This window comes from Triticum urartu, chromosome 5A (assembly GCF_056163025.1).
Source record: "Triticum urartu cultivar PI428250 chromosome 5A, HENAU_Tu73, whole genome shotgun sequence".
Taxonomy (NCBI): Eukaryota; Viridiplantae; Streptophyta; class Magnoliopsida; order Poales; family Poaceae; genus Triticum; species Triticum urartu.
Genome location: NC_141877.1, coordinates 488,563,637 through 488,635,158, shown reverse-complemented (window position 1 = coordinate 488,635,158; position 71,522 = coordinate 488,563,637). Strand labels below are relative to the sequence as shown.

Genomic DNA, 71,522 nt, shown 5'->3' with positions numbered 1-71,522 from the left:
TTTATTTGATCATGATAAGTTTATGATGTGCCAACAATCCCTGCCACTATATAGACATTATTGTAAGTAGTTCAGATTTCAAAATATTTTACTCGGTCTATCATTAGCATTTTCGTGATATAGTCCACATGTAAAGGTTGTTGCACTGAACCTTCTCATATTCTTTTTCCAGCCCAGTTGAGAATATCACTAGACTTCTACTACACAACTTACACGCCTTGAGAATGAAATGCGAGGAGTAATGAAGGTGAATTCAGTCATGTGATTTTTTATTTGTTTATCTCATTTATTCTTAATGTTGAGGGTTTCATGCTACCATGATACAAATACAATTCAGTTTTGGGGTCTGTAGATAGCGAATGCTTTAATATGTTTTTATTTTTTTGTTCCGGGCCTATGAGTCTTTAGATATTGTATGCTTTAGTATGTTGTTATTAATATTTTTTTCATCTGACACACAAGTGCACAATGAGAAAAGAGACAAGAAAAAGTGTTGCTATAATTCCTTCCTGTTTGCCCCTAAGAATTTCATGATAGGTCCCCTCTATGATATGTTGGATGAGAACTGAAGATCTGGCATTATCTTGCAAATGAATTAAAACAAATTTTGTGTGTAAATATATTTATTTTTAGAAGGAAATTAAAGAACACGTGCGATAAATTTTTCTCCCGTTGCAACGCACGTGCACTTTTTGCTAGTCAATAAAAAAGGATTGTGGTTAATCCAGTTGATAAATTTACAGTCTCTAGTTACAATTGCAACTACCACGTTATCACAACGCTCTAACGGAAAGCGCAAATAACCACATAAATAAAACAACAATTATTTGAGAACAAAGAACGAGGCAGCAAATGAAGAAAAAAGATGATATCTCCATCACCTCTCTTTTTTCTGAAAAAGGAGCGTTTTATTACTTAAAAGGTTTAAGTATTACCGAAAAAGGCTTTCGCCCCGCTTTATAGATAAAGCCCAACATCCAAACAAAGTTCGGCCACAACACACACTACTGGAATCAGCTAGTTTGCCATCTGCCAGTTCTTTGCCGTCGGCTAGCGGACGGCAAAGAAGCTCTTTGCCATCAGCTTCCAAAAAGCAGACGGCAAAGAACTGGCTGATGGCAAAGACCAAGTTTGCCATCAGCCAGTTCTTTGCCGTCCGCTAGCGGACGGCTAGCGGACGGCAAAGAGGGAGGGGCCCCACTGACGAACTGCAAAAAAAAAAAACCTAACGGGCCCCCTCTTTGCCGTCCGCTAGCGGACGGCAAAGAGAAAGAAGGCGGACGGCAAAGAGGGAGGCCCCACGTAACGTTAACGGGGCCGCGCCCCACACCCCTCTCTCTCTCTTTCTCTCCCACCTCTCGCCCCGCCGCCGCCCCGGCGCCCCCCTGCCCCGTCGCCCCCGCCGCCCCCCCGCCCCGTCGCCCCCGCCGCCCTGCCGTCTGGGCGCCGGCACCTCCGCGCCCCGCCGCCCCGGCCGGGCCCGGCGCCGCCGCCCCAGGCCGCCCCGCCCCCCTCCTCCGCCGCCCCAGGCCGCCCCGCCCCGCTCCTCCGCCGCCCCAGGCCGCACCGCCCCCCTCCTCCACCCTGCAGGTGAGCTTCTTCCTTTTTTTTCTTTTTTTTCTTTTTTTAGTTTTAGGTTTATGTTTAATTTAGATTTAGTTTTAGTTTTAGGATTAGTTTTTAGGTTTATAGGTTTAGTTTTAGTTTAGTTTTAGGTTTAGATTTAGTTTTTTCTTTTTCTGTTTTTTTAGTTTTAGGTTTAGGTTTAGTTTAGTTTTAGGAAAGAAGAAAAAGAGAAAAAGAAGAGATCAGGAGAAGAAGAAGAAGAAGAAGAAGAAGAAGAAGAGGAGGAGAAGAAAAAAGAAGAAGAGGAAGAAGAAGAAGAAAAAAGAGGAGAGGAGGAGAAGAAGAAGAGGAAAAAGGAAAGGAGGAAGAAGAAGAAGAAGAAGAAAAAAGAGGAGAGGAGGAGAAGAAGAAGAGGAAAAAGGAAAGGAGGAGGAAGAAGAAGAAGAAGAAGAAGAAGGAAAAAAAGGAAGAAAAGGAAAAAGAGGAAGAAGAAGAAAAGGAAAAAAATCCGACCCGACACCCCGACTCCGACCCCGACCCCGACCCCGACACCCCGACCCCGACCCCGACACCCCGACCCCCCAAGCCTGACCCGACACCCCGACCCCGACCCCGACACCCCGACCCCGACCCGACACGGTACCCAGACCCCGACCCGGGACCCCGACACGACACCCCGACCCCGAGACCCCGACCCCGACCCCCCGACCCCGAAACCACACCCCGACCCCGAAACAACACCCCGACACCGACACGGCACTACCCCGACATCGACACGACACCCCGACCCCCCGACCCCGAAACAGCACCCCGACCCCGACACGGCACCCCGACACCGACAGGACACCCCGACCACCGACACCTCCCAAAAAGGTGTTCTTTGGCCTTCCAGAGGCCGACGGGGTCATATATTTATGAATTATTAGTTAGGTCATATATTTTTCGATTTTGTTATGAAAAACATCATATATAATTGTGTTGATCGTGTAGTTTTAAATGTGCAGTTGTTTCATCGCTGCGAGGTTTGGTGTTCGACGACCTCGCCGTGCGTTTGACGAGCTCTGCCCCTTCGTTCGTGGGTGAGCACAAATGACAAGTCCTCCTCCCCCATTAAGTATTTGATCTATTCCGATGAAACTTGATAGCTAGCTATATATGTGTCTTGAATCATCAGTATGCGTAACCAATATGTGTCTCCCGTTCGAGAGCGTCATAGTTATAAATATGCATGCATTTGCATATTTATAACCTTGATTCTTTCGAATTGTCCAACGCTATCCATGGACAACCCGAGTATGTGTAGATTGGGTTCGTTTTTCCATATGCTTTGCTCCGGATCCGACGCATATATTTTGTCAGTGCCTCCCCTGTTGTTCTCCGGGTACACATCCTCTCTGTTTATTGCAGAGACGTGTATCAGGAGAACAGCGGGGAGGTGCTGCCGAAATTTTGCGTCGGATCCGGAGCATAGCATGGGAAAATAAACCCAATCTACACATACACGGGTGGGATTAGGACCTATCATTACCTATTAGAGTGTAGGTTGCATGGACGTAATAAAATTTACAAAGTAGATCAACTGATGAATATATACATGGTGAATTACATATATAATTGTTGTGTGTCCAGTAGCTCTGAAAGTCAAGATGAGTGACCGTGCTTGGATGTATACCGGTCACACTGGTCAGAACAAATGGAGCGCTGAATGGTTCACAAAAACTAAGGGGTTTGTGCAAGCCGCATTTGCAAATGGCCAAAAGAAAACCTGGTGCCCCTGTTTCCGGTGCGGCAATTGGGAAAAGAAGACAGAGGCTGAAATGGGCAAACACCTGCAGAAGAGTGGTTTTACGCCCGATTATACGGTGTGGACATTTCATGGTGAGTCTGCCCAACGTGACCGAGCTGAGGTGGATCGTCGTCGCACCGACGAGCATGGTACCGGGATGGAAAACATGGTGCAAGGCTATGATGATGCTCGGGATTCGGACGAGGAGATGGAGGAATCTGCAAAGGCCTTCAATGAAATGTTGGAGTCTTCGAAACGTCTGCTCCACGAGCACACTGAGCTTTGTCAGTTGGATGCCATCTCACAAGTAATGGCTCTGAAGGCTCAGTTCAACTTGGGCAGAGAATGCGACGCAATTATGACAGTATTTGGACGCTTTCTACCCAAAGGCCATGTAATGCCTGCAAACCTGTACCAGTCGGACAAAATCCTCCGTGCACTGAAGATGCCCTATGAGAAGATACATGCCTGTGAGAAAGGATGTGCCTTATTTATGCTTGACTATGCGGACTTGAACTATTGTCCCATTTGCAAGTCTTCCAGGTATATTGTGGTAGACAACGGTATGGGTGAGAAGACACAGACCAAAATCCCCGTTAGTGTTCTTCGGTATATGCCAATCGTACCAAGACTTCAACGTCTTTTCATGGTCGAAGAGACGGCCAGACAGATGACATGGCACAAAACAGGCAAAAGAACCGAACTAGATGCAGATGGGAATCTGATGATGGTACACACATCGGATGGTGTTGCGTGGAAAAAGTTTGATGAATTACATGCTGACAAAGCGGCAGATCCGAGGCATCCTCGAGTCGGCATCAGCACGGATGGGTTCAGTGTGTTTGGTATGACGGCAGCCCAATACAGTTGTTGGCCCGTATTTGTCTTTCCACTCAATCTCCCCCCCGGACAGATTATGCAAAGAAAGAACATTTTCCTGACGTTGATAATTCCAGGACCCAACTATCCGGGCAAAAATATGAATGTGTACATGCAGCCGCTTAAGGACGAATTGCAAGAAGCCTGGGATAATGGGTTCAAGACATACGACGCCTTTAGCAAACGGAACTTCATAATGCGTGTCTGGTACATGTACTCGACGCATGACTTGCCGGCGTATGCGCTATTCATTGGCTGGTGTGTGCATGGAAGGTTCCCGTGCCCCACATGCAAGGGAGCTCTTGAGTTTCGTTGGCTTCAGGCCGGTCGCAAGTTTTCTTGCTTCGACATGCATAGACAGTTCCTGGATCCTCGCCATAAGTTCAGGAAAGACAAGAAGAACTTCATCAGGGGTAGAGTTGTCAAAAACTCTGCACCACCTGCATTGACAGGCCAACAGACCCTGGATCAGTTAAACGCTCTCGAGCCAGATCCACAACGTCCAGGGTACTTCAAGGGGTATAATACTAAGCATGCGTGGACTCACAAAACATGCTTATGGGATCTGCCTTACTTCAAAGACCTCCTTTGCCCACACAACATCGACGTGATGCACACTGAGAAGAATATCGCCGAGGCACTTTTTGGTACATTGTTCGGCATAGATGGGAAGTCAAAGGATAATACTAAGGCTAGAGTCGATCTGGAGGCGCTATGTGATAGGCCGTTACAAAACATGAAAGAACCGAAAGGAAAGCAGAACTGGACGGAGCCAAAGGCATGGTTCAATCTTGGAAGGCCAGCTATGAGGGAAATTCTCTTGTGGGTGCAACAGCAGTTGATGTTCCCCGATGGGTATGCAGCGAATCTAAAGAGGGGAGCGAATCTTGATAAACTGAAGATATTTGGTCTCAAGAGTCATGATTGGCACATATGGATTGAGCGGGTAATGCCGGTGATGTTGCGTGGCTTCATCCCTGAGGATGAATGGCTAGTACTGGCAGAACTCAGCTATTTCTTCCGTGTTCTTTGTGCGAAAGAACTATCGCCTGGCGTGCTAGAAGAAATGGAAGAGTTGGCGCCGGAGTTGATCTGCAAGTTAGAGAAGATCTTTCCACCGGGCTTCTTTAATCCAATGCAGCATTTGATTTTGCATCTCCCGACCGAGGCAAGATTGGGGGGGCCCGTGCAAAATCGTTGGTGCTACCCAACTGAGAGGATGCAGAAGACGCTTCGAGAAAAATGTAAAAATAAACGTAGAATTGAAGCATCGATGGCTGAGGCATTCATCACAGAGGAGGCGGCAAACTTCGTAACAGCGCACTACGAAGCCAAAAATCGTCATTTGCATAATCCGAAGCCTCGGTACAATGCTGACGAGCCTAAAAAGGGTGGATCCAACCTCAGCCTATTCAAAGGGAATCTCGCACCAGCTAGTGTTTCACATCCAGTATCTTTGGATAACGAAGAATGGCGGACCATTTCGTTGTATATCTTCAACAACCTGATAGAAGTGCGGCCGTACATCGAGTAAGTTCTCGGTACATTGTTTCGCAACTTCTATTTCCTTTGAACTACTCTTATTCCTAGATATGTCATACAGTCGATACGTCACCATATTCTCGTATGGAGCGGAGATCCAAAAGGATTCCGTCGAAGAGTATGAGCTTCTCGCAAAGCAAGGAGGTGGCTATCCCGGTTTCATCTCTTGGTTCAAACAAACGGTAATTTCTATTAGACAATTTCATATCATTCGCTAATTTGTGCATAATGCAATCCTTTCATATTAAACTTGTAGGCTAATTCAGAGTCTATGGACGCCGAATTGAGACAAGTCGCTAATGGTTTTGACTATAAGGTCCGTTCATTTGACAAGTACGACATCAACGGGTATCGCTTTCGTACCTATGGCAAAGAGCTATCTATGGCCGACCGAAAGTCAACAAATTGTTGTGTATCTGCTATCGGCGAAGGAGGTACCGAGTATTATGGGAGAGTTGAAGCAATTTATGAACTTCTGTTCTATGGTGAAAATCCACCGAATGTCGTAGTCTTCAAATGTTATTGGTTTCAGCCGAAGGAGACTAGAAGGACTCATGAACATGTAGGGCTAGTTGAAATCAACCAAAGCACTCATTTAGATGTTCCTGATGTCTATATTATGGCTCAACAGGCGACCCAAGTATTCTATCTACCGTGGGCCTGCCAAACTAATCCAAATCTGAAAGGTTGGGATGTCGTTTATGAAGTGCCGCCACGTGCTAGACTTTCTCCCCCAAAGGAAGAGGATTATGAACCTCACATTAACCCAGACACATATGAAGGAGAATTCTTCCAAGAGACACGTCTTTCCAAAAAGCGTTTCAAGAACCGCTATACTTCACCCCAAAACATTGAAGTAGACAGCGACAATGAATCCGACATCACCCCAGAGGAACAAGAAGAGCCGGAACAAGAAGAGGTTACTGCTGGGGATGACCTGTCAATGCTTGACCGATTACGTCAAGGTGGCCTTGCACATGTTGATGCCAATGAACCCTATGAGCCCGTCATTGATTATAGTGATGATAATGATTATGCATTTATTGATGATACTGATCGAGATTATTAGTAGTGTCAGGTATTACATTTTTTTATGTTGTACTTGATGATGATACACTTAAGTGATACACATATTATTATTCATGTCGGTCTTTTTTTATGTTGTACTAATTTCGTTTACTGTTTTTCATGGCAGGTGTTGAAAGATGGTGGGCGCTGGTCGGGAGCGTGGTCTGAGGTCTTCCATTCCAGACGCACCTCTCCGCCGAGCGTTGCTGGACAGTATGGCCACACCGCCGGGCCCTTCTTCGTCGACCGCGGTGCCCAGCAGGGGACGAGGTAGGAAGAGAGGAGGTGGGGCACGTGGTCGTGGGAGAGGAGGTAGGGTGACTGCTACGGCGCCTTCCTCGCCGCCACCCCCAGCCGTTTCACCCGAGCACGTGACTGCTAGGGTGGACTCATCCGAGGAGGAGGCTACACGGACTCCGGTCCACGAGCCTCCGGTCTACGGGTCTTGGGCCCACGAGCCTCGGGTCGACTGGCCTTCGGCCCACGAGAGTTCGGCCCACGTGACCCTGGAGGAGCACACGTCCGGATGGGGTACCTGGCCGGATCAGCCCGAGGAGCCGAGTGGCCATGCTGATGATGGCGGGGAGCCGACTGATCTTGAGGAGGAGGGGGGCACCATCTACCAGGGTGGTGCTACACGGCTCCCGTCCGTGCCGGTGACCGGCGAGCAGAGGTGGTTGATTTTCCCTGATGGGGAGAGGTACATAAGTGCATTTAATATTTTTGTACCTTATGCATTCATGTTTTTTCAAATAACTAATGCGTTGGCCTTGTCATGTTGCAGGGGTTGGGACCACCATCATAGTGTCCGCCGGCCCAACTCCGTCCTTGGAGTTCTTTGCCGGCAAAACTTCCCGGGGTTTGTCACGTTGCCTGGTGAGGGTCGGCTTCCAGAGCTTGGATTGAGCTGGGAGCACTATGTGGCTACCCCGGCCCCGCTGGATGAGATTATCGACGGTGTCGTGTGCAACACGAGGGCAGACATGGTGATCAGAAAGTTCTGGGTAATTTCTCCTTTACACATTTAAAAATCTTCAACTAGCTAGTTATTAATTGTACTAATCAATATTGTCTCATTTGATTGCAGACATTCTACAGGTGTGAGGAGGGATACGAGGAGGACGCGGCACATGTTATTGAGAACGTCTGCAAGCGCCTACTCCAGAACTTACGGCACGAGGCTCGGGTGCAGGCTGTTCGAGACTACTACGCCTTGCGTGGTATCAAGAAGACCAAGCCGGCGTGCCGCGATAAGTTCCTGAGTAAGGAGCAGTACATGAAGGTAATTCTTAAGGCCTTCTCTACTTAAGTTCCTTCATTTAGTAATTCTTAGCCGTAGCGCTCAAGTTTCTATTTGCTAACTTAGGCGCCTCCGAGATGGTGTGCGGATCGGATGGATTGTTGGGAGGTGTTGGTCGATGAGTGGTGCTCACAACGATGGCTAGCCCTCCACAACGAGGCCAAGGACAAATGTGCCCAAATGGAAGGTGTGCCACACCATCAAGGCAGCTCCAACTTATATCAGTTCGGGCGCAACTGGGTATGTGGTTTGCTTCATGATTCATGCAATTCATTCATCATGCTAGCTTGAGCCCTTTAATTACTAATTTTCATTGTTTCTCTCTTTCAAGCACGCTACAATAAGGCGGATAAGGTGCCAGAGGTGTACGACCTGTATGCCATGGCCCACACTGCCTCTTTCAAGAAAGTCAAGGCTTTCTCTCAGTCTGACCTCGATGATGCAAACAACTTCACCAACATCTCCTCCCACAACAAGCTCGTGAGATATAGAGATGAGGGGAAGGAGAGGAAAGGGGAGGACTTTAACCCGAGCCAGGGTCCCATTGATCCAGAGCTGTTGATGATATCTGGTGGCGGGAGGTCCCATGGCTCCATAGCCATTGGATATGGACTTATCCGTTGTCCTAGCACTCTCCCGGAGATCAAGGCGCGCCAGTCGAGCTCCGCTCCTGAGATAAGGCCTCGTGAACGGCCAGTGCAACTCGCCATCAAGGTTAGTGATACGTACTCATTTATCTTTCTCCATTACATTGTGTGCGCTTCCATCGATGATTACAAATGGTCATGTGAGTGGTGTTGCAGGCTGCTATACAGAGTGAGAGAGATAGAACGGAGAAACTTCTGGCGGAGGCGGCGGAGAGGCAGCGGGAGTTGGAGGAGAGGACGACAAAGATGCTGGAGGACGAGAGGGCACGGAATGACATGCAGGCAAGGGCCATGTACGAGCTCCTTGTGGTAAGTTTCTTCTGCAGATTAGCCAAAACATTCATGTAGTGTTTGTCTCATTACTAACTAGTATGACTGAGTCGTCAAAACCAAATGTGCAGTCTGTGTGCGAGAAGACAGGTCAGACCGCTCCGCCGATGCCAGTGATTGCTCCTGGGACCACGGTGAGTTTTATTTGAATGGACATTACTTGCTAGTCTTAACATTTGAGTGTCATCATGCTAACAAGACATTGGAAATGATCTTTTGGTGCAGCGTAACTCCAGACAAGCATCGCACGATCCTTCTCCAGCTACCGACACGAGCCACCCCGCTCCTACACCTCCTACATCTTGGTAAGTTTATCTAGTGTTTTGCTAACACATGCATAAAGACCTAGACTTAGCTTTATTTCCTCCAATGCTTACCATAATGACCTAGACTTAGCTTTATTTCCTCCAATGCTTACCATAATGACCTAGACTTAAGCTTCTTCACCTCCAAAATGACTTAATAAGCTTACTGACCTCCAAAACCATCCATTTTACCTAAGTTAGCTCTAAAACGATCTGTACTTAGCTTACTTATGTCAAAAATTGCATAATTAGCTTAGTTAGCTCATAGACGATCCATTTTACCTAAGTTAGCTCTAAAATGACCCATTTTACCTAGGTTAGCTTATAAATGATCCAGTTCATCCAAGTTAGCTCAAAAATGACCCATTTTACCTAGATTAGCTCCTAAATGATCCATTTTACCTACGTTAGCTTTAAAATGACCCATTTCACCTAGGTTAACTCCAAAATGACCAATCTTACCTAGGTTATCTCATAAACGATCCATTTCAACTAACTTAGCTCATAAACGATCCATTTCACCAAGTTAGCTAAAAAACGATCCATTTCACCTAAATTAGCTCTTAAATGATCCATTTCACCTAAGTTAGCTCAAAAAGATCCATTTCAACTAAATTAGCTCATAAATGATCCATTTCACCTAAGTTAGCTCAAAAACGATCCATGTCAACTAAGTTAGCTCATAAATGATCCATTTCATCTAAGTTAGCTAAAAAACGATCCATTTCACCTAAATTAGCTCTTAAATGATCCATTTCACCTAAGTTAGCTCAAAAAGATCCATTTCAACTAAATTAGCTCATAAATGATCCATTTCACCTAAGTTAGCTCAAAAACGATCCATTTCAACTAAGTTAGCTCATAAATGATCCATTTCACCTAAGTTAGCTAAAAATCGATCCATTTCACCTTAGTTACCTCAAAAACGATCCATTTGACCTTAGTTAGCTCATAAATGACCCATTTCAACTAAGTTACCTCATAAATGATCCATTTCACCTTAGCTAGCTCTTAAACGACCCATTTCAACTTAGTTAGCTCATATATGATCCATTTCACGTAAGTTAGCTCATAAATGACATACTCTTCTTGTTCTACTCTTCTTCTTGTTCTACTCTTCTTGTTCTAGTCTTCTGCTTGTTCTACTCTTCTTCTTGTTCTACTCTTCTTGTTCTAACTTTCTTATTTTTCATTTTGCAGATTTCATTCACTTGACGAAAGCTTGCATAGATGGAGTGCTCCTTATCCCTTTCTCTGTTTCTTTTGTATCGTTGAACTATGCATGTATCGTTGGATGAAACTATTGTAATATATATGGTTGGATGCCTCTATGTTGAACGATGAAGTTATGTGTTGGATATTTTATATGTTTGCTCTGTAATGGCCTTTTGAAATATATCTATATATGTCATATGTATTTGTGATGAAAATTGTTGTATTTAATAAAAAACAGATAAAAGAGCCAATAAGCAGGCTCTTTGCCGTCTGCCACCCACGGCAACGGGCTCTTTGCCGTCTGCCGCCGACGGCAAAGAAGACACGTGGCATCCAGCTGTGCTTCCTGGGAGCTGACCCATTTGGTCAGTTTGCCTACAGTGGCAGACGGCAAAGACTTTGCCATCAGTGGCAGACGGCAAAGAACCTGCCATGTAGTGACGTGTAGATGACATCATAAAGCAGACGGCAAAGACCCTAGCAATTTTGCCGTCAGCGGCGGACGGCAAAGGCCTGCCGTTAGCCACTTAACGGACTGACAGCGCAATTATTGCCGTCCGCTCTCTTTGCCGTCCGCCGCAGACGGCAAAGACTTTGCCGTCAGTAGCAGACGGCAAAGTAGCTGTTTACCGAAGCCTACGTTGCCGGAGCCTTTTGCCGTCCGCGGCTGACGGCAAAGGCCTTTGCCGTCCGCCGTTCATGCCTTTGCCGTCCGCCTTGGCGGACGGCAAAGTAGCTGATTCCTGTAGTGACACACACACGCATAAGTCTGACTACAAAAAGAAGTCAAAGGGTTAATGCTGAGGGCACAGGTCAACAATTCCTGAAAAGCAAAACAAAAGGCACGCACACATAGGGTGCTGCACAGCATCTAGTCTGGCTCCGGAGGAGGCGGGGGGAGCGGGGGCGCCAAGCTGAAGGCCATCGATCGAAGGTCGGCGATGAGGTTGTTGATGACGTCCCGGTCATGTGGGCGGCTAAGCGGCCGCCAGAGCTGCAAGTAACCACACATTTTAAAGATGGCGTCAGTAGCACGTCGAAGAGGGACCTTCTGAATGACAAGCTTATTGCGGACGGTCCAAAGTGTCCAAGCGAGGACCCCAACGCAGAGCCATCTGAGATGGCGGTAGCGCGGGGGGGGGGGGGAGCATGGATTTCAGCAAGCAGGTCAGGGAAGTTGGTGTTACACCACTGACCCCCAACTGTCTCGCGGAAGCAGGACCAGAGGAACTGGGCCGTATGACAGGCGAAGAAGATGTGGTTAGCATCCTCCACCGTGTCGCACAAGGGGCACATCCCGTTCCCAGGTCCATTACGCTTACGGACCTCCACGCCAGTTGGGAGGCGGCCGCGAATCCATTGCCATAAGAAGATCCGGATCTTCAAGGGCAGGCGGATATCCCAGATCAAACTAAAGGGTTCGGGTGCCGTCGAGGGGGCGATGGCCGCGTAGAGTGATTTGGTGGAAAAGCAGCCCGAAGGCTCGAGCCGCCAAGACGTTATATCCGGGGAGCCAACGCCATCCATAGGGAGGAGGGCAATGTCCTGCATAAGGGTGTCCCAGAAAGCCACTTCTGGAGGCCCGAAGGGGCGTCGGAAGGCGAGGCGCCCTAAGTCAATAAGGGCCGCCTCGACAGAGATACGAGGGTCAACTGCAATTGAGAAGAGCGCAGGGAATCGCGCGGCCAAGGGGGAGTCCCCAAGCCATCGGTCTAGCCAGAATAGTGTCGAAGATCCCGTACCAACCGCTATGGAGGTGCCAATACGAAGCAAGGTTTAAGTATTACACCCAGCCTCTGCATAACTAAGATGCATACAGTCGACAAAGTCCTCACGACAAGCCAAAATAAAAGAAGGCGATATACAAAGAAAAATTTATATCTGTATAATGCCTAAATAGTCGGTGGCCCAATCCTAAGATCATGTTGCCACCCATGATGGGTAAAAATATCTCTCGTTGTAGCCTCCAATCGTGTAGACACCTCCGTAAATAGGTCTCGATTCTCCATTCGATGTAGAGAGGACCATAAACAAAGTGTCCCGATACATTTGTAGATAACCTGCATAAGCGAAGTACTTTTACCATTAAAAATCTTATCATTTCTACATAGCCAAAGCGACCAAAACACGGCAATCACTTCCACCCTGAGAAGAATTCTAAGCTTGTGATCAATCTCATGTAACCAGGTGCCAAATATATTAGCAACACTATAAGGAAGATACAAGCCACAAGCTATTTGGATGACTGGCCATATGAAACGAACCAATTTACATTGGAAGAACAAATGTTTTATTGTCTCACCATGCGGACAAAAATACACATTGCGTACTTCTATGTCAATTCCTTTTAATAAGGTTATCTTTAGTAAGAATGACTCCGCGACGTAGATATCATGCAAAGATTTTATTCTTAAGAGGTATTTTCATCTTTCAGATCTTCTTATTATTAAGCAGATGTATTACCGATGACAACGAATGTTATTCCAGTGTCATGCCTTGGTCGACACTACACTGACCGTGACGACGACAACAATGATTCTCGCGGGCGCCATCAATCGTCGGACTAACGTAAAGAGCAGATGTGTCATCCATGACAACAAAGTCGCCCCTTAAGCACAACCTAACCCCGGTGTCGCACTATATTGGTACCCAACTCAAGGCTATAGCTTCATCATGCCTTATAAGGCACATGGTCCGGCTAGGCAATGCTAGAACTATTATTAATTTAGTCGTATTTTTTCATATTTACATATTATCACTTGTGTTCTTTGTTTAAGAACTCTGGCCTAGAAACTAATCATTTCAGCCCTTGACTTACCCATACTTTAGATTTCAATCCTTAAGCTCTCCAGATTAGTTTTTGGAGTTTCCATTAAAGCATGTACCTTCATGTCTTAATTTCAAGCATAGATTAGATACAACTTCGCATTGAAGGCCTTGAAGTCCCTTTGTATTGCGTTTACATTATGTAGATGATTATCCTAGACCTTTTTATTATTTATGATGTGTTGTGTTTGCTCTCTGGAATCTCTGTTTCAAGTAATTACTTCTTATGTTCGGTATTAACTAAATGATTTAGTATAACTTTATACTAAATCAGTGACACGCCACTTAATATGGAATTAATATGGAACGAAGGGAGTATTTAAGAGAGGGGGAGAGGGGAGAAAAAAATTCTATGAGACCAGGTCTCACGTGAGACCCAACCTGATGGATGACACGTGGCATTCACAAATCACAAAGCATCTAATCTCCCCCTCCCCCTGATTTTATGTGGGGAGTGGGGGATGCTTTGTGATTTATGAATGTCACGTGTCATCCATCAGGACGGGTCTCACTTGCTAACCGTAAGACATGGTCTCATATAATTTTTTTCCGGAGAAGGGGGGGGGGGTATGTTCTTGTTAGGGAGTATGCAACTATTAGATGTGGATGCATATCGTCTTAATCCGGCTACTCCCTAATTTTAGGTGCGAGACCGGAATAAACTTGGTAACATGCTTTGTTTAGGAGTTGCTTCGGGTTGATTTCTGTGCATTATGTCACTAAACTGTTGGGGATTTGGATGAACGAATCAGGACCAACGTCAAGTCAAAGCAATTTGGATTAGACTAGAGACCGCATGAGTTAGAGATATAAGAAATTTGGGGAGAGCGAGTAGGAGCGAGGTTAGGGACTTTGGTGGGCTAGTTTAATTAGAATTTTCATCCCTAGAAATTTGGATAAACAAGTATGCTTTGAAAAGGTTGATGCCATGTTTGTAAATATGCATAGGTGGTTGAGGTTGTAGTGTGTGCTTACGGTCCGAGTCAGCACGTCATGGTGGCAATTCTTGGCTTCTTTGAGTGACTTTAGACCAAAATGACCAGTCATGTTATGTTTAGGTGTTGATTTCACTATTTAGATGTAAAATGGACTGAAATGTTCCTACCTTCAAGGGCCAAGGGTGTACCTTTCTCAAAAATCTAGAACAACGCAAATGGGTGTGTGTGTGTGGTTCAGTGGTTCCCATTCCTACATGCCAAATGGATGCGGGGTCAACATAGACTGTGTGATTCAGGATTTTGGCATCAAGGTTGACAATGGTATATCTATATGGTTAAGTTACTTTTACATATTTTTGTGTTGAGATTAATCCAAAAATAAAAAGAGCTATGAACCTCATCCCAGGATCGTGTACTGCTTATGTAGAAATAACAAAAGGAAAGTGTGTGTGTGTGTGTGTGTGTGCTTCAGGTGAAGAATAAAGAGGCTTGCTGCAGGCTCGATCATGTTCCAACCATGCATTAAGCCTGTTCCAAGTCGAAGGGCCACCACATATGTTTGGCATACCTACTGAAACACAAATTGAATGGGAGATCTTAAACATAGGCAACGACAGGTGCATACATAAATCTATACCCTGCACCTTTCTCGGTCGTCTTGTTCCATGAAATGTTGGAGGTAAACTAACTACAACGATGGTGACTGATATTTAGGCGCTGCACTGATGGGAATATGTAGCCGGACGCTGGCCAGACTTAGTGAAGAGCCCGATCAACACGACAATATACGCAGCAGCCAGTCTGGGTGCAGTCTGATTCGTCTACTGCACTTTCTTGTTTATCTAGTACTAGCTTAGATCGCTCGGTTTATGGTCATTTAGTTGCTGAGATTAAGTTCTTAATGATCGATAGGGTGTTTATTTCTCAAAAAAATTATAGGTCTCAAAATAGTGTTTCAGATTACCTGTCAAGGTATAGTCAATCTGAACAGGCTACGGTTGTGTGGCTCGACAGAGGACTCCCCATGTATTGAGGAACTCTTGTCGTTGGATTGTAGCCCTACTCTTTTGAAATGAACTACTTTTGAACTCTTGTCAGGTGGCTTTTGGCAAATCACACATCTATTTTCTAACAATGTCTAAATGTGGGTCAAATGAATCACCACGTTTCACCACCCTTATATCTTTTCACTGTATAATAAGACTCAACATTGTCAATAAAGCTAGGGAATGTCTAGGGCACATCTAGATGTGTCCTACTTATTGCACATCTAAATGAATGAATCAAGTATGAAGAGGAAAAGAAAAAAAAATATCCACACGAATCTCAACATAAAATCAATGATATAGGATTTAGATGTGCAATACTTATGGCACATCTAGATGTGCTTTAGCAAAACTAATAAAGATATCACAGTTACATTTATTGTCTGTCAATCTTTAGAAGTTACAATTACAACTAACATGATGCACGCTCTAGCCGAGAGCATAAAGGCCATTAAAGATGTAACAAAAACACAAGAACCAGGGAACTCCGAAGGAGAAGACATGAGAAGAGAAGAAATGTGGTCTCCACCGCGTTCATCGTACTGTGTTGTCCACAACAACCAAGCAGTTCTTTCATGCCCCTTCCATCGTCCGACCATCACAAAGAGCCACCACAGAGTCGTGCTTCCAACCTAGCTGAGCCAGACACACCGGCGCCATCAGGTGGAACCCGACTCATGGCGTTGATGCCCTCTAAGGGCATCTCCAGCCGCGCCCCCAGGAAGGCCTCCCCAGGCGTTTTCTTTTGCGCCGGCGCCGAAAAATCGGCCCAGTCGCGCTCCCAGGAGCCCGATTTTCACCGGCTTGGGCCAAAAACAGCGCCGGCGGACTCAGGCCGAACCCGGCGCGCTGGGGGACGCCCTGGGGCGCTGGGGCGAACTGTTTTGGCGCGAAACAGCCGCGGGCCCGTCGCGTCAGCGACTCTACCCTCTTCTCGGCTCTTCGTCGTCCTCATTGCCTCGTTTCCCGCGGCGAATCAATGCCAAAGCTTCCGCGCCGGTCAGCCTGCACCATTGATGCCTCACGGGCGGCGCAGTGAAGACCGGATGACGCGCGTCCCTCGCCCCCCCTCGCCCGCCACGCGTACTCACGGCGGCTCGCGCACGGGTGGCGCCTCGGCCTATATAAGACGCGCCCCAGAGCACTCGGCGACTCGTACTCTCTCGCCGTCGTCGTTCCTCCCTCGCCTCTCTCTCGCCGTCGTCGTTCCTCCTTCTCCTCTCTCTCGCCGTCTCCAGCACCCATGGCCGAGCGCTTCCCAGGCGACGGCGCGGCGGCGAACGGACTCGGCCGCCGCCATCTTCACGAGAGCGAGGCTCGCCTCCTTTTCGAGACCGAGTACCCGGTCCCGCTGGACATGCGGGTACCCGGGGCGTGGAGGATCAGCGCCGGCGGCATGCCGGTGCCCCCGATACCCACCGGCGCGGCGCGGCGTGCGGAGATCGCACGCATCCGCTCGTCCCTGCCGCATGCGGCGAGGGAGGGGCCACGGTACGTCTCCGACAGCCCGCTCTGGGAGCCCTACTTCAGCCGCCGTCACGCCGAGCAGCTCGAGGCCACCAACGGCGTCGAGCCCTCCGGCAGGCTCAACGCCGTCGGCCGGCGTCGGTGGTGGGGCGTGCCCGGGCGCACGTTGGAGGCCGTCCTCGAGTACATCGAGGGCGGCAACACGCCGCGCCTCGAGTACCCTGCCCCCCCTTCCTTCTCACGTCGCCGGGGAAGCTCCTGGACCCTGAGGCGCATGGAGACCAGGGGGTCCTCCTCCTCGTCCGGCGGCTCGCCCTGCCTCCGTCCCGTCAAGCCGGAGCCCCAGGGCACGCCGGTCAGCGCGCGCACCCGCAGCTCCGGTGTCCGCATCGGCGCCAACGCCTCCCCACCCACCGGCCGCTTCGTCCTCGTCGAGCCCAAGCCGGAGCCCGGCCTCCCCGCGGAGTACGAGGAGATAGCTCGGCGCGGCTTCTCCAACGAGGACGCCCTGCGGTGGGCGCGGGACGACTACCTCCGCGACGAGATGGTCCGGCAGCGCCGGGCCCTGGAGGAGATCGCCGCGCGCAAGCGTGGGCGCGAGGACGAGCACGGCGTCATGGTCCTCGGCAGCGACGACGACGACGACGACACCCCCGGACCGTCCAACCCGCCGCGCCAACCGGGGGAGGGATGCAGCAGGGACGGCGGAGGCGTAGGCGGGGGCGGCGACGACGACGACGACGGCGGCGGTGACTACAGCCTCCTCGGCATGTAGAACCGCGTGGGCGGGCGGCGAGGGAGACGGCGGGGGTAGCCCGCGGTAGTTTTTTCTTTTTTTTGTAAAATATGTTTAAGTTTGAACGAACTCGCCGATGTTTGCGTTAAATTTGAGTCGTTTTTGCGCCGTATTTGACTTTTTTGATTAACCGTGGGCGCCGCGACTGGGGGGTATCACGCCCCCAGTGCGCGGTTTAGCGCCGGTGCGCCCCCAGGGGGCGATTTTTTGCCCCTCCTGGGGGGCCAATGGCTGGAGATGCCCTAAGGTGCTCAGACGTCACACGTCGTCGTGACGGTATGGGGCTAGCCCTACACAGGTGTGTTGTGTGCTGTCTTCTGGAGCTCGAGTGCTCGTCGGGCCCTCCGGCGCTGTTCAGTGAGGCGATGCGGTCCGTCTGGCGTCCAAACACGGTGGCGGACATGCAACCCCTTTGTTGGTGCGCTAAGCATGAGGACACACCATGGGCGTCCGAGGGCGAAAACATGGCGTGACGTGCCCGCCGTGCGAGGCAGCGGGCGCGGGAGGCTGCGACAACCCTCGCGGTGGTAGACGTTGGCGAGGCGGAGTCACATTCTCCGATGCCCCGTATGATGCATCAGTCCGAGTGCTGCAACCATGTCGTGGTGGATGTCGGCTCGTCCCAGGATGGATCCATCATCGATCTGACGTCCATCTGGACCGTCAGGGTTTCGAGCTCCGACAAGAAAGAGTAGGGCATGGGAGATGGCGGCGCCTTGAGTCCCATGAGCCGGCTCGTGTCCCATGCCCTACTCTATTTTGCCGGCGACCGAACCAACACTCTAGAGAGCGCAGCCGGCCGCCAGACATGGTCATGGTATCGAATCACTTTCTGGTTCAGTTTCAGTGTTTGGGAAGTGAAACAAGGTGATGGAAGGTGGCATTGGCTGTTTGTTCATGGAGCTGCAGTACCGATCGTGGAATATGTTGGAGCTGAGTCAGGATGGAGCTGCAGTACCGATCGTGGAATATGTTGGAGCTGAGTCAGGAACTCAGGATGGCATTTTCGGACTCCGCGATGGCTTTCTCTACTCCTAGGTTCCGTTCATGTGTCACAGCAAAGGGCAGACGGTAGTGAAACTTAAACGGCAGGATGCATGTAACGGGCTCCAACGATGCCACCCATGCCAGGCTTCGCTGGTCGCATCATTTATGATGAACCAGCAGGGGAAACGCGAAAGCAATCATCGGCAGTGGAAGCCACCACAACTGCAGCTCTACACGAGGAGTCGTAAGGACGCTCATTCAACTCCTCGGATTTATTGTTACCGCCGATTGGATGTCACTATAAGAATCAGGGCATCTCCCTCCACCCATCCCCAACACCAACTCATCCCCTTCTTTCTCCATCAGTGTGATTCGGGGGAAGAAGGGTCGCCACTGATCTATCCAACCCGCCAGGAAGCACTTCGTCCGTTCCTCGTCATCAAGGTATACATGCGTTCTTGTGTTCCTATCTTGACTGTAGTCATCCATGTGGGATATCTGTCTGTGCTCAGAGTCACACACAATCTAACAAATTTGTGTTACATTCTTTATTCTTGTAATTTCCTTTTATATGTATGAAGCAATATCAAAGCAAACAAAGGTATTCCAAATTTTCATATCGGTCTGCGTCTATTAACTAATTAAATTTGAGTAGACTGTTGTGCGAACAAACAGATTTTGTTGTCACTAATGTGTCTATTTGTGAGTTCTACTTGTACTACAACATGGTCTCACTTCTATTGTCCAGTGGTTCTAATAACAGCCTTTTGTCTGAAACTTTTGAATGTTTGGTGCTCTTGTTCAATTATGCAATTATATATTTGGCAAGAACTTCCATAGGAAAAGAAAAAGTACCTGAGCAGTATGATATTTATGCCATGGTTCTATAATATGCTGGCATTGGTGATGTTTATTACAGTACTAAGCTTACGTTTTTTGAGGTTTTGCTGAGAGCCAAGCGAAATCCTGTTTTTCTGAAGGACGCTGATATCTGGTGTGGTTTTTACTTTGTAACACAGATGTTGATCTTTGTCAGGGACCTCACCGGCAAGATCATCACCCTCGGGGTCGATGGTACAGATACCATCGACATTGTGAAGACCAAGATTCAGGAACTGCGGGATCTTGTGCTTCAGGGAAAGTGCGAAGAAGGCCTTAAGAAATTTGGACGTTATAACATTAAGGATTTTTCCGTTCTCTACCTTGACGGGAAGCGGCTTGAGGTCGGTCGCACTTTTGCGGATTATGACATCCGGAGTGGATCGATTCTCCAGGCAAAGATGCAGATCCATGTCGAGAAGATGGCAGACATTGTGGCCGGAAAGAGTGGCAGGACCATCACTCTCGAGGTTGATGGCTCAGATACCATCTACAGTCTCAAGGCCAAGATTCTTGACGAGGAGGCCATCCCCCCGGGCAATCAGCGCCTGTTCAATGGTAAGAAGTTGCTGGAGGATGAGTGTACCCTAGATTACTACGGCATGAATAGTGAAAGTGTCCTGTATGTGAGTTCTAGGCAGCCGAGGAGAAACAGGGTGCGTCTCTACATCAACACTTTGAGAGGCAAGACCATCACTAGTGTTACAGTCTGGAGCTCCACTATAATTGGCAATGTGAAGGCCAAGATCCACGATGAGACGGGCATCCCCCCTTCCCAGCAGTGCCTCTTCTTCAACGGGACGCTACTGGAGGACGGCCGCACCCTAGAGGACTACAACATCGAGACGGAGTCCACCCTCCGTCTCAAGCTTGCCATTCCGGGTGCTCCCAGTCCCAGGTCTCAGCTTGCCATTCCCCTGCTTGGTGGGAAATGAGATGGATAGATGACTTATCAAAATCTTTTCAAGTCGTGTGGTCTGTGGTGTACGTCACACATGGTGAATCTATCACTTGAATTTGGGTTAATATATGTCTTGAAGTAGTATTTGTTGAAAACCTTCCATATGGTACTACTACTTGATGTTAGTAAGTTCATTTTGATACTTATTTGCTCGAAATATCCCACCACCATTTTGAGGCCACCAGAGAGGCCGCCAGAGAAACAAAAGCTAAGAAAAATAAAATTGAAACGAACGGGTCCCATGTCCTCTTCTCTTTGCCCCCGATGAGACCGCGGGACAGGAAAAGGAGAGGGTGTGGGGGACTAAGGGCATCTCCAATAACCCAATAAAATGTACGCCAAAAATAGTTTTGCAGTGCATTTTGCATCACCTGAAAATGGTTTGCTTCAATAGCTGCCCTATATTGGGCACCGACAATTGCATACATATTAAACATATTCATATCAAACTCTCAAGGGATTACAAAACAAATAAATTTCACACAAATTGCTCATCAATCCAGAACATCAAATTATTATACAAATTGTTCATCACACATCACACAAATTATTCATCGCACGATAAGATGAAACTAGGGATGTTGTTTTTCGTGCCACTTCCACCACTCTGAAGGAAATATGCCCTAGAGGCAATAATAAAGTTATTATTTATTTCCTTATATCATGATAAATGTTTATTATTCATGCTAGAATTGTATTAACCGGAAACATAATACTTGTGTGAATACATAGACAAACAAAGTGTCACTAGTATGCCTCTACTTGACTAGCTCGTTAATCGAAGATGGTTATGTTTCCTAACCATAAACAAAAGAGTTGTTATTTGATTAACGGGATCACATCATTAGGAGAATGATGTGATTGACATGACCCATTCCATTAGCTTAGCACCCGATCGTTTAGTATGTTGCTATTGCTTTCTTCATGACTTATACATGTTCCTATGACTATGAGATTATGCAACTCCCGTTTGCCGGAGGAACACTTTGTGTGCTACCAAACGTCACAACGTAACTGGGTGATTATAAAGGAGCTCTACAGGTGTCTCCAAAGGTACATGTTGGGTTGGCGTATTTCGAGATTAGGATTTGTCACTCCGATTGTCGGAGAGGTATCTCTGGGCCCTCTCGGTAATACACATCACATAAGCCTTGCAAGCATTGCAACTAATGAGTTAGTTGTGAGATGATGTATTACGGAACGAGTAAAGAGACTTGCCGGTAACGAGATTGAACTAGGTATTGAGATACCGACGATCGAATCTCGGGCAAGTAACATACCGATGACAAAGGGAACAACGTATGTTGTTATGCGGTCTGACCGATAAAGATCTTCGTAGAATATGTAGGAGCCAATATGGGCATCCAGGTCCCGCTATTGGTTATTGACCAGAGACGTGTCTCGGTCATGTCTACATTGTTCTCGAACCCGTAGGGTCCGCACACTTAAGGTTTCGATGACAGTTATATTATGAGTTTATGAGTTTTGATGTACCGAAGGAGTTCGGAGTCCCGAATGAGATCAGGGACATTACGAGGAGTCTCGAAATGGTCAAGACGTAAAGATCGATATATTGGACGACTATATTCAGACATCGGAAAGGTTCCGAGTGATTCGGGTATTTTTTGGAGTACCGGGGAGTTACGGGAATACGGGGAAGAGTATTGGGCCTTAATGGGCTTTAGTGGGAAGGAGCCAGGAGGTGGCACGCGCCCCTCCCAAGCCCAGTCCGAATTGGACAAGGGGTTTGGGGCGCGGCCCCCCTCTCCCTTCCTTCTCCACTTCCCTCCTTTCTCCCCTTCTCCTAGTTGGACTAGGAAAGAAGGAGTCCTACTCCCGGTGGGAGTAGGACTCCCCTTGGCGCGCCCTCCTCCTAGGGCCGGCCTCCTCCTCCCTTGCTCCTTTATATACGGGGGCAGGGGGGCACCCTAGAGACACAAGTTGATCAACGTGATCATATTCTTAGCCGTGTGCGGTGCCCCCTTCCACCATAGTCCTCGATAATATTGTAGCGGTGCTTAGACGAAGCCCTGCGACGGTAGAACATCAAGATCGTCACCACGCCGTCGTGCTGACGGAACTCTTCCCCGACACTTTTTTGGATCGGAGATCGTCATCGAGCTGAACGTGTGCTAGAACTCGGAGGTACCGTAGTTTCGGTGCTTGATCGGTCGGGCCGTGGAGACGTACGACTACATCAACCAAGTTAACGCTTCCGTTGTCGATCTACAAGGGTATGTAGATCACACTCCCCCCCTCTCGTTGCTATGCATCACCATGATCTTACGTGTGCGTAGGAATTTTTTTGAAATTACTACGAAACCCAACACACTCCCCTCATGACATTGTTTTGAATATCTACGAGTGTATCGGCATCTCGAATGTCATGGTACACCTCAAGAAAACGCCGGATTTGGTCCTCCCTTCTATGCAGTTGCACGTGTTTCCCATGAGCTCATAGAATGTGTAATCCAAATCTTTATCATGCTCATTCTCAATGATCATGTTGTGCATGATTACACATGCTGTGATGATGTACCAAAGGATCTCTTGATCCCCAAACTTAGCCGGTCCTCGCACAATAGCAAATTGGGCTTGCAAAATTCCCAAAGCCCTCTCCACATCTTTCCTAGCGGCCGCTTGAGCATTATGAAAGTAGAGTTCTTTCTTACCATGAGGAGTTGCAATCGGCTTCAAAAAAGTAGACCACTTTGGATAGATCTCATCTGCAAGGTAGTAGCCCATGTTGTATGTGCGGCCATTTGCTGGGAGCTCCATCGATGGTGATTCTCCATTGGCTAACTTGGCAAAGAGAGGTGGCCGCTGTAGCACATTGATGTCATGGAAAAAACCAGGCATCCCAAAGTTTGCATGCCAAATCCATGCCTCCTTATCAGCCATGGCCTCAAGAACTATGGTGGCATCCTTCTTTTGTCCTTTGAACTGTCCCTCCCATGCCGCAGGGCAGTTCTTTCACTTCCAGTGCATACAATCAATGAACCCTAGCATACCTGAAAATCCGAGTTCATCTCCAAAAGTCTCGCCATGTCCTGAGCATTGGGTGCTTTCAGATACTATGGCCCAAACACCTCAACCACTACCTTTGCAATCGCTTGACATAAAAGATCGAAGTGCTCTCTCCCATTGCCAAGTTATCATAAATAAAAAATAAGCCGAAAACACCCGCAAAAAAAATCTGCCGAAACACCATATGCCATCATGCGCAATGCGACAGTCACCTTCTGGATGGTGCTATGTCCAAGATTGTTGGTGCAATTCCTCCTCCATTCAAAGGTCAGAGCATGTTGCTTTGTATAGTTGGCAATGTGAAGGAACAAAACCGAATACATCCTAAACCGATGACGAAAGCATCGCCCTTGATATGTTGGAGATGGACCAAAGCAGGGTGGACCAAAGTAGAGGCGCATCAATCTAGCGTGCGCCTCTTGCCTATCCCTCCGAATCACCTCTCGCTCGTAAACGGAACCACCATGCTTGTTGGGCTTCTTGTTCTTGTGCATCATCAAGATCAAAGTAATGTCCTCCTCGTCGGTCATGTCATATTCCTCTTACGGCGAGGAATCATCATGCGGAGAACAACTCATCTACGATGCAATAGTTTTGATTACCACCTACTCATTTGTCCACAACCAAAAAGAAATAAAGCAAAAAAAATACCTTGTGCACAATTCGTCAAACACCTAGAGTGCGAGGAGGAAACCGGCCGGCAGCGCATCAGAGGCTTTGTGAGCGTTGCAGTGTCGCTATATTGTGTCGCGTGTGGGGATAGGATATGAGCTGAAACGCTTATAACTATATTTAATTTGGAAGGTGATGGGAAGATGATTAACACGGGAGTGATTGAAGTGGGATTCGGTCTTTGTACACTCTACCGTCCGATCAATCAAGAACTTGAAGAACAGCTTATTTATTTTGGTCGGCTCTGTAGTATCCAAGTGGTGATTTTTGTAATGGTATAGAGAATATTGATTTTGATTAGTATATACAAGAAGGATTTAAAAAAAGATGGTCTACTTCTGCGCTTTCTTAAACCTTGCGAACCAGAACCAGAACCAGAACCAGAGAGAGAGAGAGAGAGAGAGAGAGAGAGAGAGAGAGAGAGAGAGAGAGAGAGAGAGACCGTGGCACACCATCATTGTGACTTGTGAGTTGAAGACTGCAGTCTGCACAGCCCAGGTGAAGCCAACAATTCTTCATCTCCGGAGCCGGTGAGCCCTTTGGCGGAGTCAAGGTCAAGCTATCCCGACATCTTCGATTCATGCTCTGCACCGCGCTGCAGACGCAGGCCTTTGATCTTTCTTGTCCAGGTAAGGAATCGATGCGTCAATTATCACGGATTTTCACGGGATCGGGGTTTCCCTTGACACTGGTGTCATTCCCGCGCGCCTCGTTTCCCCATGCTCTCGCGTAGGTAGGATACAGTAGTAGCAGAATAGTTCAGATTCGAATTTCAAAAAAGAAAGAATAGTTCAGATTCGATCGCCGATCGCCGGAACTTCCTTGTGTTGCAGCAAAGCTCCCGCGGCCGGATTATGAGCGCGCGATATCTCAGAAGCCATGGATTTCTGCCGGACAAAGATGTGGTAGCTCCCCTCTGCCGGAGGGCGGGAGGGGTGCCGGCTGATGGAGAAGGCCGCCACTAGTAAGGACATATAAGGGGTGGCGTTTGGATTTATTTTTTTTTATGGGAGGCGTTTGGAATTTGGGATAGGTACCGGCCTCAACTATAGCCCCGGGTGAAAAGCCTACTGTCTGAAGAAGAAAAATGCAATTTGTTTTCAGTCATCTGTTTTAATTCCACAACAATCCCAATTTATCCTATTTCTGCGCCTTAGCTTCTCTTCTTTATATATGTCCACGTCCAGGTCATCTTGTTGGCAATTACCCACTCCGTCCCGAATTACTCGTCTTAAATTTGTCCAAATACGGATGTAAAACCAAAACAAGTAATTTGGGACGGTGGTAATAAATGGCAATCAAGGTTTTGTTCACTACTTACTGGACTAGTAGAGTAGTATATTGGAAAGAACCTTTCTTCACACCTGTAATTTCATCTTATTATTATTATTGGTTGTGCTTGTATGTAATTTAATCCCAAGATGGATGCAGATTTTGTTGGAGATCAGGGAGGGGTACTACTTATTCCTCACCCCTGTTTAGTCGCAAGGGTGGCAAGTTCATTTTGATCCTGTTGAACAGATGCTCCCAGTTTTGAGGTGCACCTGCAAATTTCCTTCAACATACTAGCCAAATACAGTAAAAATTAAATTATATCGCCCACGCGTTGTTACAAATAATGGAAATTAGACTATGTTATAAGGCGAGCCATAACCACTCGTGATGCAAACTTAACCTATGTTACACCCTAATCGGTCGTCATTATATGTTATTGATACTTACTGACAACTTTTATCCCAACTTTGGAGCAGAGAGGGTCACATCTCAGCTGTTTGCAAGACTGGCTCACATAAGGGGATACGGAGGTAAACGGACCGTCATAACCGATTGCTGTCTTTACAAGAGTATAAGAAAATGGGCAATGAAGCTAGTGCGCATGCCAATACTTTCCTGCCAAACACTATGGATTTTGGTATATTTGAGAACATGCTACAAGAGCCAAGTGTCACTCCAATTTTCCTGCCAGTAGAATTTCTTAAAGCCATCACACACAATTTTTCCAAGGAGCGAGAACTCGGAAAAGGTGGGTATGGAGTGGTTTACAAGGTATGATGGATTCTTTTTCTTCTTCTTCTTCACTATCCACTTTGAGAATATCATCAAAGAAAATGTCTATACTGAGAAAAGGAGGTTGGACAGGGGATGCTTCAAAATGGGAAAATGATTGCTGTGAAGAAACTTTTTGAAATGCAACTAGAAGATGATCAATTCCAGAATGAGGTCACCTATCTTATCGGGGTTAAGCACCAAAAAATAGTACAACTTGTAGGCTACTGCGCTGAATCACGGTGGGAAGCGAAGCAAGTAGGAGAGAAATATGTCATGGCTGAAACGCGGACAAGACTACTCTGCTTCGAGTATCTAGAAAATAACAGCCTTGATAAGCATCTTTCTGGTATGTTGTGCTGTAGCCAGATCTTGTTTTCCTTTATACTTCATTATTTTGGCATAAATTAAGTTGGATGATACAATATACATATATTGGTTCTTTATGCATATAGTGGTTCTTCTGTTCTATTTCTACAGCTGAATCTTGTGGACTTGAGTGGCACATAAGATATGATATAATTAGGCGAGTTTGCAGCGGTTTGCATTACCTTCATGATGAGTGCCGCATTATTCATTTGGACCTTAAACCCCAAAATATATTGTTGGATGATCATATGATGCCCAAGCTTGCAGATTTTGGTATGTCTAGGCTCTTTGGCAGACAACAGTCTCGAATTATCACCAGAAGTCGTGGGGGTACATTGTAAGCTATTCCTCCTCAGAAATTCATTGTTTTTCGATTGATCTAGTATATAAAAATGTATCATTTTTTTTCTGCAGTGGATACATGGCTCCCGAGTACATAACAAATGGATTGATCACAACAAAGTCAGATATATTCAGTTTAGGCATTATAATCATAGAGTTAATGACGGGACACAGGAAATATCCCGAGAGTAGTGAAACACCGTTTGAGGACTTCATCGAGAATGTAAGATGAATAAATCCATCCCACAAAAAAAAGTAAGATGAATAAATCCAACATTTTCATTTTCATGATATGCTAAATTATTGTGGCAAGTTTGTAGGTGATTGCAAATTGGAGGCACAGATTGGAAAAAACACTAAGTTATACAGCGTTGGAAACATGTTCCGAGCAAGTAAATAGATGCATCGTATTAGGACTAAATTGTCTTAATCCCGATCCCAGTAAAAGGCCCTCTGCATGGGATATATTACAAACGCTGAATGAATTGGAAAGCACAAAATATTGTTTTGACATGAATGATGTGCCAGCAGTGGGCCAGGTATGATAAGTAATGGCGTGCATTGGTACATGTTATGCTACTCCTTCCTATCCAAAATAAATGTCGCAGTTTTGAACTAAGGTTAAACTAAACCCTAAACCCTGAACTAAGGTTAAACTAACCTTACTTCAAAACTGCGACTTAATTTAGATCGGAGGGAGTAGTTTTTATTTTCAATAAAGAGCATTTTATTAACTCCAAACATCGCATTGCGACGGCACAGCATCATAGAGTTAAATTGATACAAACTAAGTGTAAATCCCTGCGCTTTGCTGCATTTTATTCTGAAATATTTTTACATAAAATTTGTATTTTTACGCATAAAGTTGTGAAGATCAAATGATGTTGAAGTGCAAAAAATAAATTGAAATATTAAATTTTCATACATTAATTTTGACACAATTAAGGCAATTTCAAGGTGCATTAGGAGTCAGTTTTTAAACTGGAATATTTTTAGAGTGATGTGACCTAAAGTGGATGTTGCATTAGGAGTCAGTTTTTTTAGAATAAAGAGGGATAGCTCAAGCAAACAAGCGTCCAGACTAGGAAAAAAAAAATGACTGACATATAGCATTACAAAAGGAATAAACATCCTAAGGTTGCTGGAGGACCAATCAAGACTAAAACGCCATCCATATGGAGTAAACACATTCTCAAGCTAGCACTCCATTGACAGTTGTACCATAGAGTTTTACATACATCAATATAAAAAAACTAATTTTATTGCTTCAATAAAAAGCTGATATACCATCCTTTCTTATGGTAAGTTCTTTAGAAAACATCTTCATTGTAGTACAGGAAAGGGAAATTGAACTCGTAAGAATTTGCCAACTGAAATTTATCTAACTTTTCCATTCATGGAGCTTTTTAAATAAAATTTATGCGTTGTTTTACAAGAATGGTCAACTGGATATCTGTTGAAATTATTTTTCTAAGGATCTAAGGTGCTCCCAAATTGTTGTGGACCGTCCGTTTTTTTATCCAACATTTGATACACATATTACCTCAGATGAGTAATAGGTCATCAAGTACTATCCAAAGGCCAGTATGGTCAATTTAATCTCTCATTTTCTTAATGCTAGGTGTATTTATTTTTGAGGGAATTTCTAATTTGTTATGTGTACATGCTATCTTTCCTCCTTTTTTTTGAGGGTTCCTCTTGAATTACTGATTTTATTCCTGGTAGAAAACCTCATATGGCCCATGAACAGCCCATACGGGTCACTTAAAAGAGCTCCTCTGTCAAAAAAAATCTCACTCGAAAGAATTTACAGTAGCACTGCTTCATGTATTTAGTCAAGGAAGAAAATAGTTTTAGATTACAGAGGTGCAAAGCACACAAATCAGAACAGCACATACGGGTAAACTTTGCTGAGCTTATCTTAATTCAGTAGTCGAGCATTGCATTTTTTAATTCTTTTTGCAGGGAAGAGCATTGCATGTTAATTTACTAGCCTAAAACAAAAGTGCTCGATATAGTAAGTTCATGGCCTCCTCTAATCTTACAGGAATCAGAAATAGACGCATTTGCAGGGTGTGGTGATGTGAATTCCAACAATTTAACAGCAAAATTGAACAGAATGATAAGTAGATCATCCTCCCCAAGTTCTACAAATATGAGCGCCGTTTTCCGCTCTGCTCCCAAAGGAAGAAAGATATCGATCCATGCTTTCGAGATCGCCAACACAATTGTCAAGGCCTCCAATCTGATAAAATCCTTCTCTAAAGAAAGAATAAGACACCTGAAAGAGGGCATGCTGAGGTCTGAAGGTGTCCGCCGTCTTATTTCGGAAGATTACAGTCAGTTGTCCATTGTCATTGAAGACGACATACGGTAACATGATTTGCTGGACCTGGTTGTTTAGCAGTTTATATTTGTTGAAAAACCTTACATGCATTTGGTTGGAATTATGCAGAGAGGACTTGAGACGATTTTCGATAGAGGTTGCCAGGTTTGGAGATCTGTGTGAAGATTGTCAATGGCACAATCTCAGTAGATATTTCTGCAGGTAAAACTTATCGTGGTTGCCAGTTAATTCACTGTGGAGTCCATCTCTTCACCATGCCTCATCTTTATGTGTTGTTTCTACATACATTGCTCTTGCCAATGAACAGAGGTGATTCTCCACTGCCATCTAAGAACTTCAGTGAAGAGGTACCTCCCAGTATGAAGTATCTAATAAGATTGGCACAACACACCCGGGTTAGTATATACTTTTTTTTTGCACAGTCGTTACATCCTTGTGGAGAGATGTTTTCATCTGACAAAACCCTGAGATTCCACTTTCCATCTGTTCAGGTTCTACATGAAGAAATGCTAGCACTGGACAGACTTGTGCACGCTTATTGTACTACAAACTAGCTAAGTCGTCACTTGCATTCAATGAGTCTCTTCTCCTTTCTAATTATACAACAACTATATGCAGATGTAGCGGCTATTCCTGTTAGGAAACAAATTGATGCTATGAAGAACCAAAGGGGTGCGGTGAAGGTCTTGAAAAGCAAATCATTTTGGTCAAAGAGTATGGACGATGTAATAACCCCCGATGACGATGATTTGCTATTAGTGTTTCTTCATTCTAAGTCTAGTCATGGAATTACCAATTTTCCATGTTGTCTTGTTGCAGATTGTGGAGAAACTTGTGGAGATCGTAGAATTCATGCATCTTCAAATCAACGAAGCTTTCTCGAAGAGTCATGCAAATGCAGAGCAATCATCTGGAGACTTCACATAGCTATCAACCTCACGAAAACGTTAGGAGCTACTGGACTTGCGTTGCATTATGCTAATGTCATTTTGCAGCTAAAAGCTTTGGTATGCCTCCCCTGACATCAAGTTATATATCAGTAAATATTTTTTGAAAGAAACCACATGCATGTTTATTATGTAAAGTTGGAAATACTCCCTCCGTTTCTAAATATAAGACCTTTTAGAGATTTCAATACGGACTACATATGGATGTATATATACACATTTTAGAGTGTAGATTCACTCATTTTGCTCCATATGTAATCTGTATTGGAATCTCTAAAAAGCCTTATATTTAGGAATGGAGGGAGTACAAAAGAAGTTTATATAACAGTAATTGTGACACCAACTTGAACACCGAAATTAAGGATCCTTACAACAGAAGTTTCAGACAGGAGTAAAGCCAAGGCCAAAAAACTACTATAGCGAAGCAATACAGCCGCAATATCTTCTCAATGCCTTATCTTCATCTGTATCCCTGCCCAGATGCCTAACACAGCAACAAAGAACAAAAATGGAAAACAAATGTCATAAGGGGACCGGATCACTTTGTGATCAGAACAGACTCTGCTCCTTTTCCAAAGCAGCTGTACAAAATCTGTCCCTAAAAGGGAGATAAGCATGCATCCAAGCAAATTGTTGCCACAAATGATTAGGGTACATGAAGTTCCCGGGGGAGATCAACAACTTCCCAAACCACTTTCGCCGCCCCACAGCCAAAGAACATGTGATGAACTGATTCCACACTATGCATAAACTTTTCATTCAGTGAAATTTGGCAAAGCTTTTGCCACTGTTTTTAATTTAAAGAGAACACACACACACACACAAATTGCATCCTGGAAAAGCTGCCACATGAAGAGCTTAGCATTCCAAATCAGGATGTGATGTAACCCTCTCCCCAGCCAATCATAGACTCTTGTTATGCTTTAATGACTGCATATCCCACTGTCAGGCATTGGTATCACCGGCGGTTCCTCAAAATGACCGGGAGGCATTATACCAAGCACTGCCTCCTCAGATTAAGCCAGTTTTGCATACCCAGCTGCGTAGTCCCGGCAGAGATCAGGTAAGTAGCACACCCTTTTTAGCAAACATAACGTGTACAAAATAGCAAATCCATACCTTGTCATCTCGGTTGCCTCTGCATCTTGTAGAACATGACGCGAGCAGGGGTGAGAGCTGAAATGAACAGGGTACTGCGATGGCTTGTGCCAGCTGCCGAATCCACAAGGTACTTGATGCAAGTTAACAGAACAGCACTACTTTTAATAGTACTGCACAGATAACTAGACATTGGAATCTTGTTCTTAACGATGTACGTTCCCGGTTAAATTTGTTGCCTTCTTGATGAATATCAGGCGGTACCACGTGAATGGAGTATTTGGAGAATGGGAGATGAAAGGGTACGCAGCGTATAATCGCCCGCTAGTCTTGTTTCTATGTTTGCTCATGCAAATAGATGTATAAACTGCAATGTCCTGTCAGGCTCTCATGAGTTAATTCACTGTGTCAGGATTGAGGGTATCGATGTTGACGAAGCAAACTGGTTCGAACAAGAAAGTCGGATCAGTGTCAGTTACATGCTCGCCCATGCAGATGCCAAAGTGAGCAAGGTAGAGACGCTCTACTACGCCAGCAAGGAGAGGACCGAAGGTTACATACTGGACCTTGTTCTGGCTCTTCATCGTCTTGTTTCGCCCGCGGACTAGAAACGAGCCGACTATGAAGGCTCTGATAAACAATTGAGACAAGCACAACTTCAAGCATTTGAATGAACTTATCATCCAACCTACACCGTCGAAGCAACGAGGAGATGTGGTGTCCGTGGGTGCCTGATTTTTCGCCCTTTTCAGATGCATCATACAATTCTAACGCTGAGAAATGAGGCGATTCTTGTGAATTTTCAGCTTTTAAGCAGGCTCTCATTTGTTAATGAAGCCTTTGTGAGAACTCTCTGGGATTTTAGACAGAAAGCTTTCACTCAGTTTAGTAGACAACTAGAAATGGTGACCTCACATTTGCACAGCTAGGTTTTCTTTATGTTTTTATATGTGTCATTTGGATTTTTGACATGCTCTTCAAAACATAACTTTTATCTATTATTGTTGCAGCTTATTGTATAAAGTTGTAAAATACCATCAAAATATCCTTGCTAAATAAAATGTTATTACTTTTGCTTGACCTATTGAAATATAATTTTTCGCCAATCAGTATGATGACACGCGATTTATGGCAACCTTTGAAACATACGACAAACGAGTTACTTGTGCAGAGCTCGAACATAAGAATAACATTGTCTAAATCTAGTAAGCATTAGTATGAACATGGAGTAAAAAATAAAAGCAACTATTCCCACAGCAATCACGTCTGGAAAATTTTATGTATCTAATCCAGTGGCAGAAGTACAGATTGTTAGAAGCAATAAAACAATATTTGTCAAAAGTATCAAACATCAATCATCACAAGTAGAATCATTTTGTGGATGCACAGAAAGAATGAAGAGCATATGCCTTTGTGAACACGACCACGCAGTAAATTTCGGATTCCGTGATCGCCTGATCGGAACCATCGGTTTCTCTTTGGAGAATGGAGAGTGCAAGAACAAACGATGAACACCTGGAGAAGTGGCCTTGATCATTATGCCAGGCTTTGTCAATCCCAATATACGTGGGCTAACTACGATCTGATGGCAAATTTGAGACGATCTGGCTTTCTCGAGACGCCAACCTCCTTGTGAAGAGCTATAGCTCCTTTATATGAAATTGGAGAAAGTGGGTCAACTCCTTAATTCCATCTATATGAGCATTCATTGAATTGTTTTCTAGTTTGTGATAAATTGAGATTTTGTCATAGAGATGTTTTTTTTACAATTCAGTTTGAGACATTCATTGAATTGCTTTCTAGTTTGTGGAACTTATATGTACTGTAATGTATTTATGCGAATCAGCGTCTATTTTTTTTAGTATATATATCCTTAACTATCTTAGTAGAATGCTCTAGAGCGTACATGCTGCCCTGACTAGTGTGTGTAAAGTAAACAAAAAACTATGTGTATAACCTATCTGCTGTGTAAAAAAACCTAGAGCCTTGGCACCAAGTAGTCATGGCAGCAGCCGGTAGTTCAACCTCTAGGATTACAACCCATACGGATTTTTCCTAAGAAATCTATACACTAGGTCATAGGAGTGTCTGTGTTGGTGGAAAAAAGAACCCATCGTCTTCAGGTGAAAACACTAGGGCCTTGGCACAGAGTAATCAGCTGTGACAGCAGCCACTTGCTTGATGTGTAGGGTTCTAACCCTACTTTTGAATATGTCACGGGAGAGTTCTAATTCGCCAATCTTTCTATACCAGTTATTTAGAACACTGATATTTTTTTATCAGTTACCAGCATGACCTATCAGTTACTGTGCCAAAGTACAAACTCAAGCCTTCAGGTCTGCATCTACGAGCATTTCAGCACCAAGTTTCCACAATCAACGAATGAAAAACAGTCAAGTCTGGATCATGTACACTTTGCACAACACCGTCCATCCATGGCCCAAACAGTTCAGCAAACAATGTAAACACAGTTTATTTGACACAGGTAACAGAATACGTTCATATAGCTACACATAATAACAAGCCAGAAGATTCACTAGATACTGCGGCACGCCCAATGTCGAAGATGCAAGACACGAGTAGCTTCCAAGCACGCACATCACCAGAAACAGCAGCAGCACTCCTCCAGACAGCAGCAGCAGCATAGAGCGGCCAACCTGAAAAAGGAAACGTAACATTAATGCGATGAAAACAGGAAAATAGAATGAAAATACCGGGGGTCTTGTGCAATAAAATGCTTCATCCATTGAATTATGCATCTATACACATCTTTGTCGAACAAAAAATCTGTATCAAGACATCATCCTGTGTAGTAGTATGAATTGACACTCCGGTATGGTGCAAGTCTAAAACCCCGAAAATACATTGATTAAGGCATGTAGACTTTCAGCTAGGGATTACCTTACATAAAAAAGGACAGACCCAGTGCATAGAAGCTCCCACACAAGGTGGGGTTATAGGAACCTAGTCTTACCCCTGCAAAGTGCAATGCAGAGAGGCTGGTTCGAACCCAGGACCTCTTGGCACAAGTGGGGAGGACTTCACCACTGCGCCAAGCCTGCCCTCAGTGATTACCTTACATCTACTTAATAATTTAAAGACTGATTAAATGTATGGTATTATTTCGTATGAAATGAAAACTCTTCGCTAGTCCACAGGTTCAAGCTTGGTGCCCAAAATGACGTGTGCAGCTATCAGTCATCCTACAGGTGCTTGCATAACACACTGACTGTTTCTTTTTTTTCCTTTTGGGTTCAGCTAACAGATAGTACATTCAAACAAGTGAATTATAGGCACTTCTCAAGGGATGTATTTTGGGTGGACACAAAGCATTGATGCAATACTAGATGAGCATCTATTGGTTATTCCAGATAGCCGCTGTCTAAGGTCAATGACTATCTGCAACTCTGCATCAGGCAACAGTGTGCACTAGTCTAGCAGACGTATCCTACCTCCATTCTCTTTTAGATGTCGATTTAGAGTGCATAAATGCAGTGTTCCAAAGATGTGCGAACAATATGTCAGCAAAAAAAAAAAATTTACGGGCTCCTGCTACAGCGTGGCATCATCTCGAAGTTGTGTATTACTAGATGTTTCAATATGGAGGCAAATGCACACCAGCATATATCTGTGATTCTGTATAATATCGCTTCTACACAATGCTTTGTTTTATTAGGTGCTAGTAGATACAAGACTTTTCATTGTGAAGTTCTTGTTTAGGCAACAGGTAATGAATTATTTATTTATTACACAAATTCAACCAGCACGGGAAAATTAATATCTGGATGATGTATTCACGATTCAGACATACTTTAGTCTTGAATATGTAAACGATTTCATAAGGAACCAACCAAGCCCCTCTCACAAAGAGACCAAAGAACTAGCTCCAGAACAACTAAGCATAACCTGATTATCTCAATTCTCAAATCTCAACAATGAGCTGCAAGTTCGCCATAAAGAAAAACTACATTATTGGTGCGCTCTAAACAAGAATTTCACCACAGCCAACAACACATCCCAATCGCATACCCAAAACTCATAATGCATGTCAAGAGAAGGCCTGAATTAACATTACCATCCTTTGAGGAAGCCAAGGCAGCAGTCATCGTCGTTGTGGTGGTGGTGGTGGTGGTGACCATGGTGGTGGTGGTGGTCCTCGGCGTGGTGGTCATGGTGGTGGTGGCCGTGGTGGTGATGGCCACCGTGCGGCGGCGGCGGCGGGTAGTAGTAGGGCGGCGGCTGCTGCGGCTGGCCCTGGCTGAAGTATCCCTGGTACCCCGGCGGCGGCGGCGGCTGCTGCTGCGGCGGCGGGTAGTACGGGCCCTGCTGCGCGCCGGGCGCCGGCGGCGGGTACACCGGCGAATACCCTGCAGGCCGCGCGGAACAAAAACACAGATCAGACCATGGCAGACCCTGCCCCAACAACACACGCTCCCCAATCGATCGAGGGAAGTGATGCGTCGGTGCCGATTTGGGGGGGAAGCACGGAGGGTTTGGGGGGAGATGAACGGGGGGCGGGGGCGGGGACTTGCCTGGCGGCGGGTAGGCCTCCTGCGGAGGGACCTGCTGGTAGCTCATCGTCTCTCGGCGTCGGCGGCGGCGGGGTCGATCCCTTTCTCCTTGTGATCTACGGCGGGCGGACGGGGTCGTTCGGTTGACGCCGGGACGGAGGAAAGACGAGACGAGAAGCAAACCGCACGGGGTTCTCGGCGCGACCCAGCGACTTCCTTCAGCTTCCCGTGGGTTCTTTCTTGGGGTTTAGAATATTTACCAGGGCAACTAACCAACAAAGCTGGAATAGCTCAGTTGGCTAGAGCGTGTGGCTGTTAACCACAAGGTCGGAGGTTCGAGCCCTCCTTCTAGCGATTTTTATTTTTCGAATTTCATTTGATTTTTCCCTTTTTGCAATTACTTTTTCACCAACACATGACGTGTCATTTTCATCCAAACTAATATTGCCCATGTCATCTTTCATTTTCCCACGAAACAATGCTTCATTTTCATTCCATTCTGCCATCACATGAGATGTCGTTCTCACCCAAACTATTTTTGTTACCATGATGTGTCGTTTTCGTTCGAAAATGTTGTCCGTGTCATTTTTATTAAAAGTACCACAAGGTCGGAGGTTCGAGCCCTCCTTCTAGCGATTTTTATTTTTCGAATTTCATTTGATTTTTCCCTTTTTGCAATTACTTTTTCACCAACACATGACGTGTCATTTTCATCCAAACTAATATTGCCCATGTCATCTTTCATTTTCCCACGAAACAATGCTTCATTTTCATTCCATTCTGCCATCACATGAGATGTCGTTCTCACCCAAACTATTTTTGTTACCATGATGTGTCGTTTTCGTTCGAAAATGTTGTCCGTGTCATTTTTATTAAAAGTACCACAAGGTCGGAGGTTCGAGCCCTCCTTCTAGCGATTTTTATTTTTCGAATTTCATTTGATTTTTCCCTTTTTGCAATTACTTTTTCACCAACACATGACGTGTCATTTTCATCCAAACTAATATTGCCCATGTCATCTTTCATTTTCCCACGAAACAATGCTTCATTTTCATTCCATTCTGCCATCACATGAGATGTCGTTCTCACCCAAACTATTTTTGTTACCATGATGTGTCGTTTTCGTTCGAAAATGTTGTCCGTGTCATTTTTATTAAAAGTACCACAAGGTCGGAGGTTCGAGCCCTCCTTCTAGCGATTTTTATTTTTCGAATTTCATTTGATTTTTCCCTTTTTGCAATTACTTTTTCACCAACACATGACGTGTCATTTTCATCCAAACTAATATTGCCCATGTCATCTTTCATTTTCCCACGAAACAATGCTTCATTTTCATTCCATTCTGCCATCACATGAGATGTCGTTCTCACCCAAACTATTTTTGTTACCATGATGTGTCGTTTTCGTTCGAAAATGTTGTCCGTGTCATTTTTATTAAAAGTACCACAAGGTCGGAGGTTCGAGCCCTCCTTCTAGCGATTTTTATTTTTCGAATTTCATTTGATTTTTCCCTTTTTGCAATTACTTTTTCACCAACACATGACGTGTCATTTTCATCCAAACTAATATTGCCCATGTCATCTTTCATTTTCCCACGAAACAATGCTTCATTTTCATTCCATTCTGCCATCACATGAGATGTCGTTCTCACCCAAACTATTTTTGTTACCATGATGTGTCGTTTTCGTTCGAAAATGTTGTCCGTGTCATTTTTATTAAAAGTACTACTTGGTCTTTCAGAACCTTGTACTTGGGTCGATGAACCTTTTATCTTCCTTTTGAATGCTCTTGTAAACGATGAACTTTCATTGGGAATAAATAAATAAACTTGAGGGCTTTCCTTGCAAAAAAAAAAAGTACTGCTTGGCCTTTTATCACATGAGACCATAATTGAAGCTTAAATTCTTGGTACAGAAACGGTAACCCACTCTAATGACACATATATGACACCAGAACATAGTTGAATTCTTGACTGGCTCCTTGTAAGCGCAAAAAAAAAAAACTTGACTGCCTGATCGTTTCTCATTTTCTACTAAAGGTTGTTTCTCGACCAAATGAAAGTATGCACATGAGACTCATGGTGAGGGTTTCTCTTCCCCTCTCGTGACTGCGGCGTCCAAGGCACTCATCCCCTCCAAGCTTCGGTAGCGAACCCGTGAATACACCTGCACTCTACTTGCCACTCTGGCCAGTAGTTTAGCCACACTCGGGTGCTAGTAATTTAGCCACTCGGGCGGCCAGTAGTGTAGCCACTTGGGCGGCCAATGGTGGAGAAGGGGATCCCGGTGCATCAGCTCTGGCCACTAGTTTAGGTTATTGTTTTTTTTCTTGAAGGAACGATGTTCAGCAGATTGTGGCGATTCATCTTCGAGTTGGTCTTCCGAGCGCCGGTCCTCCTCGAGTTCGCCTGTCGTGACTAAATCGGCAGAGCTCCGGCATAGATTCATGTCGTCTTCTTTGGACAGTGAGTTTAGGGTTTTTCGCCGTGCGTGACCGATGACGAAATTTAGTGTCAAGTGCTTTAGATCAATTCAAGGGTTTAATGATGGATGATTTGCAGCCCTGGGGTACTAGTCCTTACGGGCAGGTGCACGAAGACTTCTTGTGTGACATCAACAAGGTCAAGCTGACTAGTAGGGGAGTAGAGATAGTTGCACGTTGCCGGCTCTTTCTGACGGTGGTAGTATTAGTTCGGTGACCTATAAAATAAATCTGGGTCCTTTTTCGAAAATAAAACCTGAATGTTGGTTCTGAAATCCTCGTCCTACCAAAACACAGTGATACTACCCTACTGCATACTACTCCCTCCATACCAATTGAACTGCTAAAATGAGATATATTATGATATAGAGGTAGTAAAACCGTTTGATTCCCTTAAATACGTGCGCTTCGTAAGAGCATCTCCAACAGACGCACGGCAGCGCGGTGCTCTAAAAAAGTTTTGCGGCGTTGAAATAGAGTTTTTGCACATGGGAGGTTTGCTAGACGCACAAAAACACGGTGCCCAACCCCGTGGCCCCACATGCAGGAGCCCGCATTCACAAGTCGGCGCCCCAAATCTGCAGCCCCGCAGCTCGCGTGCGCTAAATTTACAGCATTGTTTTTTGTGCGTGTTGTATTTTATAGCTTCTGCTGGAGCGCTATTTTTGATCACGCACGCTATATAGGCATATTTTTCAGCGCGCGGCTTTCTGTTAGAGATGCTCTAAGCACCTATGTGCATCTGGAGTGCAGTGTGCTGCCTGGTGCAGTGCAGGAATGGTCGTCAGTAGTCAGGACATGGCTTGATGATCGCTCGGAACGGCTTCTGCTACATGCGTGAAGAAAAATAGGAATTTGACGGATCAAACGGCAGAGTGAATGAAACAAAGAAAAAGAACAACAAGAGTGGCTGCATGCGCGCGCGAACAGATTAAGACCTCGACTAATCAAGCTGCATAGTGAGGCAAAGAATAGAAGGGCAATAGTGAAACTGATCAAGTGAGTGATTACCTGGTTTGGCGCTCGGTATCTTGTGGGTTTTCAACTGGCTGGTCTCGCTAATGAAATCGGGAGCCATGACTCATCTTCCCATAAAAAAGAAGTAAACAAGGAACAATTTCCCGGTTGTGATGAATGAATTGAGTATGAAAAGAGATGAGAGGCTGGCATGAAGGGTAAGAGCCACTCGGGCTAGCCAAGGAGACTGCCTGATGTGCATAGTAGTGAGAGACCGATCCACCAGAGAGAAAGAGATCCCATTCACAGCCACAGGCAAGTCATCCTTGGCTACCAGAAGAAGCCATTACCACCATGCAACGCCCCTCCCTCTCACTAGATCTCTTCTTCTTCTTCTTCTTCTTCTTCTTCTTCGCATCTCTCCCTAATGCTCTCTCTCTCTCTCCACATGGCAATCGGAGACTTTCCCCATTCGGCCAGGCCTGTGTGCCCCATTTATGGCACCTCAAAGTGGCAAAGCATCGCGACGCAGAATATTGCCGATGCAGGCAAAGCAAACGGGTCCAGATCTTCCCCCCATTTGGAAAATATTCCGAGAATCCGGTCGCCGTGGCCGTATAATTTTCTGCGGCCCGTGCTGCCCGAAGAGCGCATCTCTGCTGCTGCAACTTGGCCGGGCGCGTTGACAGCGGAGAACGGAATTTTGACGGAGCCTCGATGATGATGTGGGAACAAACGCATTTGTATAATGCAATACGTACAGCTGAGCCTGGCCACTTGCATGGCAAATCTATGGACGGACGCCACGATCTTATCGTCCTAATCATGTGCTTTAGCTCAGAGCTGTACTGCGGGCAGTACTGAGTACTGACAGCATGCATATATCTTTGCTTTTCTGCTGCCTGATGCTTGATGCTCGGCCACTTGATGACACTTGTGCACGGCGGGTCGTCACGAGTGACCTCAATTGCTCCGGCTTTTGAGTTTTTCTGTATTTCTTTTTCGTGCTTTTGTTAAGCCCATAGTAGCATGTCGGCAGCAGCCTTGCACTTGCCGTTTCTGGATAATCATTTCATTGGAACCAAAATAGTACTCCCTCCGTTTCTAAATATAAGTCCTTTTACACATTTTAAATGGAATACAACATAGACATATTTTAGAGTGTAGATTCACTCATTTTGCTTTATATGTAGTCACTTGTTGTAATGTTTAAAAATGAAGGGAGTATTTCTTTACGGCGGTAGTATGCAAGATGCTTAGGAAAGGTGCTTGGAGAAGTAAATCGGATTTTCTTTAAGCATCGGTGCTCATTTCTATAGGGTAGATGCTTGATTATGCACCCCTTTTGTAGGGATGAACACTCGTGCTAAGGAGAATTCAATTTATTTTACTAAGCACCTTCCTAAATGTCTTGCATTGTACGAGGCCAGTCAATAGTCGGCTAACTTTTTTTATGAAAAAACTTTCAATCTATTAATTATGACATACAAAGAACGCAAAAATGACAAAAATTATAGCTATGTCCATAAACAACCTCGACGACCGCAAGCACTAGAGCGAGCCGAAGACGTGTCGCCGTCATGGCCCCTCCCTTACCACAACTGGACCAAACTTGTTCTAGTGTACAGTTGAAAAGTCATCATGCTAGGGCCCTACAGAACCAGTATACAAGAACATCAACCGCCGTCAATGAAGAGAAATATAGATTGAAAGAGTACAACATGTAGACACACAAACAAAGACAAGCTCCAAGCAGATCCACCAAGACCACTGATCGAATTCTACAAGATCTATCAGAGACACACATTCACACGTCCTCTGACGACGCTAGACGCATCCCTAAAATGAGGGCTAGGTAGGAAGATCCTCACTCCATCCTCAGAGAGTTGCCACCTCTCGTTTTGCTAAGCAGGACAGAAACCCACCAAAAACCGAAGCAAGACCTCTCCCACCTACAAGGGCCAGGTTCCACCAACCACCGCGCCTCCATGCCCGCAGGGCCACCGGAGACGAGGCGGTCCAGCGATGGCGTCGACGGAAGGCAGAGGAGCCCTAAGCTTATTTTCCTGGAAGACGAGGCGGCGGCTGTATTTGGCTACCTTAAGTTTTTCTTTTACTTTGCTTTGACATAAGATAGACCGAGTCACGTCGTGTACACATTAGTCAGGTAATTGTATCGCTAGGGAAGGGTGCACGATAAGCTATGTAAGACGTGGTTTAGCTCTGCACTGAACTCATTAAGCTATGTAAGTCGTGTACACATTAGGGTAGCACTGGAATGTATTAGCTCTGCACTGAACTCAAAGATATCTGAGACTTAAATAAAGGCGAGACAATTCCCAGCTAAAATGGAATACCTGAGAAATCTCAAATTAGGGCAGCATGGGTTGCTGCTGATTTTAAACCAAAAAATAGCATCAGTGTTGTGGGTGTTGTGCAACGGCGCGGCTATGTGCCACCCAATGAGAGCCCTAGCACGGCTCATTTGCACGGGAGCATGTATTGGGTCGGCCTAGTAGCCATGGCTCACCTACTGACGACATGTTACTTTTTTTTTCTTCCGTTTTTATTCATATTTTCTTACTTTATCTTCAAATTTGTTTATATTTTGCAATTTTGAAATATATATTATAAAAATTAAATATTTTGTTTATATTATCCGTAAAAAATGTGAAACATGTATATAAAATGTATTTGAACTATATGAAAATTACAACGTGATTCAAATATAATTTAAAAATGTACAACTGGATAAAATATATTTGAAGTTCTGGAAAAGTATTTTTTTCAGAAAAACATTCGTAAGAATATAGACTGAAGAAAAAATATAAAAACCATGAAAAGACACAAATAAAAATGAAGAAAATAAAATAAAACTAAAGAAAACTAAAATAGAAAATTAAAACTAAAAAAAGAACATATCAACCGAGCGATCGGGCAAAGCGAATGTGCCCGCGACAACGTGCGAGGGAACAAACGCACGAACGCGCTAAAAATGGTCCGGCCCGGTACTGTAGAGACTGTAGGAGAGCCATATTATATATCAGTACATGCGATACAAGCACTTTCGCCTGTGCAGTGGGCGCTGCTATACCTCGCTTCTAGCGAGACCGAGTGAAGCCCCGCATGAGAGGGGAGGCACAAGATGGGCCGGCCCAGGCGCGCGGGAGGCCACAGTCTCTGCTTTTTGTTTGTTGGTTTGTTTGTTTGTTTGTTTTGTTTATACTTCCAAATGCTCTAAATAAATTAATTAAAAATGATATAAAATGAAAAAATGAAAAAATGTTAACCAAACTTTTGAAAAATGTTAAATGTTAAAATAAAAATGTTCATCATGTATACAAAAAATATACAATGTGTATGAAAAAGTTATCATGTATTTAGAAAACGTTAATCAAGCATTTGAAAAAAAATATGAATCTTGTGTTTTGAAAAGTGTTAATCATGCATTTGAAAATTTTGTATAGAAAAAATGTTGACCATGTATTCATAAAATGTGAATCTTGTATTTGAAAAAAATGCTAATCAATCATTTAAAATTAAAAATATGTATGGAAAAAATGTTGACCATGTAATAAAAAATATTAATCTTATATTCAAAAAATGTTAATCAACCATTTGAAAAAAGATAATGTGTACAGAAAAAATGTTGACCATGTATTAACAAATTTTAATATTTTATTTGAAAAATGTAAACATGTATGAAAAAAATACAATGTGTAAGATGTTAATCATTTATTTAAAAAATGTTTAACTCATATAAAAAAATCAGATGTATACAAAAAATATTGAATATATACTGAAAAAAGTTAACACGTATTGAACAGAAAAGAGAATAGAAAAACAAATAAACAAAATAAAAAAAGTGAAGAAAACAAAGAAATAAACAATGGAAACCAAAGTATAATGAAGAAAGAAAGAAAAATGAAAGAAAAGGGTGAAAAACAAAAGAAAACCAAATTTGTAATGAAGAAAATAGAAAAACTGAAGAAAATCAGTGAAAAACCCGAAGAAACCAAAGAAAAAGTAAAATATAAAACCAAAAATAAATAATTAAAACCGGACCAGTGCAACCATTGTACAGGAAAGGAAAGAGCAATCCATAGACCGAGCGAGCACAAGTGTCAAGTTTAGAACTTGAACCCTAGTGAGCTGGTTCCATCACAAAAAACTAACTATCTAAACTACGCTTAGTTCGTTCACTCGATGACTCGATGCTGTAACAAACTAGCAATCTTGCAGCGCACGGCCAGTTCAATAATATATTGGGGAGCTTCACCTAGTCGTCTCCCACCCCAATGACTCTCCCCTTTCATGCACAAATATTGCCCAAGGTTTAGCCCTTTGAATTCCTGAGCTATGCCATGTGCTGGTATGGCTAATGTCACTTTGCACCGACTACAAATGGCGGAGCTTTGTTGGGGCCCGGGGGGGGGGGGGGGGGGGGGGGGCGCTGCCCCCCCAGCCTTTGATCAATTCCTGAATAAAAATTATTTAGGGAGGTTTGGATTAGACTTTTTTAGCATCCCCCCCCAAACACTGAAGATTTTTGTTTCGCGCCCCCCCCCCTCCCCCCCCCTCAATGATCTTCGGCTAGCTCCGCCACTGCCGACTACATATCCAAAGTGGCACTCTCATTGCTCCACATAAAAGATGTGGTATGCCCTTCAGTGTTAATTTCTTAGTGCGATAAAGTTTTGCCTCATGACTTGGGGTTCATCGTCTCGGGGTTGATGCTCAGGAAAACCCCAGCTCCTCATGTCGGGCTCCATGTGCTACCTTCGTGTGCACGACCACGACCGATTGGAGGGCTTGACCAAGTGATGTTACTCGATCATGGTGACTTTTGGCATCCATTTAAGTGACACAGACTTCATCCTCATTTGTTCATGAAGACGCTACCTCTCGCCCATCTTATTCTTCGAATTTGTCGCGGCTTGATAGTTTGAGGGGAGAGAAAGCAATTAATGTCATTATGAAGATTATTTATGTCATGAAAGTTGGTTCCAAGATAAAATGTAATTAATGAAATTAATGTTGCTTCAAGAATAAATTACAATTAATGTAATCAATATTTTTTTAAATCAATTGCAATTAATGTAATTATTATTGTTTTCAATTTATCATGATGCCATGGACAGTTGGATACATCATCAGCGACATTCTCGTCGACCACGAGGCATTTGATGATTTTGTCAATCTTAAGATGCGATGCCGGCTCAGTATCTCGAGAATGCTCATAGGGATAGGACATGTGACCGTGCGTTGTTAGAGGTGAGTATATATGTACATAGGCGTCTGCGATTGTACTGACGCGGGGTGTTGAATATAAGCACACCGACGTACTTCAGTTGTAAGTAGACACCGGTGGTAGAGGTAGACAAAGTGCTGAGATAATGGTGTAGTAACTATTTTCTGTTGATTAAATAAATAAAATGGATGGGTTGACTTTGACGCACACCGACGCATGACCGCCGCGGGCCCTTATTTTGTTTGGGTCCGTCACCGTCCAAACCGCGAAGACGAAGCGAACCAACCTGTGGTTGAGATGGTTAGGTGGACAGTGATATCCCCAACCCATCAGGGTTCAAATCCTGGTGCTCGCATTATTTTTGGATTTATTTCAGGATTTTTGGCGATGCGCTTTCAGTGGGAGGAGACGTTTCCGTCGACAACGAGGCGCCTACGGTGCCTTCATAAATCTCAAGATGATATGTCGGCTCAGTCTCTCAGAGGTGCTCATAAGGGTAGGGTGTGCGTGTGTGTGTTCATAGGGGTAAGTGTATGCGTGTGTATACGAGTGCTTGTGTCTGTACTGATGCTAAAAAAAAAACCGCGAAGACGAAAACGACCCACATTATATCCGGACCAAATCTTGGTTCGCACCCACAAGCAACGAATCCTGAACCCCCTCCTTCCTGCACGACCCTGCACCGTCTCGTCTCGTGCCGCCCACCCGCGCCGCACGCGGAGAATCCATCCAACGCCTTCCTTCGCCCGGTTTCCTTCCGGTTTGCCTCCCCTGCCTGCTCCCGGCTCACGCCATGACCCTATCCCCCAGCGACACGCCGAGCCCAGGCTCTGCAGCGTCCCGTGCGCCGGGTCTACCCTCGTGGAGCACCCGCCGCGAAGCTTCCTCCTCTCATCAACTCTCCTATCCCCGAGTCGTCAAAGCATAAAAAAGCTCGCCGTGTCGGCAAACCGGAGGTTGCGGCCGCCCGACGACACACACCACCACCGACCAGCGCAACGCAACAATCTCCAAAGTCCAAACCCCAAACTGCACTCCACTCACTCCACACGCGCGCGCGCGCGCACGATCGTCTCGTCGACCAGCCAGAGAAAGAAGATGCAGCAGGGGAGGACGAGGAGCCGCCCGCGCATCGCCGGCGCCCGGCCGGGGCCCTCGTCCTCGCCGTCGCGGCGTGGCGGGAGCAGCGGCGGCGAGGGCGCCGGACGGGGGCTCCGGCTGCCGGTGCAGCTGGCGCAGGGGCCGCGGCCGCGGAGGCGGGCCGACGGGAAGAGGGCGCTCACGCGCTCCGCCTCCGAGCCGGCGCTCTGGTGGCGCGACGACGCCCGCGTCCACCCCGTGACCCATCCGCCTTCCCCGCCGCCGCCGCCGCTCGACCGCCCGCACACCTGCTACGACGTCCTCGCGCCAGACTCCCCTTTCTACGGCTCGGCCGCCTCCTCCGCCTTACTGCTGCCTGATCGTCGCACGCCCTGGGAGGTACGGCACGGTCCGTGAACTGAGGAGCGCGGCGCGCGCATTCATTTTAGTTCGCGGGGTGAACTGGATGGTTTTTCTCTGTATGTAGGAGGCCAAGGTGGTGGTGAACGTGACGGTGGAGGGGAGCCCGGGGCCGGTGAGGGCGATGGTGAGCCTCGGCTCCAGCATCCGGGACGCCATCGCCGCGGTGGTGGAGCGGTACCACCGGGAGGGGAGGAGCCCCCGGCTGGACCCGGCCTCCGCCGACTCCTTCCAGCTACATCACTCTCACTTCTCCCTCCAGAGTAAGCTAGCCATTCATCGTTTTTGACCTAATTTAATGGATATGCCATGCCAATTTGCCGATCAAATGGGGATTAATTAGTCTAGTTTTCTGGTGCTAAAGATGTGGTTGTTTGATTATGTTGTTTGTGACGCAAACCATTTTCAAGTGCTGTCATTGTCACAGCAAGTTCTGCACCATTCATGTGTACTGGGATGTCTGAATCATCCGTAATTCAGAATATGTTAAGAACTACTAATGATGTTTAATAATTTTGTTAGTTATGTAGCAAGTCTCTGAAAAACAGTCTATGTTCAGGTGGCATCTGGCTGTTTGGTTTAGTCATTTTTGTCTTGCTTGAAATTTATTTCTCCCACCACTTCATTCTTTAAGGATTCAGCAATAATATAGGCCAATCGTTACGGGTTAGGATGTAGACAACTTTTTTCTTGACAGAACATGTAGACAACTTATTTGGTACTAGTTGTATGTAATGACTTCTTTTTTTAGATCATCTATGCAAGGACTTGTAAAATGATCACTCTGAAAAGTGTATGAACATCATTCAGCGAACTTCTTCACCCAAAATTTAAAAGTTATGAAATCAGCATTTCAACTTCGGTCGAGTGGACAAGTAACACCTTGAGGGTATTTTCTCCGACAGGTTTAAACAAGAACGACAAGATCGGCGAAGTGGGCGGCAGAAATTTCTACCTGCACAAAAACGACGGAGGCAACGGGCTTGCACTTCAGAGGGGAGAACCTGGTGTGCATTCAGGAGGCGGTGAAACTACAGAGAGCCATGGAGGGCAGCTTGCCGGTGTCCCGTACCACCATCAGCTCCTCGCCATTGTCATGAAGAAGCTGGATAAAATCGGCAGGCGAACGAGGAGGATTTGGAGGCTCCTGACCTGTGACTGCACATGACTCTGATCCTGTGGATGTTGATGGTAGCCTAACAGCCATCGTATACCGTGACTGTCTGGTGTAGTAGTAGGCTAGCACTAGTAAGTTAGGTTAGAAATCAGTGCGCGGCGCCGGTGGTACTGCTGTTGATTGACGATAAAGAAGGCATGCGGCGCGGTAACGCAAGTTATCCTCGTGTTGACGTGTTGATAGATTGGGTTGATCAGGACAGGAAGTATAAGGTATAGAGAGAATTCCTTATTTAACACTGTGTATAAATTTTATGTCTTATTTGACATCGATAAATAATTTCTTTTCTGTCTAATAACGAGTCTAAAATTAATACCTTTTATAACACTTATTATGTCCATTTTAACCTAAATGACATCTGAAAAGACCTTTTTGCCCTCACGTGATATGTTTGTGTACGTGTGTGGGTGTTGCTATGTGTGTGCTACTGCCCTCGCACTGATGCTGCGTTTATGTTCTACTACACCGCACACACACACATACCATACGAGAGGCAAAAGGGTCTTTTCAGGTGCCATTTAAACTCAAAATGAATGAAAGTATCATAAAAGACATAAAATTTAGCCTCATTGTTAGATAGGGAATAAATAGGTTTTCAGTGTCAAATAAATAAACGAAATTTAAGATAATGTTAAACAAGGAATTATTTCTAAGGGATATAGTGGAGCACACGTACGCTTGGCAGCCCGCGCACACCACTCCTGATCTTACGTCTTATCCTTGCATAAGCACTAGTGATTGTGTGGCTGCAAGTGCAAGGTACGCTCTTGACTAATATAAATCAATACAAACATATTCTCAACATCCAGAATTACTTATCGCGAAAGTGAATAAAAATAGTTGTAACTAAAATACATTCAAATACATTCATTTCTCTGCTAAGTATTTTGAACGGAGGGAGTATTAGATTATTCATGACTCAAGGTCAATGACAGCACAGGTTACGGGTCATGTTGAGGAGAATTTTAGTTTATTTTCACGATCAATGAGAAATTAAGCTAAACTTTAGGCAATAATCAATCGACGTTGGGGCAATGGTTGTGTTGGACTGATGTGGAAACTAACCTATTGGGTAGGACTGCACATAATAAGAGATTTTTTTGAGAGAGAACACATAATAAGAGTTGTTGTGCCGTTGTTTTAGGACCTCTCACGGTGCAATGAGTATCATGATAAGATTCTTCTTGCTTGATTGTTATGCTGATAGAGCCTAAGCTTATACTTCCTCCGTCCGAGAAAGGATGTCACTGTGGCAATTTTCCGAAAACCCCCTCCGCAAATTGTGCGCCTCTGCCGCGTTGCTTCCCCTTCCTTTGCCGCGTTGCTTCCCCAGCGAGGAGAAGGCTCAATTTTTTTTGTGTGATCTGCTCCCCAACTGACGCGTCCTTCCACGATGGTGGCAAACCAGAGCTGGCCCTGCCGGTCGTCAACCTTGTCTACCTTGCCATCAACCTCGTCCACCTCGCTGTCAACCTTGTCTACGAAGCCGGTCCACACAGATCGACCAATGGGAGCCAGGAGGCTCATGGAGCTGTACGAGCCGGATCCCAGCGATCGCCTCATGTACCACAACGGCACCATGCTCAGCGGCGACATCCCGGTGTGCATCCTCCGGTATGTGCAATACCACATAAAGACTGAATTGTATCCTGATGCTTTATAAAAGCAGAGAAGATGCTCAATCTTTTGTACCCTGATGCTCAAGTTTTTGTAACCTGTAGATGCCATGCTCAATTTTTTGGTAAAGCTACTGGAGTTGCTAGCAAATTCTATTTTCGTTCTTATTCTTACTGTCAAAATTCGGAGCAAATTCTAGTAATATTTGTACTGCCTGTGCTTGTGGTAATACTCCTAGCCGAATATTTGTACTGTACTGAAAACTTCACTGAAACTAAATTCAGTTAACTCCATAGACACCTGCTTTTTTTTTTGTTTAGAAGAAGGGACCCCTATCTCCAATATTTTAGGACAAAATACTCCTAGCCGTAGTCCCTCAACTAACTCTATTCTTCCTCCCCCAAGCCCCTTATTTTTTCAGATTCTTCTATGCTCAATGCAGAGATAAACACCCATGTCTGTAATAACCTTGCAACACAGTGGCATGGGAATTTTCAGTGAAGTCACTAATGGACAAGACAAGCCGGAACAAATCCTAGTCTATCTCGTCTTTCCTAATAAACATTATACTTGGAAAAGGCCGGACGGAGGGGCTCCCCCTCCCTAGGGTTCCGCCCGCGCCACCGCCGGCTCCCCCGTCGCGGGTAGCCGCGGCCGCGGCCGGCGCCCGCCGCCGCTAGCCCTCCCCGACCCCGTCCACCTCCCTTCTCCCTCCCCTCCTCCACCGTACCCCCGTGTCGCCTCCCCGCCCTCCCCAGCGCCTCCCCCCTTCTCCCCCTCCCGCCGCCGCCTGCCTGGACCACCGGGCCTTGCTCGGGTGGTGCCGGCGGCGGCGGCCCCGTCCTTTCCCCCCGCGCAGCGCCACGGCTCGGGTGGCTGGCGGCGGCGTGCTTCGGCGGCAGCGGACCCGGCAGCGGCGCGGCTCCTTGGGTGGCGCGGTGCCGGGTGGCGAGGTGGTGGCGGCGCTGCTGCTTGGCGGCGGGGCGTTGCAGTGGCTGGTGGTGATGCCCTCCCGACCCAGATCTGGGCCTTTTTGGGCCCCATCTGGGTCTGGGCAGGCCTGGCCGGAACTCCTCTGCGGCGTCTCCGGCGGACGGCGGGGTGACTTGTGCGGGGGGTAGCGGCGACGGCGGCTCGTATACTGCAGCGCGGTGACGAGGGCTTCACGAGCCCGTCTCGGGCTCAGCCGGCCTATCTGGGCCTTCGGTGCGGGGGCGAAACATGGTTTCGCGGGAGAGCTGGAGCCGGCATAACGCCGGTCGTGGCCATGGGCCACTTCTCCACCTTCCCTTTCCCCCGGTCGATTTGGCCGCGGTTGCCTGGTTTGCCCCTGTTGCTACGTCCGGTCGGTTCCCGCCACGGGCGGTGGAGGTTGTCTCCTCCTGCGTGGCTGCTGTTGTTGCCGCCCCTCGTTCCCGGTTGCCTTCTCTGTTCCCGCCGGTCTCGCTTCGTTTGCCACGGTGAAACGGCGATGGGAACTGCACGGCCGTGGTGGCGCATGTTGGTGGGCGGCGTGTTTGGTGGCGCACGATGGATCGTCTGGAGTCGTGGGTGGTTGGTGGTCTGGAGAAATCCGTGTCGGCTTGTCCGGCACCAACGCGGTGACGTCTGTGGGCGTCGCCATGCCTTCCTGAAGGGCGTCGGGTTTGCCCCTTCCCCCGCAATCCTCTACATACCGGGGGAAACCCCAGGACTTGTCCGGGCACCAGCGTCGTCGGCGTTGCGGTCCTTCTTGAAGGTGTTGCTTGGTATGCGGTGGTCCGGAGTGCTCGGAGTGTGGTGGAGGTCTCCGGTGGGCGCAGCGGTTGTGGGTCTTTATCGTTTTCGTTAATCCGTCGTTGTTCGCATTTGTTTCTTTTTTGTTTTCTCTTTCATTTTTTTTGGGCGTGACTATGCTGCTTCCGCCCCAGCACCTATCGTTGGCTGTATCTGTCGTGGTTTTGTCACGGTAGATGTACTAGAGAAAGGACTTAGTCGTGGAGCCATTGCTACGGGTTAGCTTGAAGGGGTTAAAGCGGAGCAAGGATGCAAGAGAGTTTATACTAGTTCGGCCCCTTCGATGAAGGTAAAAGCCTACGTCTAGTTGTGATGGAATTGATGGGGTTTCGATGACTAGGGAGCAAACAAGCTTCGCCTATGTCTCGAGTTGTTGTCTGTCCCTGAACCGCCGCCGGGTCGTCCCCTTATATACACGGGTGACACCCGTCGGTCCACAGAGCCCCAACGCCGGTTCTTACTCGTATCCGGATTGGCCTCTCCTTATTCCTAACTTACAATACAAGTATACATATTAAGCCGGTTTATAGTTACAGGTCTTAAACCGACTACATGCCTTGGGCCCTCATCTGCCTCTTTGGGCTTTAACACCTTTGAACTACTGATGAAGTTAACCCGGCCCAGGTAGGCCGATTTACGCCCAGTAGTAATATCCCCAACATTAGGCCCCAGATTGATTTGCACGGGTTCATGTCAATCCTTAGCAAAAAATCTTCGTCTTCCACATCTTCTTGTAGTTGTTGAACCACCGTGATGTCACCTTCTCTGGCTGCTGTAAACCGGCATGACGTCATCATAAAGACAACATTCATGATATCTTCTTTGTTTAATAGATCCGCGATAACCGAGGCGACAGCTCTGCTTCCTAGATTTACGGTCCCTTGATTCCCGCGCCTGACACATGTCTCTTGCCTTATAAATAGGACCGAAGGGTTACTTCTTTTTTCCCCTTCGTCCCCTTTCTCTTCGTCTTCCTCGCGTCGCCAGCTTCGGAGCTCCGCCGTTACCATTGACCTCTGCACCGTCTTGGGCTGCTGCATCAACCTGAACGCACTAGAAAATCGCGGCGATCTTCCGCGTCTCCCTCAGCTCCGGTAAATCCTCTGCTTTCCTCGATCTAGATCTGTTCTAGGGTTTCATGCTCTTGCGGTGCCCCATCAACTGTTCATACTCGTACCCAGACTTCTGGATAGATCTGTGAAACCCCGCTCTAATTAGCAGTAGCTTTTAGCATCCGCCTGTAGTTTCGTGCTCAAGGCCTTAGATCTCACATATTTTTCTGCTCATTGAATCAATACTGTTCTGCTTTAAGCTTTTGAATATTTTTCCTCTTTTCTGAACTGGCTTTAGATCCATCGTCGTAGAGAAAACATGTGAAATCTGTTTCTGTATACTTAGCCATCCGCTACCTCAGCAGTCTTCATGTGTAGATCAGGCGGTTTAACCTTGTAGAAATTTTTTTCCAACCCGGTATATATCATTAGTCCCCTAGTTGAACCGCCAGATGTTGTTGCTTCATAGACTCTGCGTTAGATAGATATGTCTCCGGTTTAACATTACACATACCAATGTATTTTGATCAATGCATTTTTGAACCGGGATCTTCTACCTTGTAGATTTCCTCATGGCCAAGCAAGTGTATGAGTGCAATTGGGTTCCTTCTCACGTCACAGAGGCTGAACTGGACGGTTTAGTCCTGATTGGCGCTTTAGGCAGCAAAGATACCATCCATTGGAGGGCTTCTGGCAAAGAATGCCCTCCCACACCTCGAGAAGGAGAAGTTGTTGTGTTCATAGATCATTTAGCCCGGGGCTTTAAACCGCCCGGTTCTAAATTTTACCGGGATGTTTTAGCCGATTCTAACTCCATCCTCAAGATACTGGCCCCAACTCTGTGACAAACATGTGTCACTTTCAAGTGCTCTGTGAAGTGTTCTTTCAAGAGGAGCCCACAGTGGAATTATTCAGAGACCTTTTCCATTTAAACCGCCGTACTGAATTTACTGATGGCTCTAACACGGAGTTGGGTGGTGTGGCAATTCAGAAGAGGAAAGAGGTCACATACCCTCATGCCAAGCTGCATAGCCACCCTAAAGAATGGAATCAGACATGGTTCTACTGCAAAGATACCTCCCCTGCTGGTGAGAATGCCTTGCCTAGCTTTCGTCCGGAGCGGCTCAGCAATACACACCCTTTTCCTCAAAGATTGTCTACCCAGGAGAGAAGCAAATATGCTCCCCAACTGTCAAAGCTCAGAGCCTTTATGGCCAACGGTTTAACAGGGGTTGACCTTGCTCGCTGTTGGATATCATGGAGCATACTGCCCCTTAGTCTGCGCTCCGGTTTGATGTGCGAGTACACTGACAGTGTCGATGACCCGCTGCGACATTCGAAAATCCAGCTCTCTGATGAAGAAATCACAGAGGCTGTGAATAAGATGCTGAATGAACCGGAACATGTCTGTGCTAAAACCGGCCTGCTTCCCTTCTGCGCCACCAATAAACCGCCATCTGTAAGACTTTGATTTTTCTCTTTGCTGAATCTGCTTATTGATATGTCTGGTCATTGTTTAATATCAGTGTCTGTGTAATCAGGGCGATGATCCGTTTTGGAGCAGAAAACTTCCGCAGGAAAAACCAGAAAAACCAGCCAAACCGGAAAGAACAACTCGGCAAAAGACTAAAACTGTGAAGAAGACTACCTCCAGGAAAAGAACCACGACATCTTCTAATCCGGCCCCTGATAATGATGCGGATAATCCGGACTTTGAGGTAGATCTTGACTCACTTGGTTTATTTTTCATGCATCTTATTGATGATGATATTTGTCAGGATGATGCTGAAGCCAGCCACGCGGATGTTGCAGAGGTAATTATTCTCTCTTCCGATTCAGAAACCTTGCCTTCACAAAAAATCCGTCAGGCAAACCGGAAAGTTAAATTTTCTCATCCTCTTGCTTATTTGGATCCTAAATTTCTTATGAAGACCCAACAACACGAAGCCCGTCGCACAACCCGGCACAGCGGCCAGGTAGTTACCTCCGCCGGTTTACCGAACAGTCCGGTTCGGAAACGCCATTCAGAGGTCTCTAATTTGCTTGTCAGTGCTTGTCCTGAAGCGGGCTGCTTTCGTCAACCTCTTAATCCGTCTAACTCCGATTACCAGGTTACTTCCCACTCATCTTCTGGCGAGTCATCAGCGACTCAGCTCCCACCGCTCAAAACGGTGCTTGGGTAAGCTATACTTATTGTGATATTCGCAGTATATCGCCTTAGAACCTATGCTGTATTTGACTTTGTTATTCTCCTCAGGGCCAAACCTCGGCCAAGCAAGAAAGCCCGCCTGGATAAAGCGGCCGAAGAAAATGTCATTCTTGAATCAGGCAAGACACCTAATGTTGAAGCGGCTGTTCCTGAGGATGCGCCCAATGACCCACCGCAACAAGACGACAATCTTATTGCTGAAGAAAGACCTATTGATACCTCAGGTCCTATCAGTCAGCCCACATGTTCCATCTGGATTGAAAGCTCCACCGGTCCAGCCAAACCTGCTGATAAGCTAACAGCCCCAGTGCAAACCGGCGGCACCCAAGATGATGATGTTGTCATTACTGGCACTGGCCATACTGAACCAAGCAATCCCGTCGCTTTGTCCAAACATTCTGCCAAGGAAGAATTTGCTGGCTTTGGCAAAAGCAAGTGGAATGCTGACCTGACAACTTATGCTTCTCTGAACGCCCAATATATCCATTCTGGTTATTTGAACCGATTGTATACCAGTCACGACTATGAAGCCGGTCTGGTAAATATGATGAAAGAAAAATATGAGGTAACTTTCATATGCTCCTTCCTGCTTATATGCTTCAATTCTTGCTGTCTCTCCTAGCCCCTAAGGGCCGGTTTGTAATCTTCTTTCAAACTGGGACTTACTAATGTAAACCTTAACGCTTTGAAATTTGCTGATGTAGCCCCCAAGGACCGGTTCAACTTAGCATAGTTAAACCGGTACTTTCAAGTAATTGAAATTGCTGTATCAGAATGTATGTGAACAAATAGCCATTAGCCCCCAAGTGCCAAGTTGAATACTTGTATTGATCTTGGGACTTTGTAAGCAATTGAAAGATGAAGATCGAATATGCATTAGCCCCCAAGTACCAAGTGCATAACTTGTTATGTGGTTGGTACTTCAATTCTTGTACTGTTTTGTTGAAGCATATAATTGTCTGTATGCAGGCTGAGCTGAAGACAAAAGAAAACCAAATCGCCGACCTCCAAGAAAACCTGAAAACCCAACAGGCTGAAACTTCCAAAGCAAAAGATGAATTGGCCAGCGCTTTGAACGACATGGAACAACTTAAGGAGAACTTTAAGAAGAAACGGGCGGATTGGGCCACTGAAAAATCCGCTTTGATCAAACGAGCAGAGGATGCCGAGGCTGCATTAAAACCAGTGACAGATGAACTGACCAGCATAAAGCGACACGTGCATGCCATGACCACCGTTATCTTTGGTAAGCCAGCTTGCTTTCTGAACTGATTTAGCCTTCTTACCGAGCTGCCGGTTTAACCTTTATGATATTTCAGGGACACGTACTGGTCACTTGGGTTCAGATGTGCAGAAAAAATTGAAAGCCGTCTACACGTTGGTCGAACAGCTGTATACTGATGCGCAGCGGATCATCTGCACCGCATCTCACAACAAACCGGCGCCGACTTTGATTCAAGATACCCTGATGAAGCTGCCAGTGCTTCCCGCCCGGGTTGAAGAGCTGAAGAAATCTGCTGCTCGAATCGGTGCAATTAATGCCTTAATGCGGGCCAAAGCCTGGGTGCCGGATTTTGATCCTATTGAAGCGGCTCAAGGCTATCCCAGCTTGAAAGAAGATGGGTCAGAGTTCAGTGAAGCGGATCAGCGAGCCATAAACCGAGAGGTGCGCCCGCTAGCTTGTCAACTGGTTGAAGAGGCAGACTTGTCGCGTTATCAAGCTCAATATGATAATCAGAACAAGCGAATAGCTGCCCCAGTTCATGAATCAGAAAACCTTATCCCTCCAATCCGTAAGCACACTTATGCTCCCGATATTGTGATGTAGACCGAACCTCGTAGTGAGATTCGATCCGTTGTTGGGGCCCGATCTTTCACGACACTCCACCACCAGCAGTAGCAACCTCTCGCCCGCGCACGCGATGTACACGAAGTAGAAGGTTTGAACCTTGCGGCCCAGCACGAGAAAACCAATCTCGACGAAGGTACTCACGCGCAAAACAATTTCCACGAAGAGAAATCGCAACACAGAGGTTTTCTAAAGATCCCTCCAAAACTTGATACGGGTGTCTACCCTGAAAAACACATCGTGTCTATTTCATATAAAATAACCTGTCAATACATTGACCGTACTATGGCTATTTATACTAGTATAGCCGACCCATCTAACAAGAATTATACACACGCAAGATTTCAAAACATACTGGACTCCTACTTGATTTAAACTGATTTGCCTTTTATATCTTGGCATGTACCCAAAAGACCTACTACAAATAACGATTGACTCTGGTACTATTTGTGCGCTTGTGAATTTAGTTTTTCTAGCCGGTGGCCCCCATCCAGCTTCCTTTAAACAAGCTATTCCACGTAAGAGACGTCTTAGTGTCTGCAACCTTGATTGATCTGGTGGTCGTGGTCTCCCAAAGTAGTAGTAGCAGCTGCCATGGACATCTTTGTTATTCTTATTTCTTTGGTTTGCATGGACGTGTACTTGGCTCAAGTAAAACAAATCTCCTCCCGATTCCCATGTAAAATATCTAGCACTCAATTCTGGTTGATACACACACGTACATGTCACATTAATTAGCTCCTCCTCATCCTTGTTTTTAAGCTTCATGTAACTTGACACGTACAGATCTCGGGCCTCTAATTCATTGACCTGTGCCAAAGCCTCATGATCACTTAAAACACTAGCATTACTCATGGCCACATCATATTGACCCGTCCTTGCTGATCCACGATGAAGCTGTATTTCAAGCATTAATGGGAATCGACTGGACAACTATTGATTTCCAGCCGCTGGGTAGAGAAACGGAGGCTGAAGCGGCGCAGGATGATCCACAACCATCAGGCCGGGCTGGTGACCAGGCCTGAACCGGAAGCCGGTTTGAAAACTGTCTTTCCTTCAAAAAACAATGATGTTATTATGGGCACCGTGTTGCCTTGTAATAGACTAGCTGATGCTTTTGATGTTGGATATGCCGTCATGCATAATTTATTTGCCCTGTAGTGATGAACTTTCCAAAGCGTTTTTCTGCACTAAAAAATCTTGAAGCACCAACGCGGTTGTACCGTCTGGCGGAATATGATGTCTGCATATATGAAGCCAAAACATCAAAAAATTCTTAAGTATATGATCGAATTTTTGTGATACATAATACCTGCCATTGTTGAACATGAAGTTGGCTTGGCCAATCTTGAAGCGGAGTTTTGCAAACCCACACTGTTGGAGGAGATAACAGCTCCTGTATATATATGACGCCGGTTTATCAGGTGAACCGTGCCGGGTTATAATAAACTCCGTATTACTCCATAAGAGGATGTTAACCACCAGGCAAATAGTCTCCGGATTGACGTGAACTGTGTTCCGTCAATCGATTGGTTAAAAAACTTTGTCGGTTTAAAAATGTAACAAAAAAAGCAAATACCCCCCTTCAAAGAAAAAGTATAAAGAAAATGCAAAAACGGTTTATTAAAACTGATCAGATGGTGTTACCATGGCCGAACACGACCAAGCTCCCGTTAGGTGTAGCTATGGTTCTAGTTAGCCAGGTTCCCAAATGAAACCGTGGCATTTATGCCGATCAAGTGGCATGGTCATGGTTTGGGTTCGACCAAGCCCCCAAGTGATTCTGTGGCCTTAGGCCGACCAAGAGGCATGACTGGTTCAGACGTGACCAAGTCCCCAAGTGATCTGGTGGCTTTCGCCTATCAAGAGGCATGGTATTGGTTCGGACACGACCAATCCTCCAAGTGATATGATGCTTTTGTAAAGCTAACTCAAGGGGTAAACCGGAGGCCGCTTTAGAGCAACTCCATGTAACCTCACATGATGTAAAAGAACAGATACCCCGCTTTAGCTGAGGCTCCGGTTTATTATATTTGATCATAATATATACATTGTCGTACTATGTACATAAGTATAGCCAATGGCTCAAGTATAGTAAGGCCGAAAATGAGCTATGTTCCACGGCCTGTTGGTCTCCTCCTCTGATGTGCGTGAGTCTTTATGCTCTCGAATATCGATCAGATAGTACGACCCGTTGTGCAGATTCTTGCTGACCACGAAAGGCCCCTCCCAAGGTGGGGATAGCTTATGCATATCGGTCTGGTCTTGGATGAGCCGAAGCACCAAATCTCCTTCCTGAAAGGTTCTGATTCTGACTTGGCGATTGTGATAACGACGAAGATCCTGCTGGTAAATCGCCGATCGGGCGGCTGCGACGTCACGCTCTTCGTCCAACCGGTCCAAAGCATCTTGTCGTGCTGTCTCGTTGTCCGCTTCAACATAAGCCGCCACACGAGGTGAATCATGACGGATATCACTGGGGAGAACCGCCTCTGCTCCATAAACCATGAAGAACGGTGTGTATCCTGTTGATCTGTTGGGTGTTGTATTGATGCTCCATAACACAGATAGTAATTCTTCTACCCAACAACCCGGCGTTCTCTGCAAAGGAACCATGAGCCGGGGCTTAATACCTCTCAAGATCTCTTGATTAGCTCTTTCTGCTTGGCCATTGGACTGTGGATGCGCCACTGATGAAACATCGAGCCGGATGTGCTCCCGTTCACAGAACTCTTTCATAGCACCTTTGGATAAATTGGTACCATTATCTGTGATAATACTATGCGGAAAGCCAAACCGGAAAATCACCTTTTTGATGAACTGAACCGCCGTGGTCGCATCACACTTGCTAACAGGCTCTGCCTCCACCCACTTTGTAAACTTGTCAACCGCCACCAGGAGGTCGTTTTTCTTATCTTTGGACCTCTTAAAAGGCCCAACCATATCCAGCCCCCAAGTCGTAACCGCCAAGTAATTGGAATCATTCTCAATTCCTGAGCCGGTACATGAGCACGTCTTGAAAACCTTTGGCAACCATCACATCGTCTGACCAGATCCTCCGCATCAGCATGAGCAGTTAACCAATAGAAGCCATGGCGAAACGCTTTAGCCACCAGAGACTTTGAACCGGCGTGGTGACCACAATCTCCTTCATGGATCTCACGTAAAATTTCACGGCCTTCGTCAGGAGAGACGCAGCGTTGAAAAGCTCCTGATACACTGCAATGATGTAACTCACCGTTGATAATAGTCATGGACTTGGATCGCCGAATTATCTGTCGGGCCAGAATCTCGTCCTCTGGCAGCTCGCCCCGGTTCTTGTACGCCAGGTAAGGGAGCGTCCAATCCGGAATAACATGAATAGCTGCCACCAATTGAGCCTCCGGATCAGGAATAGCCAAATCCTCTTCACCTGGGACCTTGACCGACGGGTTGTGCAGCACATCTAGAAAAACATTGGGCGGGACCGGCTTGCGCTAAGAGCCCAGCCGGCTTAAAGCGTCCGCCGCTTCATTTTTTCGCCGGTCCACGTGATCCACCTGATAGCCTTTGAAATAACCTACCACAGCATCCACTTCACGACGATATGCTGCCATAAGTGGGTCCTTGGAGTCCCAAGTGCCAGACACTTGCTGAGCCACAAGGTCCGAGTCACCGAAGCACTTAACTCGACTTAGATTCATCTCCTTAGCCATCCGAAGACCATGGAGCAAGGCTTCATACTCAGCTGCATTGTTAGTACAAGGGAACATTAAGCGGAGAACATAGCAAAACTTATCACCTTGTGGGGAAGTTAACACGACTCCAGCCCCCGAGCCTTCCAATTGCCTGGATCCGTCAAAATGGATGGTCCAATACGTGTGATCCGGCTTTTCTTCAGGTGCTTGCATTTTTGTCCAATCATTGATGAAATCAACAAGTGCTTGAGACTTAACAGCTGTCCGAGGCACATACTTCAAACCGTACGGCCCTAGCTCTATAGCCCACTTTGCAATCCGGCCAGTAGCTTCCCGGTTCTGGATGATATCTCCCAAAGGAGCAGAACTGACTACCGTAATTGGATGCCCTTGGAAGTATTGTTTAAGCTTCCGGCTTGCCATAAAGACTCCATACACCAGCTTCTGCCAATGCGGATACCTTTGCTTGGACTCGATGAGTACCTCGCTGATATAATAGACTGGACGTTAAACCGGATGCTCCTTACCTGCCTCCTTCCGTTCTACTACAATGGCCACGCTGACCGCCCGAGCATTGGCAGCAACATATAGCAGCAACGGCTCCTTGTCAATGGGAGCGGCAAGCACCGGCGGATTGGCCAGTTGCCGCTTTAAATCCTCAAACGCTTCATCAGCGGCAGAACTCCAGACAAACTGATCCGTCTTTTTCAACATCTGATACAAAGGAATTGCCTTCTCACCAAGACGGCTGATAAACCGGCTTAATGCCGCAATCCGGCCGGCTAGTCGTTGAACATCATTGATACACTTTGGTTTATCCAGGGAGGTGATGGCCGTGATTTTCTCCGGATTAGCCTCAATTCCCCTGTTGGACACCAGAAAACCCAATAACTTGCCCGCCGGTACACCAAAGACACACTTGTCTGGATTAAGCATCATCTTGTATGTCCTCAGGTTATCAAAGGTTTCCCTCAGATCATCAATCAAAGTCTCCTTCTCCCTGGACTTAACCACGATATCATCCACGTAAGCATGTACATTACGGCCAATCTGCTTGTGAAGACAATTTTGTACACACCGCTGATAAGTTGCCTGGGCACTCTTGAGCGCAAAGGGCATAGACACATAGCAGAAGGCTCCAAAAGGAGTTATAAATGCCGTCTTCTCCTGGTCCTTAACTGCCATTTTGATCCGATGATAGCCAGAATATGCATCCAAAAAACTTAAACGCTCACAACCCGCCGTAGCATCAATAATTTGATCAATACGGGGGAGGGCAAAAGGATCTGCTGGACAAGCTTTGTTAAGATCTGTGTAATCCACACACATTCGCCAGGTGCCGTTTTTCTTAAGGACCAGCACCGGATTGGCAAGCCACTCAGGGTGAAAAACTTCAACAATAAAGCCCGCCGCTAAGAGCCTGGCTACCTCTTCTCCAATCGCCTTGCGTCTTTCTTCGTTAAACCGGCGAAGGAACTGTTTCACCGGTTTGTATCTAGGATCCACATTAAGGGTGTGCTCAGCGAGTTGCCTCGGTACACCTGGCATGTCAGAGGGCTTCCATGCAAAAATGTCCCGATTCTCACGGATGAACTCGATGAGCGCGCTTTCCTATTTCGGATCCAAGTTGGCACTAATGCTGAACTGCTTGGACGAATCGCCAGGTACGAAGTCAACAAGCTTAGTTTCTGCTGCCGATTTGAATTTTAAGGCCGGATCATGCTCCGTGGTTGGCTTTTTCAACGGAGTCATGTCCGCCGGATCAACATTGTCCTTATAGTATTTTAACTCCTCGGTGGCACAAACCGACTCAGCATAAGCCGCATCTCCTTCCTCACACTCCAAAGAAATTTTGCGGCTTTCGTGAACCGTTATGGTCCCCCTGTGACCCGGCATCTTGAGCTGCAAATACACATAACAAGGCCGCGCCATAAATTTGGCGTAAGCCGGTCGCCCAAACAGAGCGTGATATGGACTCTGAATTTTCACCGCTTCAAACGTTAATGTCTCTGACCTGGAATCATGGTCATCCCCAAAGGCCACTTCCAGAGCTATCTTACCAACGGGATACGCTGATCTACCGGGCACTACCCCGTGGAATACTATATTAGACGGTTTGAGATTCTTATCTGTTAGTCCCATACGGCGAAAGGTCTCATAGTACAGGATGTTAATGCTGCTTCCTCCATCCATGAGCACCTTGGTGAACTTATAACCTCCCACCTGAGGCGCCACCACCAGAGCTAACTGACCCGGATTATCAACCTGGGGAGGGTGATCTTCTCTGCTCCATATGATGGGCTGCTCAGACCAACGTAGATACCGGGGTATGGCCGGTTCAACAGAGTTGACCGCCCGCCTCTGAACCTTCCGGTCTCGCTTGTCCAAGCTAGTGGTGAAAACATGGTACTGCCCACTACTCAGCTGCTTTGGGTTGCTCTGGTAACCTGACTGTTGCTGCTGTTGGTTGTAACCACCTTGGTTGTTCTGGCTATTTTGACCATTATGTCCGGCCGGATTACCATTGAACCCTGAACCGGAACTTCCTCCACCATAACCTGGCCTGGATCCTGAGCCACCGCCAGATTCGTGATCATACCGGAAATTATTAGAATTCTTGAACTCCTGCATAATAAAGCAATCTTTCCAAAGGTGGTTGGCCGGCACCTCCTTCGTCCCATGTTTTGGACATGGCTGGTTTAACAGGTAGTTCAGGCGGTTTGGGTTAGGGTTGGGCGCTCCGTTACGATTCTTCGGTCTATCCTTGCATCGCTGGCCATTGTCCTGTGCGTTGGTATTAGCCACAAAGTCCATGTTACCATCCGCTTTACGCTTGCCTCCACCACCATTGCCTGTCCAGTGATGCTGCTGACCTTTGGAGCTGCTGTTCTTCTTCCCCTTCCCTGTCTTGTCATCATCAGATTCGGGATCCTTGGTATTATCAGAATTAGCATATTTCACCAAAGCGTCCATGAGGGTCCCCATGTCGGTGCAATGACGTTTCATCCGCCCCAGCTTTAGCTTCAGGGGCCTAAACCGGCAGTTGCCTTCTAGGGTTAATACTGCAGTGTCAGCGTTAATGCGATCTGAGGAATGCAACACTTGTGAGACCCGGCGCACCCAGTGAGTCGTTGATTCTCCTTCCTCCTGGACGCATGCAGCTAAGTCTACTATTGACATAGGCTGTTTACAGGTATCCTTAAAGTTGCTGATAAACCGGGCTCGTAACTGGGACCATGAACTGATAGAATTAGCCGGCAAGCTTTTTAACCAAGTACGGGCCGTTCCTTCCAGCATCATGGTGAAGTACTTTGCACATGCCGCGTCATCTACATCGAGCATCTCCATGGCCATCTCATAGCTCTCCACCCATGTCTCCGGAGGCTGATCCGCCGTGTAATTCGGTACCTTGCGCGGGCCTTTGAAATCCTTGGGCAGGCGCACGTTGCGTAAAGCGGGGATAAGGCAAGGCACCCCCAAGGAACTGGAGGTAACACCAAGCTCAGTTAATGTGGTCGGACGAACCGGCGTGAGCTGCCGAGCCTGATGTTGTGCGGCTAACTCGGCCTCCCTGCGCGCGGGCCCGGTCCACCACTCCCTGAGCGTTATCAGCACCACCTACCGGGTTGTTGTCACGGGGTGTTCCCCGTCGTTCGTTACTCGACACTGCTGGTTCATCCATATGTCTGCTATAGCTCCGGCTCGGACGGGGAGTCGAGTGGATCCGGTCACGGCTATACGAATATGCTTCCTGTTGGGCCAAAGCTGTCCTCAGAAGCTCCTTAACCCGTCGCGTCTCTACTGCCTACGGCGAGTCACCTTCAATTGGAATGGCCTCCAGTCGTGCAGCAGCGGCAACGAGATTGTCCATTGGGTTGGAGTAGTGGCCCGGAGGTGTTAAAGCGGCCTGAGGTATGACGGTGTTTTGACGAGGCGGGTCCATCTGACGAGGCTGAACCGGTGCACCGGTCCCAGGGGCTTCTGGCCGGTTTCCCTCCAGTGGATTGTCGGCTCTCGGTCCAGGAGTGTTAAAAAGGTCTCTAGCCTCGAAAACCGGAGGTAAACGGGAACGGTGCTTCCTCCTCATGACTTCCTGCGACGCGCTCTGGTCCAACATGAGCTGGTAAGCCTGGGCATCTAAAGCGGCCCGCTCTGCGGCCATCCTGGTGTCCTCAGCCACTAGATCTGTCTTGGCCTGGGTGATCTGTTCCTTCACCTTTGCAATCTCTGCGTTGTGAACATCCTGATCCGGTGGATTAACCTCCGCCACAAGCACAGCCAATGTATCAAATAGTTCTGATAAAACCTGGGCCGACGGGCGCACAGGACCTCCTGCCCCGGCAGCCGTCGCTGCTGCTGAACCGGAAATCGTCGCCGCAGCTGTCGAAGAATGAAGCGCTGCCTGTGTTCCGGCCATGAATACTCCAACCCGGTTGGGCAAATCAGAGGAGTCCAGAATACTGTCGCCATCGGAACAACTCCCAATCCGGCCATCTTGTAGCTGATAAAGAGATTCGGTTTCCCCGGTCGAAGACTCGTCATCAGAACGAACGACGGTCGCGTCGCGAAATTCCGATCCGTCCTCATAATTCCCTCCATGGATGACTCCCATGAAGGCACGCTTCACGGCCGGTTTAACCCGGGCGGATCGCGCACGCTGAGCCGTCTCGATGAGGTCGATGCAGATGTCCGGCTCAGGGCCCGGTTCACCGATCTTGCCAATGAAAACGTGAATGCCACCAAAGGGGACCCGGTACCCGTACTCAATTGAGCCGGCGTCGGGGCCCCAGCCTGCATCATCGATGTAGAGCTTGCCGCGATGACTCTTAGTCATCCGGCCTACGGCGTAGCCCTCAAGTCCTTCAAAGCGGCCCTCCAAGAACTTGAAACCATCGTGCGATAGCCCCACGGTGGGCGCCAACTGTCGTGGTTTTGTCACGGCAGATGTCCTAGAGAAAGGACTTAGTCGTGGAGCCATCGCTACGGGTTAGCTTGAAGGGGTTAAAGCGGACGCAAGGACGTAAGAGAGTTTATACTAGTTCGGCCCCTTCGATGAAGGTAAAAGCCTACGTCTAGTTGTGATAGAATTGATGGGGTTTCAATGACAAGGGAGCAAACAAGCTTCGCCTATGTCTCGAGTTGTTGTCTGTCCCTGAACCGCCGCCAGGTCGTCCCCTTATATACACGGGTGACGCCCGTCGGTCCACAGAGCCCCAACGCCGGTTCTTACTCGTATCCGGGTTGGCCTCTCCTTATTCCTAACTTACAATGCAAGTATACATATTAAGCCGGTTTACAGTTACATGTCTTAAACCGACTACAGGCCTTGGGCCCTCATTTGCCTCTTTGGGCTTTAACACCTTTGAACTACTGATGAAGTTAACCCGGCCCAGGTAGGCCGGTTTACGCCCAGTAGTAATATCCCCAACAGTATCCGAGTTGGTTGCTTTGTAATACAAAGCGGGGGAAACCCTTTTTCGTAAATCACTAATGGAGATAATGGATAATACTGAATTTCACAACCGTAAGACCAGGACTTGTCTGAATCCAAAAAACTTTAAAGCTTGAATATCAAATTGTTTTATTGTTAGAATTTCTAAATTCTGGACCTCCGCTTAATCTGAATATAATCTAGACTGCATTTAATCTGAATAATACTGCAGGTACTCCATTTTTTTAGAGATTGCAGTCCATTTTTGTAGAGTGCACTCCATTTTTGTAAAGATTGCAGTCCATTTTTGTAGATATTGTACTCCATTTTTGTAAAGATTGCACTCCATTTATGCTTGGTTCAGTTAACATGTTGATTTGTTGGAGTACTGATGGGTGGCAAAACGGAAAAAAATTATATGAGACCAGGATGCAAAACTCTGTCAGACGATTAGAGGCAACTCCAGACCCCTTTTTTTTGTCTCATTGCCACCATTTTAATGCTGCTTGAATTGGTCAATAATACACAAGATTTTGGATATTGTCAACAACTCCCAGTGACAACTGTAATTCAGTAGTTTTCTCAAATTTTTGCAGTATGTAGAGTTGTAGACTCTATTTAGAAATTCAGAGATAATGAAAAGATCAAGCTGAGATTAATATAGTACTCCATTGAACACGTACACTTCATTGAACACAGTGATTATGAGAACATAGCAACACACTTCATTGAAAAGATCAAGGAAACAAGCTGAGATTAATACCAGAACATGCCAATCATTGATGCTTATTTTTTGTTTTTCTCTCCGTAGGAGCATATTTGCTCCCCATCTTCATTCTACATACAGGAGAAGGATTGCCAATTCAGGCTTGCAGATGGATTGCCCTGCGGCTGCTCCTGTTGTGATGTGCAGAACTGGTGGCTTGCAGGTGTGATTTGCTCCTGATCTTTATCCACAGCAGAGTGTTGCTCCTCTGAATTTGTTGCTGCTCTGAATTAACAGGGCGGCGAACCTCGTGCTCATCGATTGGGGCGGACGGCGGGGGAAGATGTTGAAACGGCGGACCTCGTGCTCTCGACGGTGAGGGATCTGCGGTAGCGCAGGTGCAGGTGGGCGGCGCCACGGTGGTTGGTCGCGGCGGTGGGCGGTGGATTCACGTAGCTGGGCGTCAGCTGGTCCTGGCGGATCGATGACCAAGTTGCCTCCGTGGTCACGGCGGAGGCCGGCAGCTGGTGGCGGGTGGGCGGCGGCTGGTGGTCGCGGGAGGGCTTGCGGAGGGTCTATCCCATTAGACCTCTTCCAATGCAAAGGTGTTTATATGACATGCTAAATGCATTAAATAGCTTAGCAACTCAACCCCCAATGCATAGGTGCTTAACTTATTGTTGCTAAGCTCACTTTATTTAATGATTAGCACCTAAACTCTTTCATGCATTGGTCAGCTTCTTTCATTTAAGTGGTTTGCCTAGGTTCACGTCCTTGGTATTAGTTCTTCCTGGGTCACCAAAATGCTCTCTCTTCTCTTTAATTGCAGTGCCATGTCATTTTCTCGCTTATGTGACATGCTTAGCACCTGTCCACGGTGGAGCACTGGAAAGGGCTTTATGTTATAACTCCTAGACCTAGGGACCACATTCCGTAACTCCAGCCGGTAGTAAAACAACAATTAATACCGGAAAGTGATCACAATGATTAATACTAATTACATATGGATGATGGCGGAGATCAAGATCCCCACCCTCACCAAGGAAACAAATGGAAGAACAAAATGCATGGAAATGAATATTTCAACAATTCCAAAAGAATAAGAAAATCCCTCATTTCTACAAATAACATTTAAGGGCAAGGTACCTCGATACTACTAAAACAGACGAAAATACCTTGAACATATGAGCAAAAATGAGTAAGCCCGCAAGGTCTGTGTGAATAGGCGAAAGCGTCTTACCCATCGTGGGAGCGCTGTTACGTGTTATATAGGCCAGGGCCGCACCTCCCTGGATAGCGCATACAGGAGTTGAGATTACAATCTTGAGAAGGAAGAAAGAGGTAGAGATAAGGACTATGGTTAAGATAAATGTCCTTCCTAACTACCTAACATATATGCGCAAGTAATGTAATCCTGACACGCTACATAATTGTGTTTAACACCCTCCCTTAATCACAACTTCATCAAGTTGAGATTATGTTTGAAATCTTCAAAGCTTCGTGTGGGAAGAGGCTTTGTGAATCCATCTGCTATCTGGTCCTTGGAGTGCACAAAACGTATGTAAAGTTTCTTCTGAGCCACTCGTTCTATGACAAAGTGAAAATCAATTTCAATGTGTTTAGTCCTGGCATGAAATACTGGATTGGCAGATAGGTATGTAGCACCCAAATTATCACACCATAAACATGGAGCTTGAGTACTTTTTACACCAAGTTCCTTCAGCAGTGATTGCACCCATATGATCTCAGTTGTTACATTTGCCAATGCTTTGTATTCTGCCTCTATACTGGATCGAGAGACAGTTGCCTATTTTCTTGCACACCATGAAATTAAATTGGGACCAAAAAATATTGCAAAGCCACCAGTGGACCGCCTGTCATCCAGGCAGCCTGCCCAGTCAGAATATGAGAAAGCACTCAAAAGTGTAGATGATGACTTACTGAAATTCAGACCAATATTGAGAGTATTCTTGACATATTGAACTATACGCTTTGAGCAGTCCAGTGAATTGTGGTGGGTGCATGAAGAAACTGACAAACCTTATTAACAGCAAAGGAGATATCAGGCCGTGTAAGTGTCAAATATTGAAGCACACCTATCAGACTCCTGTATCTTGTACTGTCATCTTGACCCAAGGGCTGCCCTTCTATAAGGGATAATTTTTCTGAACTAGATAGTGGAGTAGGTGAGGGTTTACACCCTTGCAAACCAACCTTTTTTACCAGATCTGTTGCATACTTCTCCTGAGAGAGGTGAAGACCATTCTCATGTTTCTTCACTTCTATCCCTAGGAAATAATGCAAGTCTCCAAGATCCTTGAGAGCAAATTCTGCACTTAAATCCTTCAATAGGCCTGTGATAGCCTCATTAGATGAACTTGTGACAATAATATCATCAACATAGATGAGAACAAATATGTGAGTGTTGCATTTGTTGTAAATGAACAAAGAGGTATCAGACTTTGAAGGAATGAAGCCAAGTGCTTGCATTTTGTGACTCAACCGTGAGTACCATGCTCGAGGAGCCTGCTTCAACCCACATAAAGCTTTGTCAAGTTTACATACATGAGAAGGTGCATTCTTGTTTTCAAACCCAGGAGGTTGTTTCATGTACACTTCCTCTTCCAGAACACCATGCAAAAACGAGTTCTGAACGTCTAGATGTCTGAGACTCCAACCCCTGGAAACAGCAATGGACAACACAAGACGGATAGTGGCAGCTTTTACAACTGGACTAAAGGTATCCTCATAGTCTATGCCATACCGTTGTTTAAAACCTTTTGCTACAAGTCTTGCTTTGTAACGATCAATAGTGCCATCAGATTTTCTCTTAATCCTAAAAACTCACTTGCAGTCAATAAGGTTTGTACCTTGCCGTGGAGGAACCAAGTGTTGGGGAACGTAGTAATTTCAAAATTTTCCTACGCACACGCAAGATCATGGTGATGCATAGCAATGAGAGGGGAGAGTGTTGTCTACGTACCCTCGTAGACCGGAAGCGGAAGCGTTAGCACAACGCGGTTGATGTAGTCGTACGTCTTCACGGCCCGACCGATCAAGCACCGCAACTACGGCACCTCTGAGTTCTAGCACACGTTCAGCTCGATGACGATCCCCGGACTCCGATCCAGCAAAGTGTCGGGGATGAGTTCCGTCAGCACGACGGCGTGGTGACGATCTTGATGTTCTACCATCGCAGGGCTTCGCCTAAGCACCACTACAATATTATCGAGGATTGTGGTGGAGGGGGGCACTACACACGGCTAAGAGATCAATGATCAATAGTTATGTCTATGGGGTGCCCCCTGCCCCCGTATATAAAGGAGTGGAGGAGGGGGCCGGCCAAGGAGGGTGGCGCGCCCTAGGGGGGAGTCCAAGTCCCACAGGGAGTAGGACTCCCCTTTTTCCTATTAGGAGTAGGAGAGGAAAGGAAGAGGAAGGAGGGAGGAAGGAAAGGGGGGGCCGGCCCCCTCCCAATTCGGATTGGGCTTGGGGGGCGCCCCCTCCCTTGCTCCTTTCCCCTCCTTTCCACTAAGGCCCAATAAGGCCCATATACCTCCCGGGGGGTTCCGATAACCTCCCGATGATCCGGTATTGTCCCAATCTCATCCGGAACCTTTCCGGTGTCCAAATATAGTCGTCCAATATATCGATCTTTATGTCTCGACCATTTCGAGACTTCTCGTCAAGTCCGTGATCACATCCGGGACTCCGAACAACCTTCGGTACATCAAAATATATAAACTCATAATGAAACTGTCATCGTAACGTTAAGCGTGCGGACCCTACGGGTTCGAGAACAATGTAGACATGACCGAGACATGTCTCCGGTCAATAACCAATAGCGGAACCTGGATGCTCATATTGGCTCCTACATATTCTATGAAGATCTTTATCGGTCTGACCGCATAACAACATACGTTTGTTTCCTTTGTCATCGGTATGTTACTTGCCCGAGATTCGATCGTCGGTATCTCAATACCTAGTTCAATCTCGTTACCGGCAAGTCTCTTTTACTCGTTCCGTAATACATCATCTCGCAACTAACTCATTAGTTGCAATGCTTGCAAGGGTTTAGGTGATGTGCATTACCGAGAGGGCCCAGAGATACCTCTCCGACAATCGGAATGACAAATCCTAATCTCGAAATACGCCAACCCAACAAGTACCTTCGGAGACACCTGTAGAGCACCTTTATAATCACCTAGTTACGTTGTGACGTTTGGTGGCACACAAAGTGTTCCTCTGGTAAACAGGAGTTGCATAATCTCATAGTCATAGGAACATGTATAAGTCATGAAGAAAGCAATAGCAACAAATTAAATGATCAAGTGCTATGCTAACGGAATGGGTCAAGTCAATCACATCATTCTCCTAATTATGTGATCCCGTTAATCAAATGACAACTCATGTCTATGGTTAGGAAACATAACCATCTTTAATCAACGAGCTAGTCAAGTAGAGGCATACTAGTGACACTCTGTTTGTCTATGTATTCACACATGTATTATGTTTCCGGTTAATACAATTCTAGCATGAATAATAAACATTTATCATGATATAATGAAATATATAATAACTTTATTATTGCCTCTAGGGCATATTTCCTTCACCAAGTGCCATGTGTTGTTCCTCTTTAAGGCCATGTACTCTTCTTTCATTGCTTGTTTCCAATTTTCATCACCAAGGGCTTCTTCAAGTGAATACAGCTCGCCTGGTTCACCTGTGGAGCAGATCATGCCAAATTTTGTCATACGTTTGTAATTTACTGGTTGTACTACCCCCTGTTGGAGACGAGTGCGTCGTGACGTGGTTGGCTCCGGCGCAGAAGATCATGTGGAAGCTGCAGCTGCTGATCCCGGGGTGGATTCGGTAGGGTCCGCAGCAGCCGCACCAGAAACAGAGGCCGGATCCTCTGTGCGCGGGGACGAAGCAGCGACATGGGACGGAGTCACACGCGCCACAGAAGATCCCGCCGGACAGGGCTCGTCCCGCAGCAATGATGGAGCTGGTCCCTCACACGCGCTAGGTGTGGGGCCCGCTGGGCCCATGCCAGTTGGCCGACGCAGATCCCGCCGCTTGTAGCAGACAGGCTGAACCGGAAAACGACCGCCCGTGGGCCCCGGCGAGTGCGGGCCGGCGCCTCCAGCCACTGGTTGCCGCGTGGCGCAGGCGGGGCCACCTGCTGACGCGCGGTCGGGTGCGGGAGGAGAAGCGAATGGAGCGGGCGCGGAATCCGAGGGGGGATCGGCCTGACCGATCTGCGGGCGGCGATCCCGGAGCGGATCCTGCTGTCAGGTCTGCCACGCCTGCAGGCGTCGATCCCGAGGGGGATTTGCTCCCCAAGTCCTGGCACATGAAATATGGCCCTGTTGGGCGATTTTCTTCATTGTTTTCAATTCCGTTTTCTTCAACGTAGCTTCCTGTATCATCACACAACTCATGCAACGTGGTAAGAGGGTTAGTCATAGTAGAATCATCCGAGTTATACTCCCCATTAGCAAAGCCGGTTAGGTTTGGAGGCAAAAGAAGAATTTCTTTTCGAAGTAAAGCACCGGCGTTTGGGTGTAAATTAGCAAAGGGAAACTTGGTTTCATCGAATACAACATCACGGGATATGTAAACTCGACTAGTAGAGACATCTAGACATTTGACCCCCTTGTGTTGAGAGCTATACCCAAGAAAAACACATTGTTTCGAGCGAAACATGAGCTTGCGAGAGTTGTATGGTTGAAGATTAGGCCAACAGACACACCCAAAAACACGGAGTGATGTGTAATCGGGTTTGACATGAAGAAGTCGTTCGGTGGGTGTGTCATTGTTGATAACTCGACTAGGAAGCATGTTGATAATGTGAACGGCCGTGAGAAACGCTTCGTCCCAAAATTTAAGGGGCATAGAAGTGCCGGCAAGAAGAGCTAGACCAGCCTCAACTATATGCC

General features: G+C 46.4%; 4 protein-coding genes and 1 non-coding gene across 5 annotated transcripts; 4 read left to right on the top strand and 1 right to left on the bottom strand.

Moving 5' to 3' along the window:
• Nucleotides 1-17,189: 17,189 nt before the first annotated feature.
• Nucleotides 17,190-20,512, top strand: LOC147972165 (polyubiquitin 11-like). The gene is made up of 2 exons (XM_087524250.1): nt 17,190-17,428; nt 19,735-20,512. The coding sequence occupies exons 1-2, from the start codon at nt 17,190-17,192 to the stop codon at nt 20,510-20,512; spliced, it is 1,017 nt and encodes a 338-aa protein (XP_087380376.1).
• A 4,095-nt stretch (nt 20,513-24,607) lies between these two features.
• LOC125509987 (uncharacterized) lies at nt 24,608-32,466 on the top strand. Its single transcript, XM_048675067.2, is given in 17 exon segments — nt 24,608-24,866; nt 25,989-26,283; nt 26,377-26,632; nt 26,764-26,989; nt 27,067-27,217; nt 27,315-27,533; nt 29,042-29,367; nt 29,450-29,542; nt 29,649-29,736; nt 29,833-29,881; nt 29,960-30,066; nt 30,161-30,254; nt 30,257-30,348; nt 31,238-31,351; nt 31,440-31,516; nt 31,644-31,688; nt 31,799-32,466. Coding segments are annotated over 16 exon segments (2,325 nt in total). The 5' UTR covers nt 24,608-24,866; nt 25,989-26,091; the 3' UTR covers nt 31,995-32,466.
• Nucleotides 32,467-33,739: 1,273 nt separating this feature from the next.
• Nucleotides 33,740-36,109, bottom strand: LOC125509986 (uncharacterized). Its single transcript, XM_048675065.2, has 3 exons — nt 35,919-36,109; nt 35,462-35,753; nt 33,740-34,043 (listed from the first exon to the last, which is right to left on the bottom strand). Exons 1-3 carry the CDS (start codon nt 35,962-35,964, stop codon nt 33,986-33,988), a joined length of 396 nt encoding a protein of 131 aa, XP_048531022.1. The 5' UTR covers nt 35,965-36,109; the 3' UTR covers nt 33,740-33,985.
• Nucleotides 36,110-36,177: 68 nt separating this feature from the next.
• On the top strand, nt 36,178-36,251 carry TRNAN-GUU (transfer RNA asparagine (anticodon GUU)). Its single transcript has one exon. It is a non-coding gene; the product is annotated as a tRNA-Asn (tRNA).
• A 9,091-nt stretch (nt 36,252-45,342) lies between these two features.
• Nucleotides 45,343-47,499, top strand: LOC125509985 (PPR containing protein). The gene is made up of 3 exons (XM_048675064.2): nt 45,343-46,065; nt 46,154-46,349; nt 46,992-47,499. Exons 1-3 carry the CDS (start codon nt 45,685-45,687, stop codon nt 47,252-47,254), a joined length of 840 nt encoding a protein of 279 aa, XP_048531021.1. The 5' UTR covers nt 45,343-45,684; the 3' UTR covers nt 47,255-47,499.
• Nucleotides 47,500-71,522: the final 24,023 nt, after the last annotated feature.

Bases quoted from the DNA above. Each gene is read 5' to 3' on its own strand.
- LOC147972165 (XM_087524250.1), top strand. From the start codon at position 17,190: ATGGAGACCAGGGGGTCCTCCTCCTCGTCCGGCGGCTCGCCCTGCCTC. The intron at 17,429-19,734 runs GTGGGCGCGGGA...GATCTTTGTCAG, and splicing joins TCCAACGAGGACGCCCTGCG to GGACCTCACCGGCAAGATCA.
- LOC125509986 (XM_048675065.2), bottom strand. From the start codon at position 35,964: ATGAGCTACCAGCAGGTCCCTCCGCAGGAGGCCTACCCGCCGCCAG. The intron at 35,754-35,918 runs GCAAGTCCCCGC...CGCGGCCTGCAG, and splicing joins GGAGGCCTACCCGCCGCCAG to GGTATTCGCCGGTGTACCCG. The intron at 34,044-35,461 runs GTAATGTTAATT...TTCCTTTTTCAG, and splicing joins CTTGGCTTCCTCAAAGGATG to GTTGGCCGCTCTATGCTGCT.
- LOC125509985 (XM_048675064.2), top strand. From the start codon at position 45,685: ATGCAGCAGGGGAGGACGAGGAGCCGCCCGCGCATCGCCGGCGCCCGG. The intron at 46,066-46,153 runs GTACGGCACGGT...CTCTGTATGTAG, and splicing joins ATCGTCGCACGCCCTGGGAG to GAGGCCAAGGTGGTGGTGAA. The intron at 46,350-46,991 runs GTAAGCTAGCCA...TTTCTCCGACAG, and splicing joins CTCTCACTTCTCCCTCCAGA to GTTTAAACAAGAACGACAAG.